The 72,089-nt window shown below is 41.6% G+C and overlaps 1 protein-coding gene across 1 annotated transcript; it reads right to left on the bottom strand.

Moving 5' to 3' along the window:
- Positions 1–42,848: 42,848 nt before the first annotated feature.
- Positions 42,849–44,550, bottom strand: LOC108038765 (T-complex protein 1 subunit delta-like). The gene is given in 2 exon segments (XM_017115593.1): positions 42,849–43,481; positions 43,483–44,550. Coding segments are annotated over 2 exon segments (1,560 nt in total). The 5' UTR covers positions 44,541–44,550; the 3' UTR covers positions 42,849–42,979.
- Between the last annotated feature and the right edge of the window lie 27,539 nt (positions 44,551–72,089).

The raw sequence follows: 72,089 nt of genomic DNA, 5'->3' as shown, positions 1-72,089 counted from the left end.
AACTGCGAAGCATGAATATTCCGAAATGGTTTTCTTGGGGTCTTTTGATGAAATAATGACGAATTTAGGGTTTTCTTTTGTTGTTTCCGGAAGTTCTGGGAACTCTTTTTGAAGTTTTGTAAAGGGTCTTTTCTTTTTTTTTTTTGGGCTTCCGCTGAGCTATGCAAAGCGATTGTCCCCTAATCTGGGTGGACCCATGGTTACAAGAGCTTGGACCTTTGATTAATAATCAGCGGAACTTGCACGTGAAAAAAATAACTGTTTATAAGCGAAGAATGGGTGTGTGTCAACGTCATTGTCGATGATAGCCTTGAACATGGATTGAAAGTCGGCAAATTTTCTAGCGGAGCTTATGTATTACCGCTTGCGCTTATGTACATAGAATTGGAGGTTATGAATATGCGCGATCAATCAAACGAACAAAATTTAATTATTTGTTTGGTTGCACTTCAGTTTTTATTGTTTATAGATCACGTCGTTGTCACCAAAATGTTGGGTCAGTGAGCTTTTTCACTAACGCTAATCTTTGGTGGTGCCCAAATAAAATAAAACCGCACAAGATTTCAATTAAATATGCACTGGACAAAGGGCCAGGCAGCGATCGGCGAAGGAATTCAAAAGGAGTAGCAATTAAAGCAAATGAAAGAGTTGCCACGCAGGGCAAATATCCAGGCATCAATTCCATGACCCTGGCTATTGGGCATTTAAGAGGAGGCAAGTTCTCGTTTTGAACCAGGAAGACATCGTTGACTAGTAGCGCAGGTTTGGGGTTGCGCCACTTTGACCGCTGCTGCTACAGGGTCAGATTCTCTTCACGCCACCGTGACCAGAAGATTTGTTGAAAATAAGCAATTCTCTGCCAGCGGTCCAAACGGTTGAAGTTCAGCTTTGTGAGATCAGGCTCAGAGTACAACACCAGCGGAACTGTGCCAATAAAGTGTGCAGGAGTTAGCACTCAAGGGCTGCCGGATTCTCTGAAGGAGGTGGTAAAGGTCGTGAGTTGATAATTGCCGCAATGTGGAAAACAAGTGTACTCAATTCATCGAATGATAATAAAGATGAGCCAACCGAACGATAGAAATGAAATTTGGACGTTTTTACTGCAGCCTCCCAAAGGCCTCCAAAGTGAGGCGAACGAGGGGAATAAAACGCCACTCAATTTAATCTTCTAAGCAGCATTCCTCTACAGCTCGAATGTGGGGCCAGACAGGAATAAATTCTTCAGCTCAGCCAGCTCGTTTTTAGTTCCAAAGAAGTTCGTAGCATTATCTGACCATATCCGCCAGGTTTGTGTTGAAAGATCCTGAACAAGCTCTAGGTGGATTGCTTTCGTCGCGAAACAGATGAAAACGCAGACTTACGTTTTCACAGGCACTTTGCTTTGAACTCCGGATTTCTAGCAAAATGGCCCGCAGAAATCCAGGCCAGTAACCATGAACGTTAATGTTGCTTTTACATGATCCTTAGGTAGGTCAGCCATTAAGTGTTGAGATAATTGTGGTTTAGCTCGGAAGCATATGACTCACTTGGACGTTGCAGCTGATACTGTTTTTCGGCCACCTATCGGCCAAAATTGAAGACGCATGTTAGTGAGCAGCGCTCGCGGACCAGAATGCAAGTTATTTCGAGTCCAGTATGATAGCACGTGTAACTGGATGCTGGCGTCGTACTATGACAGAATGCTTCGCATTGTAATCCAAAGGCGAATTTTGTAGTCTGCCACCAACTCGCATCAGCCCAAAGCTATCGATGAATGGAGAAAGTGAGGCCAACGAGCTGGATGATGTAATTTGCCGCTTAGAATGCAGCCTCCAGTAGTCATTAGCCAGGTTGCTCATTTGGATACATCTGAGTGCCCATTTTGACATCTTCGACGTCGAGACCAGGACGTCATATGCGGTGAACAAATTTGTATACGTATCCAAAAGTGTGGGTGATCTTTTGCCAAGAATTCACAAATTTGCATTTTGAAGATAGGTCCACTTCGTTAGCGACGCCGACCAAAATACGCTTTCTAAGGTCGGGAAGAGTCTTCACAGGAATACAAGTTTCAGACCAACCGTGCTGATCCTTGCGAAGAAATTCTGGGCCTCTGAACCAAAGGGCAGATTCCAGAAGCTCGCTCGGGGAAGCACCTCTTGACAAGATGTCGGCTGAATTGCAGTCGGTCGTTACATAGCTCTTGAATTAAAGATATTCGATTAGCAATAAAAACTTGAAAACGTTAAGGTTCATCACTTATTTTTTTTTTTTTTTCGGACGTTGATGCATTATGATCAGCGCAAACAAGTGGCCCTTACGACACCAAACAGTGCTTGTTACGCGCGGAGACTAATAGGCGTAAAAACGAGATCGCGAGAAGTTAAAAGCACAATGTAGAAGCGGACAGACTAAGATTACAAATACTTACGAGACTAATACTAAAACTAATTTTGTGCTAAGTAAGATAAAATTAATGATTTTAGGCTTGGCAAAGAGTCGGTAGTAGAAATAATGTGGTATAGTCTATTATAGTCGTTACACAGTACTCTAAACGGTTCATGCATATTAAAGTTAGATCTACAAATATTTAATGTAAGAGGAACATAGTTCCTGGTAATTCTATTAGGCACGGAGAAGCTTATGCGACCCAGTAACTCGGGACTCTCCACATCCCCGTGAATAAGTGTATAGATAAAAGTTGTGCCAAGCATCGTTCTACGGTTTACTAAGGATGGTAGATTAATTAGGAGAAGTCTACTAGAGTAGGATGGTAAAATAAGGCTTGCATTCCAGTTAAGGCCCCGTAGAGCAAATAATAAAAAGTTCTTTTGCACAGACTCTATCCGGTCTATATGTACACCATACTGAGGACTCCAAACTGCAGAACAGTACTCCAGGATTGGACGGACTAGTGAAATGAACAGAGTCTTTATCAATGATAAAGCTACAGCAGAATCTGACCAGCAATAAAACGGGCAATCGAAGAGATTCATGTTGCGTACGTCCCGCATCAGTTGAGCCAGTAATAAAGCAGTGCACAATTCTAGAACATCCTCCATATGCGTCGATGCTAGCGTCACAGAATCTGTGGATCTCAATAGCACCATTTGGATGAGGCGCACGTCAAGGAAACTTCATTTGCTGAGTACGACCCATGTCAGATGACAGCTTCAGCCATGATGTGTTGAGCGCCTCAGGAAAGCTCTCATCCCAATCCAACGTCTCTCTCCAGACTTGTTGCAGGAAGATCTTGGCCTTGGCAACCACAGGACCAATGAGACCAAGCGGATCATACACCCGAGAAATTGTGGAAGGCACCAGCCGTTGACATGGCTTTGGTAAGACCTATATGGGCGAAAAAGAAAAACGTAAGACATCCACTGCTGGGTCCCAAGCAAGACCCAGTGTCTTGGTAAAGTCGCTGCCATCGTCAAACTTCAGGAATGTTTCTTTTTCCGAATCAGGAACTTTATCAAGGACATCGCGCTCGTTGGAACATCATTTCCTGAGCTTAAAGCCACCTCGTGCAAGCAAGTTTGTTGTTTGAGACATGATTTCGAGGACTTCCTGTGTTGATTGGCCTCCTGTGATCATATCATCAACGTAAAAGTCCAGCAAAATGATTTAAGAACAGATTTGAAATGTGCTCTTCTCATCATTCGCCAATTGATGCATCGCTCGAACGGATAAAAAGGCTGCAGGCTTAGTTCCATAAGTCACGGTATTAAGATTGAATACCTGCACCTCCTGGTCCGGTAAGTCACGCCAAAGAATACATTGAAGATAGCTATCGGGTTCAGCCACGCGAACACACCGATACATCTTGCAGATGTCACCAGACAACAGTCACAGTGAAAGTCCGAAACTGTAACAGCTTGTTGAACATGGCCCTGCCATGAGAACCTCGTTCAGCGAATGTCAACTTGAAGTTTTGGCAGACCCATCAAAAACGACTCGCAATTTAGTCGTGGTGCTGTCTTCATTGAAAACGCAGTGGTGGGGCTCTAGCTTGTTCTCCAAATTGAGAAATCGACGATAAGCTTGATTGTACGATTCACCCAGTAATTCGATACATAGTGTTTTTTGCAGGTAATCGTACGGAATATCCACCAGAGTCTAAACGACGAAAGTTGGTCTTGAAATGAGCCTCGCACTCCAGTTCTTCTTTGGTGGCTGTGACCACGCCTTCACCACAGCTCTCAGCTTCCCAAAAGCGACGGACTAATTTATCCATATGAACTTCAGCAGCAACCAACTCACGCTGCACAGCTTGGCCGTGTCTGCCCAGCAGACAACTTAATCTGCCCTACAGATAGTAGCTCAAAAAACATGCTTGCGCCAATAAGGAGATCTATTCGCCGAGATCTATAGAAATCAGGATCGGCCAACTGAATATTCGAGGGAATTTTCTAACTACCGGGTTTAACGGTCAAACAGCTTATAATAAATGCAAAGATACCTATATTTGGTCGACATGCATCACCTATATTTAGAGTTGTTCCAATACCTGTTAGAATTGAAGAACGAATGATAATGGTACACGTCGATGTTCAGTATTTAGTTTATAACTTCGAGATGTGCATCTATCACCTTATGAAAGAAGTGCCACAGGTGAATCTAATAAAAGAGTTTGTGAAGGAAGTTGGCCTTGGAGTAGTGCTAGCAATGGCAGTTGTGAATTAAAGCCTCTTAAACCAAATAGAGCATCAAATTGCATATAAAAATCAAGCCGTATTGGATAAAGTTAGAAAGAAAAAGGAGTTGGCTCTTTAAGGTTGAGGATAATACAAAGGCTAGAATACAATGCGGCACCACAAGCTTAGAAATAGTACATTTGCCGGAACGAGGGATTTTAACAATAAGCTCGGATTGCACTGCTCGAGTAATAATAAGATCTTAATTGCTCACCACAGTATAGAAACAGATAATCAGGGAACGTTGTCTTTGCCATTTATAGGAGACATTAGCGAAATACCCAAGATTGTTTGGAACCAATAAGACCCACCAATTATTAATCATACTGAAGAAATAAATCGCTTAAAAAATGAACAAAATTATTATAAAGCTCACAAGCTTGAATTAAAAAAACTACACTCTCACCAGCTGTCCAAACACACATCTTTAATTTTATTAATAATAATGGTTGCTACCCTATTTGTATATTTTATAAGAAAAATAAATGTAAAACCGCAATGGCAAGGCATTGCCATACCAGAAAGCATGGATAGTTAAGAAAAAACGAACAATAAAATTATGTCTTAAAGTAATACATCTGTGTACGTATGTTTGAATTATAAATTAAGAAAACTAAAAATTGTAAGGTATAGCGTAACCTTTCCTGGCCTTTTGCAGAATGTTCAGACACTCTGAACACGAATTCACGTAAATAACATGTTCAAGAAAAACACAAATTTTCATGTTCGTCGCTGGGTGGGTAAGTCATTGCGACGAAGGCGTGATTGGTTGATCAACCTTGTAAGACCTCTCGCCAGGTGGTTAGGGTGTAACGGTAGCTTGGTAAAGTACTTTTCCTTCTGTTCTGCAATCACTTTTTTGACTGGTAGAATGTTTAAATCGCGATGTATGTTTTCGTTGCGAACGTACCACGGTGCCCCGGTGATTGTTCTCAAGATCTTCGACTGAGCTCGCTGGACTATGTCCATATTGCTATTGCTTGCATTCCCCCATAGCTGAGAGCCGTACATCCATATAGGTTTTAGTACCGAGTTATACAGCAGAACTTTATATTCAAGGCTAAGGGGAGACCGAGCGTTGATAAACCAATGAAGGCTACTGGCTTTTAGCTTTAGGTGTGTTCTTTTGGCTTCAATGTGCCGGCGCCATTTGAGTCTTCTGTCGAGGTGTACTCCTAGATATGGCACTTCGTTTGCTTGCGGGAGTAGAGTATGGTTTAACATGAGCGGCGGGCAGTTTTGCCTGTTCAGGGTGAACGTGCTTGCATTTTTGTTCGTTTACTTTAATTCGCTAAACTGATAGCCACTTTTCAACATCGACCAGATGAAGAGCTAGTTGCGCAGTTGCTTGCATCGGGCATTTTGAGCGGCTGAGAATGGCTGTATCATCAGCAAACGTAGATGTTGTGTGTGCTTGTTGGGATGTCTGCGGTATAGAGGACATATAATGTTGGCCCAAGCACGCTTCCTTGAGGAACTCCAGATCCAATAGTGAAATCGTCAGTTATAGCAGTGTTGCATCGAACAGCAAATTTTCTGTCGTAGAGGTAAGACTCTAAAAGCTTATGGGTGTTGTAGGGTAGCATTATCTTGATCTTGTACATTAGACCTTCTAGCCAAACTCTATCAAATGCTTGAGAGACGTCTAAAAATATGGCAGTACAGTACTCTCGTTTTTCGAACGCGTTCCGAATTTCTGATGTTATCCGGTTGACCTGCTCAATTGTTCCGTGCTTTTCACGAAACCCAAATTGATGTGACGGAATTCCTTCCTGGATTCTTAGGTATGTGTTTATCCGAATCAATACGCACTTTTCAAAGAGTTTAGATAAGCATGAGAGTAGGCTTATAGGTCTATACGACGTGGGAATTGTGTGGTCTTTTCCTGGCTTTGCTATCATTATTATAATCGACTTTTTCCATCTCACTGGAAAGTGGCCAAGTTTTGCGATGGCATTAAAAAGCTGGGTGATAGTGCAAACGGCGCAATATGGGAGCTCAATGATCATTTTGGGAGTTATGAGGTCGCAGGCTGGGGATTTTTTCGGATTCAGCTGATTTTTGATGATGTTAACGATTTCGTTTGGGCGAAACTCATGTGGGCTCATGTGGTAAAGTCGGCAAGGTGAACGCACTAGTGGCAGGATTTGGTTGGAAGACATTTTTAAGGTGGTTGGCAAACGTGCTGGATGTGTCTGCATCGCTGCGCGCCCAGCCGCCTGTGGGGTTTCTAATAGGCATCACGGTTATTTTCGGTGAGCTTAGAGTAGGGTGAGCTCTCCATAGTCAGTGTTTTGTGCTAGATGTTGACAATTGCTCTATGTAGCGTCGGTGGACATGTGCTTCTTCTTGCTGTAAAGCTTTTGTGAGTTGACGTAAGGCATATTTGAAGCTTTGCCTAGCAGATGGTGATCTGTGGAGTTGCCACTCTCGACGTAAGCGTCGCTTTTCGAGGACGAGCTGTTCTATTTGTAGATTTGTCTTCTTTTGGTTGCTTTGTGTACTTGTAGTTTGGGGTGTTGAAACTCGAGCTGCAGAGACGAGTACAGACTCCAGTGTATTAACAAATCTGTCTACGTTGGCTTCATCGTTGAGATGAGGACTTAGCTCAATGTGTGAGCTAATGTATTTCTTGTACTTAACCCAATTGGTTTTCTGAGATGTCAATTTAAACGATTGCTCCAATGCGCCTGGATGTCAGAGAAGAATAAACAGGACGAGGCGAGTGATCCGATGAAAGATCCGAGAGGCATTCGGCGCTTATCAGATTTTTAGAAATGTTTTTGGTAATTGCAAAGTCAATTAAATCGGGTAGTTTCCTTGGGTCTGCCGGCCAGTATGTTGGTCTGCCAGGTGAAACATAGTCCAGCTTGTTCTTGGCTTTTATAACTGCATTATAGAGCTGTTTTCCTTTTGGAGTCACGAGACGTGATCCCCAGTGTATGTGCTTGGCGTTGTAGTCCCCTGCTGCTATGAAGTGGTCTCCTAGTGAGTTGAAAAACTGCATAAACTCATCTTCAGCTATGAAGGGCGAGGGGGGCAGTATACGGCGGCTAGTGTAAGTTGGTTGCCAGTATTTGTTTGTATATTTATAGATGTGGCCTGTAGATAATTTTTAGCAAATTTGTTATGATAGTGGTGCTTAATACGGCTTCTGATTAGAATTCCAGTCCCACCATGTGCTTTACCATCTGGATGATTTTTTCCGTAAAATGAATAACCTCGTAGTTGAAAATTGTATTTGTTTGTAAGGTGTGTTTCTGAAAGCAGCATTACGTCGATATGGTTGTCGAGTAGGAATTGAGCTAACTTAAGTTTATGCTGTGAGACGCCGTTAGCGTTCCACGTAGATATCCTTAGGTAAGTCATTATTTGGATTGTTGTAAAACCAGCATTTGAATCAATAGATTTTGGTTTCGCATTAAATCTTGCATAGTTGTGCGCATAAACGACATAAACTCCGTAAGGCTTTGTTGCAGGCTGTATATCATATCTTCAAAGTTGCTTTTTGACTGCACCGGGAATTGTTGCTGCTGAGCCGTGTTCGGTTCTTGGTATGCTGATTGCAGAAATAAACTTTTTGGGACAGGGTTAGCCAGTCCTGATTTTAAAGCGCTTGCGTAAGTCACATTTTTATCAGAGTTTAAGGGTCCTAGTGAGGATCTGGCTGCAGTCGAGAAAAAAACTTCAGGGTTTGATCTGGAAGCTGTCATCTGTTTGTTTTGGGTGCGGGCGGCAGTTCCTCTCTGGTGGATGCGACTTTTCAGCTCCTTATAAACAGGGCAGCCTCTGTAGTTAGCAGTGTGATTGCCACCGCAGTTGCCGCACTTTTTCGAGTTGCAGTCATCTTTGCTCTCAGGGCAGTGTGCGGAGTCATGAAGATCTCCGCAAACTACACACACCGGACGCAGTTTACAGTATGACCTTGTATGGCCATATTCTTGGCAGTTCGCACATTGTACCGGGCCATTGCGTTTGTGCGGTTCCTCAACTGTAATTCTGCGGTGCAGCAGGAACTGAAGATTGTAAATGGGGTGCACTTCGTATTTCTTTAGGGGCTTATTTTCTGGTTCGAGCTCAACCTTAAAGAGTGGCTGCGGCTTCCTATCCCTGTTAAGGATGTTGAAGATTGTCTTAGCGTTAAATCCCTTCTCTTGAAGCGCCTTTGTTATCTCTGCAGGTGTTACGTCGGACTCTATGCCCTTAAGTACGACTTGCAGGCCCTTGCTACTTTTTAGCTGATACGTGTAAAAGTTATTTTTATTCTCGGAAAGATATTTCGATAATACTCTGTAATTATCTTCATTTGAATCTTTGTTTCTTGGATGTTGTCCTTTACTAGAGGTATTATGTGGAAGTTATCCTTTCCAATTAGCTCGATAATTTTGTTGACAAGAACATTGGAACTTTTTTCTCGAATATAAATAGGCGGAGGTTTTGGCTTCCTTTTCTCGACTTCAGTGGATTCGGCCGACCAATCAATATGAACATTCGCGATTTATCGCAGAAAGCGTATTTTCGAGTTATAGTAGATTTATTAACACGGTCATTGCACTTTTGTGATTTTATTGAATACTTTTTCCCGAATTTTCATAAATTTAATATTTTCCGAGCTCTGTTCATGTCAATATGTAAATCAATCAGAGCTGTAAATAACGATCGGTAACTTAAAACCTACAGAGGTGCAGTGCCGAACAATTGTAATCTTACATCTTGTGTACAGGCCACTTGAGCCTGGCAATAAATATAGTTCTCAGATCGCACAAAGGTTCGCTTTGCGGGAGACCGTCGATAAGGCTCACGCTCAGGCAAACAGATGTGGTCTCTGCGTAGACCATAGATTATAAGAACCTAATGTTATTTACGTAAACATAGACTTAGTAAAATAAAATAAGAGAGAACGCTATAGTCGAGTACCTCGACTATTAAATACCCGTTACTCAGCTAAACAACTTTAGATTTTGCATTAACATAATGTGAATTAGAGTGACCACAGGAAAAAAGGACAAAAAGTTCAAATTATCAATTTGAATTCGGCGATCTCTTAGAGCTGGCAGCTTTACAGCACGAGCATACACACATACGCCATTGTTTGACTCAGACCTCCAATTTGGCTAACTTGATTAGATTTGCATAGTTCTTGGGATATAGTTCGGTATTGACAAATGAAAACCATCGCAATTTCCTTTAATAGAAATCCTTATCGCGAATTAACGTTGACTCTGTTGAGCACCTTGGCCAGCTGTTCCAAAGTCATCCGTTAGATGGCGCCATGAAAGGCGGAAGTGTAGGCGCTAGCCAGGCTTAAGCGTTTAATGGGTTTTTGGGCGTTAGAGTGGGCGTGGCAAACTTTTATTAGGCCAATCGATAGGTATTGAGGAAACAAATACATATCAATTAAAATTTTCATAATATCATCAAAACTGTGGCCACAGCTTGTGGTTTGTGGGCGTCAGAGGGGTGTGGCACCATTTTCAAACAAACTTGCGCTGCGTAGGAACTCCTAAAATCTACATGCAAAATGCCAATCTTCTAGCTTTTATAGTTTCCGAGATCTCAGCGTTCATACGGACAGACAGACAGACGGACATGGCTAGATCGACTCGGCTAGTGATCCTGAACAAGAATATATATACTTTATGGGGTCGGAAACGCTTCCTTCTACCTGTTACATACTTTTGCACGAATACAATATACCCTTTTACTCTACGAGTAACGGGTATAATCAGTTTCAATCCAGATCTTAACAAATGTGGATGTCTTTTCATCTTCTTTTGGTCAACGCATTTACAGGCTGTCTATTGTGGATGATAGACGCATTACTAGTGCTATGTTAATACATTTGGTAATGAGCAAGGTCGATGCAAAAACTAAAAGAAAATGGGAAGAAGAGTTAGATTATACTTCGCTTCCTCTTTGGAGCGAATGTGAGGCGACATTGAAGAGGTTTCCAAGCCCAAAACAGCAGGTCCAATCTAATCCTAAGAAGAATGGAAATTGGAGTTTTTCGTTTGTCGCTGCCAGGAACGACTCTGTAAAATGCGTGTATTGCAACTCAGCTGAACATCAAGTTGGAAACTGCGCTTCCTTCGCAGCTCTATCAGTTCAGCAAGGATTCGATTTCCCTAAAAGAGCACCCTTGTGCATTAACTGCCTTCGAAAGGGACACACTGTCCAAAAATGCAAATCACTCACACCATACGTTGGTGCATATATATTCACCAAACATAAATCTCTCTCAGCCCACGCTCATGCAGGAGACTCCATCCACTTCGTATGTTCGCGACTGCATCGGATACAGTCATTCTTGCAACTGATGTTGTAAGCGTTCAAACAAAAAGTGGCAAGTTTGTATTGGCTCGAGCGTTGCTCAACTGACGATTAAAAATAAACTTTGTGACCGATGAGCTAGCTCATAGACATAGAAAATTTCAAGAGAGGGTGAGATGCTTGAGCTTACGAGGCATTGGTGGGACTAATGCCCAAGCTAAAAAAAATACACAAGGTTGTAAAGTCGCGAGTAGGAAATAGCCAGTTGTCCCCCGATTCTTGGATCCTGAAAAATATTTCTGGCTACTATCCGGATCAAGCGTTGAACACCAGCAGTTGGCAGACTCATTCTTCTTCAAGCCGCAAAAAATATATATGAAAATCGGTGCAGATACTTCCTTTGAACTTTTATCTGTTCGCCAGATAAAGCAGGGGCTTGAGCTTCCCATCTTACAAAAAAACTTCTCGGCTGGATAGTGTCTGGGAGAAAATAAAATAAAGGCTAACAAAATGATTCTTCTCAGCTTCCAGACGAAAGCTTTGGAGTCAATTAATACAACCCTGCAGTAATTTTGTCCATACTTTTGAGCAGCAACTTTTTGAACAACACTTTGAGAAAAATACTCAAAGATTGTCGTCCTGAAGATTTTCGGTTCGTTTACCGTTCAAATCTGACCCAAATTCTCTTGGCTCATCATACGAAGTTTCGAAACCTTGATTTTTGTCGTTAGAAAGGAAATTGTCAAAAGACCCTTCGTCGGCGAAGATGTATCTTAAATTCAGGGGAGAATATGTTTCTATAGGCCACATGGGTTCCACCAATGACAAAATTGCAAATAATCCGTACTATTTCATTCCGCACCAGTGCGTTCTACGGCCACAAAGTACTTCAACTAAGTTGAGAGTAGTCTTCGGTGCATCGTGCCGTACATCGACGCAGGTATCGTTGAATGACATCTTAATAGTCGGCCCAACCATTCAAGAGGAGCTGTACTCGACACTGCTTCGGTTTAGATTGAATGAGTTTGCCCTTGCGGCAGAATTAAACAAAATGTAATGGACGAATCTGACCGAAACTTTTAGCTCATAGTATGGAGACGAGATCCTTCTGAGTCTCTGAAAATCTTTAAGTTAAATACCGTAACATATGGAACTTTGCCAACACCATTTTTGCCGATCAGGTGTTTAATGCGGCTAGGAGAGATGGCGCAAGCAGTTTATCCAAAAAGCAACAAAGATTATTCAGAAATATTTTTATGTTGATGATTTGTTTACTGGCCTCGGATGCGATGAGCATCTGCAAGGCCTTTAAGACGAAGTTTTTCAGACTTAAACTGGCAAAGTGGTTTTCAACTTACACAGAATTATCCACATCTGATAGCTCTGTAATAGCTCAAGGCTCAGGCGTAACTCAGACCCTTGGCGTAGTTTGGTTGCCGGCTAAAAATTACTTCCAATCTACGTTCGTACTCAAACTGCTGAAGGTGGTTTTTATTGAGCGCCAAATCGAAAGTTACTCCCATCAAGACGAAAACTTTGCCTCGCCTTGAGCTGTGCGCAGCTCACCTTTTAGCAGATCTGTATAATCGTGTCAGGCCATTGCTAAATTGTGTAATTGAAAAGGTTTTCTTATGGACAGACTCCGAGATCACTTTACACTAGATCTAATCCCATCTGCGTCGTTGGAGACACGTTCCACCGAAAGTTAACCAAGCAGACATAATGCCCCGCGGATGTGACGTTAAGGAGCTTACAACGTCAATTTGCTTCGGTTCTTGCTCGACTCAGAAATTAATTGGCCTGTAAGTCAACATATCGAACTGCCGGTCGAAGGAATTACGCAAATCGGCAATAGCTCTCGTAGACAGCCCAGAGCCAAATAATTCGCTTCAGGAAATAGAAAACTTTTCGTCGTACTTGAAGCTTCTGAGAGTTTTCCCCTTTATTCAAAGGTGCAAAAAAGTGTCGAAGACCTTTGAAAAAAGTATTTTGCCAAGAGAACTGAATTTCGCTTTTGAAACAATTTTTGAAGTTATCCAATTTCACGAATTCAGTGACTATTTCAGAAAAAATCGGAAAAATAAACCGGTAGCAATGAATATTCAAAAGCTAAATCCCTTTATTCAGGAGATATAATTAAATTGGCGTTCCTCGACATTGCTTCGAGTTGGGGGTTGGTTATTAAATGCTCCTATCCCGTACGAAGCCAAATTCCCGTTGTTCCTGTCTAAAAGCCCACAGTTCGTCAGATCCTCTGTGTCATACCTGCACGTTACGAATTGTCGGCCCCCTGTGGGCCCCGCCGTCGGAAGCACTCCCGGGCAAAGCCAACCTGTCCTGCTTGCGTCTATGGCAAGGGGTCTTGTCTCGGGATTATATCTCCAGCCTGCAGCAGGGGACCAAGTAGCATCAGAAGGAGCCAAAAATAGGCGTGGGAACACGCCGAGGACAATCTTCTACCCCAGCAGTGGTAGATCGGGCGAGTGGTAGTGGTCCATGCCGGCGCCGGTTAAAAAGTTCGGGTGGCGGACGTGGGGACGCAGGAAGGACAGCGAGCTGTCCATCGGCTGGCCCCTTTACCTGTGTTGGCCTGGAGGACATCCCTTCAGAAGGGGCGGTGTTTAGGAACTTGGTGCTATGATTTAAAAATATCTAGTTTGTAAGGATGTTTTCCCAGCCAGGATATGCTCAGGGGTTGGCTAGGGCCTCCACAAAATATTTATAAATTTACAGTGGACGATGTGGGTTAATCGAGTGAGTTTTTAGGCGTGGTCCTTATAATTAGGAGAAGAAACCGCGACAAAAGGTACGTGGCTGTACCTAAGACTGGCTACTGAGCCCGGGCAGACCCTGGACTTAGTAAACAGTTATCGTAGGAACCTATGTCAGTGATAGGCTTTATCGGTGGCTACCATAAATTTGGTCGAGGCAGGGTTTGGTTACAGTAAAACTTGGGTAGCCCCCTTGGATTTTTAATAATTTATACGATGTAATTCGGGCAGACTCAGGTTTTTAATAAGTACTACGATAAAACTCGGGCGGACCCAGGGCTTTAATAATAACTACGGTAAAACTCGGGCGGACCCAGAGCTTTAATAACAACTACGGTAAAACTCGGGCGGACCCAGGGCTTTAGTAATAACTACAGTAAAACTCGGGCGGACCCAGGGCTTTAATAATAACTACGGTAAAACTCGGGCAGACCCAGAGCTTTAATAATAACTACGGTAAAACTCGGGCGGACCCAGGGCTTTAATAATAACTACGGTAAAACTCGGGCGGACCCAGGGTTTTATTACTAATTACGGTAAAACTCGGGCGGACCCAGGGCTTTAATAATAACTACGATAAAACTCGGGCGGGCCCAGGGTTTTATTACTAATTACGGTAAAACTCGGGCGGACCCAGGGCTTTAATAATAACTACGATACTACCCTATTAACTGCCGATATGTTAGTTAATTACGCGTCGGGGTTACGGTTCCGTTACGTTTGATCGATTCTCAGGTTCGGGTTATTATCACTTGTTATAATTAAATTATTTATTCAACGGGCTTAATTGAAGCGGGTCGAAGGTCAGGAAAAAAAGAATATATACACACGTTGTCGAAATTATAATTTATTAATTTAGTCATTATTCACTGTTGGCTTCTTTCGCCTATTCGTCTTGTTCACATGAGTTCACCAATCTTCGTTCTACAATTTTACGATCTAATCGCGTTTCTCGCTGCACCAGTAAAATTCTGCACGACTGTACCGTTTTGCTTACCGACTAAAAACCACGTGGTCTGCCTAATTGCGACTTATCTCGTTTTCCCCAAGTACGACTATCCGGCTTCGATGTTCGCGTGTCAGTCCCTTGCGTTCTTTTTCATTTTGTTCTCGTGCCCTTGCCCTCTCCGATCTCACCATCTTCTTAAGTTTGATCTCGCGACTCCCTTTCTCCTTTTGGCAACAGCAACTATTCTGCTCTGCCCGGCTCGCTTTTCGATATTCCCTCTCGCTCTCCGTTGTCGTCGACCGCGCAGTCGCTGAGGTGGGCTTTGCACTCCGTTCAAGTCGTTTAGTTTACTCCTCTCTCATGCTCTTTTTGGGGTGAATTCCTTAGGCAACTGCGTAGGAGTTGTTCCCGGTTTCGCCTCTCTTCCCCGCTCTCCTCTCTTCCCCGCTCTCCCCTCTCTTTTCCACTTATTAAATAATGTACTTATGTTTGTTTTTGCCTAGGCTTATTATGCTAATTATTAATTCATTGTTTTCTCTTAAAGCTAAAAAATCAAAGGAATAACAATAATATTAATAACAAAAATACGCATATTTCCTCCTCCCCTCCGTGGGGATCGGGAATAATTGTGGCGGCATCGGAATCGCCGTCACACCCCCCCCTTACTTGGGAGGACGAAGGACTACGGTCAGAGCCGTTTTCCCTTCAGCATCGACATTCCGTGTCACTCGATACACGCCTCCGTCGATTTCTCGGGTGAAGCGATCCCTCTTTGGTCCTTGTGGCACGAATCTGGTCAATTCGTTCACTAGCTCCTCCGGGAGCATACGGCGGGCGTGTAGACCCTCCAGGTCTCTGGTGCTTCCAACAGCGTCTGTCGAGAGGTCTCGGTTGCGGCTCGCTCTAGCGCCTCGATGTCCTGCAGCAACTCCTCTACCCCATAACCCTCTTCGTCGCCTTCTAGTCCCAGGCCGAAATCGATCACGTCTAGGTCCTCTACTCCGGCCCCTGTTCCGGGTTCTGCCTCCGGTATAGCTTGGGGTTCTTCGGGCTCAATCGTCGTGGCCCTAGAGTTGCGTCGCCGGAGACTCAGAGTCGGGAAGCTGGTATCTTGGGAAACTTCCCACTCGTCCCCGGACGACTCAGTGTATCTACGCCGTAGGAGTGGTTGATCATCCTCTTGTTCTTCCTCGGACGGGATGGAGTCCCAGGTGCAGTATTTCCGCGGGCGTATCCGGCGGCGTCGTGCGGTTCCAGTTCCCTCAGCGACATCTTGCTTCGCCTGTCTTCGCAACTCTGCCTGGTATCGTCGTCTACCTCCTGGGGTGGGGGCGTGGGCTCCTGGGCCACCTGGGTGTTCTCATTGCGGCATCCTTTGCTCCATGCCGCTCGTGCGGCCAGTGGGGGTGCACGAGTTCTGCCGCAGTTTGCTTCAAACCGGAATGCGGGGCCTTGTCCTAGAGGTGGAATTATGTCCATCGTCACCTGCCGGACTTGGGTGACCCGATATCCCCCAGGGATTGTCGCCCAGTGGTAATCCTCCCGTTCCCTAATGAAACTGGTAGTCCACTCGCTGTCTTCATCCTCCTCCTCTTCAGACTCTTGAACTTCGCTATATCGGTCCACAGTTGCCTCGGTTGTCCGCTGCCCTCGTCTTGGGTCACGTGAGTGACCTCGGGTAGACGAATAGTGGTCGTGTCGGGGCTTATACGTCGAGGGAGGTGGTTCTTCCGTTGCCCAGTGTGGGTTATATTCGTACCAGGGCACGTAGTGGGGTGACGCATGCTGGGAAGACGCGTAGCGTGGGGACGCATACCGGGGAGATGCGTACCGTGGAGACGCGTACCCGGGAGACACGTGCCGTGGAGACGCGTACCGTGGGGACGTGCCCCGGGGGGATGTACTACCAATGGAGGTGCCCCGGGTTGACTCGTCTGGTAGCTCGCTCGAGTACGATAGGTTGTCCCTTTCTGCTCCCGTCACCGCCTCCTCGTCGCTATCTTCCGTGTCCGCCAGGGTGAGGTCGACAGGAACTTCTTCAGGTTCGAAACCACCGTCGTCCATCTCGCCATCTTCGCCGGTCCACTCTTGAGTGGAGTCTGACTCTCCTTCTTCCATAGTATCTGTAGTGGGTAGATAACTTACTTTATATAACTGACCCTAAGATTTCCCTGCCTACTGGTGCAGCTTACAATAAACGCCTTATATCTAATTACAATCTTAAGATACTTGATGTTAGTTAATGATACCTTACGTTACTTCTTCGCCCTCCCCTGTCTCATCGTCCCGGAATTCTCTCAGCTCTGCAATGTTGGCCACTTTCCTTTTACGTTCCCCGGGCCTCTGGATCCGTACGATGTTCGGCGATATAAACTTAAGTACCCGGAATGGGCCGTCATATTTCGGCGCCAATTTCGCCGCGAAGCCGTCGACTCCTCTGGACAGTTGGTGCTGTTTTACTAACACGAGCGAGCCCAAGTCGGGGCGCCATTCACGTCTTCTCAGGTTATAGTGGCGCATCTGGTCGGCACTCGTCCGCTCCGCATTAATTTTTACAACCTCGAATATTTCCTTCATCTTGGCCGCTTTGATCGTGAAATCTTCTGGGGTGTTCCCGTTCCCTCGTGTCTTCTCCTCGTATAGCGCCTTGGGCATCCTTGGTTCTCGACCTTGCATCAGAAAAATGGGGCTGAAGTTTGTAGTATCGGAGATACTAGAGTTGACTGCCAGTGTCATCTCCGGCAGAAGGTTGTCCCAGCTTGATTGTTCACCTTCGATGAATTGCGCGATCATGGTTTTGACAGTGCGGTTTGCACGCTCCGTAGGATTCTCGTGTGGCGAGTAGGGCGCCGTATATTGTAACTCACATCCTAGTTCCCGCATATATTCTTTGAAGGCGCGGCTTGTAAACTGCGTGCCGTTGTCACACACGAACGTGCGTGGGACCCCGAAGTGTCCAAGAATACGTTCGCGGAATGCTTTGATTAGGGTCGCGGTGGTGGCCCTCTTGAGTGGGATGAGCTCAACCCATTTGGCAAACGCATCGACAAAAAACCAACAACATTGTGTTTCCTGACTTCGATTTCGGCAAAGGTCCCACAAAGTCGGCACACCATGTCGAACAGGGTTCCTCTATTCTACGAGACAGCATCCGTCCCGCCGGCTTCTGTTGGTCAGACTTGAACCTTTGACAGGTTTGACAGTTTTGCACATACCTTTTCACATCTCGATACATCCCTGGCCAGTAGTACTTCGAAGCGATTCGTAGGATCGTCTTCCGTATGCCAAGGTGTCTTGCCGTTGGTGCATCGTGACACTCTGCCAGTACTCGTCTCCGGTGGTGTTGCGGTACGCACAGCTTCCATGACACGAAATCGGCGTCGTCTGGTCGGGTCCCTAGACGACGATATAGTTCTCCGTTCTCATAGGTAAAGTCAGGGAAATTCTCCAGGCTTCCCAAGATCTGCTCCCTTTTCCGTGTCCACCATTCACATTCTTCCTTGTCTGTTTCTGTACACTGTAATACCGCTAGGGGTTGGCGGGACAGGGCGTCTGCCACGACGTTTTGACAGCCCCTCCGGTACTTGACCGAGTATCGAAACTGTTGTAACTCCAGGGCCCATCGAGCTACCCGTCCGGATGGACTTTCAATTGAATTCAGCCATTTTAATGCTAGATGATCCGTGATAATGGTGAACTCGTATCCTTCGAGATAGCAGCGCCACTTCCGGATGGCCCATACGATCGCCAAACACTCCTTTTCGGTCGTGGTATAATTTTCCTCAGCCTTCTCTAGCCGACGGCTTATGTAGGCGATTACCCTTTCCGTTCCATCCATCTCCTGAGTCAATATTGCTCCCAATCCGACGTCACTCGCATCTGTCTGGACCGTGAATCGTTGGTCAAAGTTTGGGCAGGCCAGGGTGGGGGCACTCGTGAGACGTCCTTTAAGTGTGTCGAAGGCAGCCTGTTCTTCAGTATCCCAGCGCCACTTAACGCTCTTCCTTAGGAGCTTGGTCATCGGCTGAACGATCGTCGCAAAGTTCGGTACGAATCTACGGTACCACGATGCCATGCCTAGGCATCTTCTCAGTTCCTTCAGAGAGGTAGGTGGTCGTAACTCCCTGACTGCTGCTACTTTATCGGGGTCCGTATGAATACCATCTTCGCTTACCATGTGGCCCAGGTACTTGAGCTTTCTTTTAAAAAATGAGCATTTCTCCCTGTTAATGCGTAGATTAGCAGCCCTGAGTCTCCGAAATACCTCTCGTAGGTTTCGTGTATGTTCTGCTAAGTCTCTCCCAATTACAACGATGTCATCCAAATACGCAAACGCGAACGGATCTAGTTCGGGCCCGATGACACTATCTAGGGCGCGTTGGAAAGTGGCAGCTGCGGAGTGTAACCCGAACGGCATGACACGCCACTGGAAGAGACCCCGACCCGGGACTGTGAATGCAGTGTACTGTTTACTGTCTGATGCCATAGGTATTTGCCAGTAACCGCTTTTCAGATCTAATGTCGACAAGACTCGGGCCTGGCTTAGTCTCTCTAGGATATAGTTAATACGAGGTGTCGGATACGCGTCTGGTATTGACCTCGCGTTTAATTGTCGAAAGTCGACACACATCCGCCACTCGTCGTTCTTTTTACGCACTAAGACGATGGGTGCACTATATGGGCTTTTGGACGGTTCTATCTGTCCTGCGGTTAACAATTCGTTCACCTGATCGTCGATAATTCGCTGCATCGCAGGATTCTTGGGGTAGTATCGTTGTTTCACCGGTCGATCGTCTCGCATTGTGATCGTATGTTGTGCGATGTGTGATACCCCCGACATCCCTTCGAATTCTCTCAGCTCTCGTTGGAGGAATCGATCTATATGTTCTTGGTCCTCTACTGACCATTCCCCTTCTCGCCGAGGGGGCGTGACTTCTTCTTCCGGGTTTTCCTGTGTTTTCTGGTTTTCCTGTGTTCCCTGGTTTTCCTGTACTCCTTGGTTCTCCTGCGTCCCCTGGTTCTCCTGTATTTTCTCTCCTTTCTCCAGTTCATTTCCAGTGGGTTTCTTGGTCCTCTTTCCGATTTCCGTTATCTCCCAGTTCGCCTTGCGCACGTCTTCCATGTCGACGGTAGATCCCTCTCGGGTCACTTCTGTCCCGAGTCCCTGCAAATTAGCCATGACCGGCCGGTTCCCTGCGTGGTGGTCCTCGTTGGTGCAGGTGGTTCTCTGTCCCGCCTCACGAAGATGTAGTCGAGCCCGTCCACATCGTATTGTAGTGCCGATTGCGCAGAGAAAGTCAAGTCCTAATATTACTTTATCTAGCATAGAGTCCATTACCAGTAGCGCTAATTCTACTACTTGTCCTCCGAGGACGATGTTGGTGACTACCATTCCTGTGATACTGACGCTGGTCCCGTCTGCCAAGCGTATGCCTTCAGCTGTCTGAGGAGTGTTTCGTTGATGAAACTCCTCGTGGCCCCGCTATCGACAGTGGCTAACACAGAGATGTCAGCGACTAATACTTACGCTACGATCTTTCCGTCTTCTACGCGCAGGGGTGCGCCTATTCCCGGTTCTCTGGTACTCTCGTCCCCAACTGCTCCCGGGTTGGTCGAGGACGCTGGTCGTTTCCCGACTCGGGACGCCTACAACAATCAATAGTCCTGATCCCTTCCCTTCTACAATCCCAACACACTAACCGTCGGGGGTTCCGGCACTCCCTCGCAAAGTGACCCTCTGTCCCACAGTTGAAACAACCCCGACTTTCGGGAGGTGTTCGTAGCGACTCCTGGTTCATCATCCTATTCGAGATTTCTTCCCGTGGCATGGGATTGGGACCAAGTTGTAAGGGGGTTTGCGGGTTTCCTCGGAAAGGGTTGCGAACCTGGATGGGGTTCGCCGGCACCTGTGACTTCGGAGACCCTCGGGCGTTCCCGTGAGTTTGGCCGAGACTCCTGTACGAGCGATCTTGGGACTGTAATCGCATACGGTCGCGATGTTGTATACTCTCGAACTCGACTGCGAACTGTAAAAGCTGGCCTAAGGTCTCAAAGTCGCCACGTTTTACGTACATCTGGTATGTGGGGAGGCAGTTCTCGTAAATCCTGTCTAACTCCTTCGTCTGATCGTACCCTGCGTGTCGCATCAGCGTTCGGATCTCGATTACATAATCCTTGAAGCCCTCTCCCTCACGTTGGTAACGAGCTCTGATGTCGTCTTCTAATCGTCGAAAATAATGTGGTGGTAAGAAAAAGTCCAAGAACTCCCGCCGGAATACCGGCCAAGTGGCTCCCTGCAGTTGGCTGGTCCTAAACCACCGAGAGGCTCTGTCTGTAAGAGTTTCTGTCATAACTCTTGGCAATTGGGCTAAGGGAAGGGCGTACGATGTAGCCCTCTCCTCCAGCTCCTCTAGGAACCCCAACGGATCGGTATGGCCATTGAATTTGAGTCCCCATTTTCGGACTTGCTCTGCTATGACACCGTGTGCTGTGGCCCGGCCAAAATTTCCACCCCAAGCCATCTCGTTCTCCCGTGTAACATTACATTTGGTATTATTACGGCCGGTGGTTCCCTCCGTAGAAATTGCTCGTTCGTGGTCGACCGGGCTCCCACCTCTAGGGGTGAAAAATCCTGGCACCTGTAATTGGATTGACCTGGGGTCTAGGTCGACTTCCTCTACCCTTTTCACGTCGTCGTTCACTCCCCCATTCGCGAATCCGGCTTCTAATCGGACCAATCGGGCCCTTTGGGATGGAGAGAGCTCACCTGCTTTGACGATTTCTGCGAAACGCCTTCTCATCTCGTCCACCTTGCCTGTGTCGTCGAATCCGAATTCCTGTGCGAAGCTGAGTAATTCGTCCTTTCTTAGCGTATAGATCCAACGAGTCCCTATACGACTGCCTGGCGAACCCATATTAGTTTTCTTTCCTTGTTCGTTTTCTGCCATTGTATTATATCTGGTGTGCTCCCTTTGCGCTTCCTGTCAGCAATCCGATCCTGATCGACGTTCTTACTCCTTAACTATTTTAGCCAGCCTCACACTGTACGGGTCTTTAATCCGCTTGGTGTTTTTGTTGCTGATCGATCGTGATCAGCCCCACATTCGTCCCTGCTCGGGCGCCATTTGTAAGGATGTTTTCCCAGCCAGGATATGCTCAGGGGTTGGCTAGGGCCTCCACAAAATATTTATAAATTTACAGTGGACGATGTGGGTTAATCGAGTGAGTTTTTAGGCGTGGTCCTTATAATTAGGAGAAGAAACCGCGACAAAAGGTACATGGCTGTACCTAAGACTGGCTACTGAGCCCGGGCAGACCCTGGACTTAGTAAACAGTTATCGTAGGAACCTATGTCAGTGATAGGCTTTATCGGTGGCTACCATAAATTTGGTCGAGGCAGGGTTTGGTTACAGTAAAACTTGGGTAGCCCCCTTGGATTTTTAATAATTTCTACGATGTAATTCGGGCAGACTCAGGTAATTAATAAGTACTACGATAAAACTCGGGCGGACCCAGGGCTTTAATAATAACTACGCTAAAACTCGGGCGGACCCAGGGCTTTAATAACAACTACGGTAAAACTCGGGCGGACCCAGGGCTTTAGTAATAACTACAGTAAAACTCGGGCGGACCTGGGCTTTAATAATAACTACGGTAAAACTCGGGCAGACCCAGGGCTTTAATAATAACTACGGTAAAACTCGGGCGGACCCAGGGCTTTAATAATAACTACGGTAAAACTCGGGCGGACCCAGGGCTTTAATAACAACTACGGTAAAACTCGGGCGGACCCAGGGCTTTAGTAATAACTACAGTAAAACTCGGGCGGACCCAAGGCTTTAATAATAACTACGGTAAAACTCGGGCAGACCCAGGGCTTTAATAATAACTACGGTAAAACTCGGGCGGACCCAGGGCTTTAATAATAACTACGATAAAACTCGGGCGGGCCCAGGGTTTTATTACTAATTACGGTAAAACTCGGGCGGACCCAGGGCTTTAATAATAACTACGATAAAACTCGGGCGGGCCCAGGGTTTTATTACTAATTACGGTAAAACTCGGGCGGACCCAGGGCTTTAATAATAACTACGATACTACCCTATTAACTGCCGATATGTTAGTTAATTACGCGTCGGGGTTACGGTTCCGTTACGTTTGATCGATTCTCAGGTTCGGGTTATTATCACTTGTTATAATTAAATTATTTATTCAACGGGCTTAATTGAAGCGGGTCGAAGGTCAGGAAAAAAAAGAATATATACACACGTTGTCGAAATTATAATTTATTAATTTAGTCTTTATTCACTGTTGGCTTCTTTCGCCTATTCGTCTTGTTCACATGAGTTCACCAATCTTCGTTCTACAATTTTACGATCTAATCGCGTTTCTCGCTGCACCAGTAAAATTCTGCACGACTGTACCGTTTTGCTTACCGACTAAAAACCACGTGGTCTGCCTAATTGCGACTTATCTCGTTTTCCCCAAGTACGACTATCCGGCTTCGATGTTCGCGTGTCAGTCCCTTGCGTTCTTTTTCATTTTGTTCTCGTGCCCTTGGCCTCTCCGATCTCACCATCTTCTTAAGTTTGATCTCGCGACTCCCTTTCTCCTTTTGGCAACAGCAACTATTCTGCTCTGCCCGGCTCGCTTTTCGATATTCCCTCTCGCTCTCCGTTGTCGTCGACCGCGCAGTCGCTGAGGTGGGCTTTGCACTCCGTTCAAGTCGTTCAGTTTACTCCTCTCTCATGCTCTTTTTGGGGTGAATTCCTTAGGCAACTGCGTAGGAGTTGTTCCCGGTTTCGCCTCTCTTCCCCGCTCTCCTCTCTTCCCCGCTCTCCCCTCTCTTTTCCACTTATTAAATAATGTACTTATGTTTGTTTTTGCCTAGGCTTATTATGCTAATTATTAATTCATTGTTTTCTCTTAAAGCTAAAAAATCAAAGGAATAACAATAATATTAATAACAAAAATACGCATATTTCCTCCTCCCCTCCGTGGGGATCGGGAATAATTGTGGCGGCATCGGAATCGCCGTCACAAGTTGTAAGGCGAGAGCGGGAGCCATTAATGGTTTCATTCGCTCTTGCGAATTCGCCCCGTCTCTCGCCCATAGGCCGAAAGTCAGTGTTAAATCGAACACACTCCTTTTCGTCGTAGCTCAACTTCCAATTTTAGCCCCGAAATAAATATGTAGCTAGTGAAACCCAAGTTCACGTTTACAAAGCAGTATTCAATTTTCCCATCCACGGACAAACAAACGAAGCGTTGAAAGCCAAAGAGTTGTGTAAAACGCACCCTTGAAAACCGAAAATCATGGTAAGACCTTTGGGCATCACTAGTAAGAAGCTTGGTCAGTTAATTATGTATTGGAAGAATTTATTTTTAGCTATGACCAGTTGGAAATTTTGATTTGGCCCAATAATTACCTGAACTAGAAATTCGAATGGCATCTAGGGTTCGAAAATATCGAAAAAACCGAGCCAGGATTGAATTCAGCTTAAGCCATGTAGAAATTACGGCTTTATTTACTATATTAAAAGTATAAGCCTTGGAAGTTTCGTGGAACAGATATAAACTATGTACACTGTGACATAATTACTTAAAAAAATTGATTATGCAAGATAAATTTTTCAAGAATGAAATAAATAAAATAAAATAAAATAAAAGTAAGAATAACACATACGAGTGTATACAAATTAGAAACAGAAATTGATTATCTAGGATAATTTTTTTAAGATTTAAATAAATAAAATAATACAAATGAAAATGAACACATACGAGTTTAAAAGAATTACGTTAGATAAGAAACCAGTTTTGTAGAATAGGGTATTTTCGATAATCCAAAACATAGCAGAGCCTCCTTAAATTTCCGATTTTAAATATGGATGAGTAAAACCAATTTTTTTCCACTTATTTATTGCAACAGCACTCAAAAGGCAATAATATTGTTTACTGTAAGAAATTGCAAAGTCTCGGAAATAAACATAGACCCAATAAATAAAACATAACAATAAATACTTAGTATAGAATGTGAGCAACTAACTCTCCATATCAGCGACAAAAAAGAAACTTTCGATAAGTCTTACAAATGTTTAAGCCAGAATACAATAATACAGAAAGACACAATTAATAAACATGCAAAGATTTTGGTCGATTCTTTCAATGAGGTAAGAATATTAGTGCATGAAAATAGGGAAATAATAAATAAAACAAACTGGTCAAAAATATCAAAATAATTGATTAAGTTACGTTTGCATTCAATAACTATCAAAGATATATCGATACCAACAATCTAAAATACTCCTTTGACAATATATACTAGTGAGGAGTGAAAATCAACAGAACAGGTAGAAATAGATTTAACGGAAGATGAAGATTCCGAATCGAGCAAAAGAATAGTACCACACTTAATGCAGTTATATACAAATTTCATTCTACTATAGTTGGTAAAACATCCGACGTAGTAAAGGCAAAAATTGGCAAAAGCACACAAAATGGAAAAAAAAAGTTGACAATTTACGTAGGCTCTTGTTAGCTTCGTACATTGACGAAGGTCTTCCGGCCGAACATGCTGATGCGCTGACCGAAGCTTGGGCTTCTGCTACCGTCGTTGTGCAATATCCGCAGGTGTCGCTGGCTTTGCATTATTCTCATGCCGGCTACGCGTGATCAGTTTGGCAACTTCTCTATTGCCGGGTGACCGTGTTAACTCCTCCCCCGCTTAGATGAAGGTCGTCCTCGGACTTCTTGAAACCGTCAATAATAACTTGAAGGTCATGCTGGCGACGAACTCGCTGGCGTCTTTGGTAGAGCTTGAAAATGATAAAGCAGATGGCGAAGAAAGCGATCGCGGCCACTCCAGATATTATAGGCCGGTTTTCCAGTCTCTTTTCCATTTCGCCAATGTATGGTAGGTTTTCTATGTTTAATTTCTCCTCGTCGAATGTGACGAGGAACGTTCCAGTTACCAGTTGTCCATTGACCGTAGCTGTTCCGTCATTGAGAATAATAACGCCGTCATCGATGATTGTTAGTGGCTCGAGGTGGCTGGTGCGAGTCGAACAGTGTGCGTTGCCTCCTGAGTGGAGTTGTTGTGCGCATGTTGCATAGGGCAGTTCTCTGCAGAATGTTTTTATTTGTCTACTTTCTGATTCTATGAGTTCTTTCTGCCTAAATTTAATGTTCTCAAAGTCATAAAAAACTGGAGTACCGGCTACGATTTTTAATGCGGTGCCTAATAAATTTATGCTTCTAGCGTGTCTATGATGAACATTTACGGTATCTATGAGAGTCTTAATGTGTCGTAAATCTGAGTCTAATATTTGCCTCATATGTGACTGGGGGAAATGGTTTCTCATTTCTTCTGTTTCTTTAACTATTTCCGAGTACATGGTTAAGTTGGTTGAGTGTTTGAGGTATTGGAAGTCTCGCCAAATAGTCACATGCCCGTCTATGATTGGTATGTAATTTGAGGTCGTGTAGTCGGTCATTTTAGCTGCTATTGGTACGGCGAGGAGTAGAATCATCCAAATCCTAGTGTGTCGAAGATAAAAATAAAAAGAAAAATAAGATTTATTGTAATTACCTCAAATTGTCCTTATGGACCACCCTCCCTTTTATTAAGACTGTGGTCCCTAAGTCTGCTTCGACGGTTTCCTCGGGGTACAAATCTGAAAGTTTGTTTCCCAACCTCTTATTTGATTTCACAAGAACCTTGTCTCCTACCTGAAAATTTCTGTCTTGTCTTGTATTGTTCAATCTTTGTAGTTGAATGTTCTGGGCATTTAAGACTTTATCCCTAATTTCTGTGTTGAGCTCAATGGTCGATGAGTGTATTATGTCAATGGGTCTTTTATTTGTTACTGAGTGAATAGTTCTATTGTATTCTATAGCCGCGAGAAGTATTAGTTCAACAGTGTCTTCAATACTTCTTTCAATTTTTAAGCACAGTGCAATTTCTGTCAGTGTACTGTGGAATCTTTCCACTTGTCCGTTCGATGTACTATGAAGAGGCGGTGCAGTAACGATTTGTACGTTAAGCCGGTTACTTAAAAGGGACTTAATTGTTTCGGATTTTATAGAAGGCTCATTATCGCAATAAATTGTTTTTGGTCGTCGATAGAAATTTATAAGTTGTAAGATCGCGGTTTGTACGCCTGCAATGGTTCTGGAAGCAATTGGTTGGACAATTGAAAATTTTGAAAATTTATCTACACAAGTAAGAAAGTATTTTTTGTCGGTCGAAAATATGTCAATATGTAATATTTCGCCCGTATATGAGGGAATAGGTGTTTCCCCGAGAATCTGTTTCTGAGGGTGTCGATCATATTTTGCCTTCTGGCAAATTTTACAATTTGCGACGACCTTATTTGCCATATGAGTCATTTTGGGAAAAAAATAGTCCTGCATGATCTGCTTCACGTTTTCCTGTCCAGCTCTATGAGCCCTGTTACGTTCTGACACAGTAATTTCTTTTTGTTCGTTTTTGTCTAAGATGTCGGTCACCATGCGGTTTGTGTAACGAAAAGTGGTTGTCGGAAATGTTTCTATTAATTTATGTTGGATAAATGCCAGTACTGGTAGTTCGCAAAAAATTGCATTGACTACGTCCTTCTTGACCACATCACATATTTTCTGCATAAGTGTTTCTCTATCCGAGAAATGTAAGAGATGTCGAGTCTTTTCGACAAACATAATGACCGTTCTAACTGAAGCAATTCCGCTTTCTTCTATTATTATTTGGTTCCGAAAGCAGTTGACCGGCTTTTCCGTTTTTTCGATGGTGTAGGTTAGTGATAATTCGCTATGTATTGTGGCAATATCTGACTGCGCATCTTCTTCTAGCGAGTGAATGTGCTGTCGGGACATCGCGTCAGCAACGTAGTTCTCTTTTCCTGGCTTGTAAAAAATTTGTGCATTGTGCTCGTCAATGAAAGCTTTCCAGCGCTTAATTTTTGCGTATGGATTGCGATCTGAGACGGCGAAAGTTAGTGGTTGGTGGTCAGTAAAAATGTTTAAATTTTTTACGCCGTATAGGTAATTTCTGAGGCTCTTTAAGGCCCACACAATTGCCAACAACTCTCTTTCGTTTGTTGCAAAATTTAGTTCCCTGTCTTTTAAAGTTCGTGATATCATGGTTATGGGTTTTCCGTCCTGTGATAAGACTGCTCCCAAACCGAAAGACGAAGCGTCCGTCGTTAAGTCAAAGGTTTTTTTATAATTTGGATATAATAACATTACGTTTTCTGACGCGAGAACACTCTTAAGCTTCTCAAATGCCTGGCGCTGATGTTCATCAAAGTTAACGGGTTTTTTTTAGATTGACCTGCGCTTACTTTGCCATTCTCGCCTTTTAGGATGTCACTTATAGGTTTTGCAATAGATGCAAAGTCCTTAATAAAACACCTATAGTAACTTGCTAATCCAAGGAATGATCTGACATTAAATAGTGTGGTTGGTTGCTCGTAGTTACGAATTGCATCTACTTTGCTAGGGCATGTTCTTATGCCTCCTCGTGAAACTACGAAACCTAAATACTCTACGCTTTCTTTAAAGAAATTAGATTTTTCACGCGAAACCCTCATGTTGGCCTCATATAATTTTTCCAAGACCCATGCTATGTGTTTCACATGATCGTGCATATTTTCTGAAAAAATAATTACGTCATCGACATAGACATAGCATGATTTCCCTATTTGTTCTCTGAGCACATCATCGATGGCTCTCTGAAAAATGCTGGGCGCATTCTTCAATCCAAAGGGCAGTCTGCAAAATTCATATTTCCCATTTCCTACTGAGAAGGCTGTTTTCTCTCTGTCGTTTTCGGCGAGAAGTATCTGGTGGAAACCAGACTTCAAATCCAATGTGGTAAAGTGTTTCGCCCTCCCTAAATTTGCCAGGATAAAAACAACATTCGGGATAGGGTATTTGTCGTCTATTGTCTTTAAGTTAAGTTTTCGGAAGTCTATTACTAGGCGTTTTTTGCGTTTTCCTGCTCATCGGTCCCTTTTTTATCTACAAGCCTAACAGGGTTGTTATACGGAGACCGAGATGGTAGGATTATGCCGTCTCGTAACATGGCTTTTGTTTCTTTATTTACAAAGTCGGACACACCCATCGGGTATGGGTACAATTTTGAATATATTGGGTCTTCGTTCTCTGTCCGGATAGTACCAATGATATTAGTATTGTAAGGCAGCGCCTCGTTCGGCTCTGCGAATACGCCTGTGCGATTTCCCATCATGTCCTGGAATTTTTCTGAAATTTCCTGGGGTACCTCAATATCCTCAACCTTTGTAAAATTAACATTTGCACATTTTAAAAATTTAATTTCTTCTGCACTGCTATTAGTTATTAATTTCTTGTCTTTAAGGTCGAGTACGACATCAGTTTTTTTAGTAAGTCTAGTCCGATTATTCCGTCAAAGTTCGTTAAGTTCGGTAGTAAGAAAAATGTTGTAGTTGTGTTAAAAAGGTGCATCATACATTTTTTATTTATGGTGTTGTGACCATGGATTGATTTTACAGAAAAAGGTTTATTTACGTAAATAATGTTTTTTAATTCTTTCATAGGCTTGATATAATTTTTGGAGGCCCCTGTGTCTATCAAAAGTTTGATTTTCCTCCCTGCGATATACCTTTCTATGAATGGGAGCAGGGAGTTATGCCTAAAAAATTTATTTCGTCATATTCTACAAGGTCATCGTCTACATCTTCTACTTCTTCCTCTGCTACTGTAGGGTATTCGTCATTGTTTTCGTTCGATAAATCGTTGTCTAACGCTAAATGGTTTATTCTTTGATGTTTCGGTCCTGTGTACCTAGCGCTACTATTATTAGGTCTTTTACTTGCCAGTCCCTGGTTATTGTAAGCGTTCGCTTGGAAATTTTGTGGACTTGTCTGCCATTGACTGTTTTGGGGCTGTCTTTGAAACGGACCACTTTGTTGATTTTGAGTTGGCTGTCTAAAGCGAGATGAGCTATCGACGTCCATTGGCTGTACCGGATCTTGTCTAAGTGGCTGTCTTGGCCTTTTATTAAAATGGGGGTTTTTACCCTCCGGGTGGAATCTAGATTCTGTTACCGGATTTCTTTCTCTGTCCAGTTGTCTCTGTTCGGACCTTTGGAGTTTTTCCTCCGTGCTACGGGCAAAATTACTTGCGAACATACGAGTATATCGCTCATGGTTAGCCTCTACTTCCTGTGCTAGCGATAGAGCGGAAGGAAGATCAGATGGTCTTGCTGAAAAAAGAACATCGCTTAGCGATTTTCTTGTTCCAGAAATAAAAACGCGTGGTGCATCCGCTCTGTATTTTTCGTTCAGTGGAGCAGCTACGGTGTTGTCGTAGGTCATAATTGTCTTATTTATAAGCAGAGTCAGTTTTTTCTCTACTTCGTCATAGTACTGTAAGAGTGTCATGTTTCCTTGGCGGAGCGTTGACATCTCCTGTTCTATTAAATATACCGGCCGCTTGTCCGCGTATGTGAAGTCTAGTCGGTTTATTATGGCCCTAAAGTTCAGAGGTGTGTCGAACGACGAAAGAACCATATCGGCTGAATTTTTTATTTTATTTCTTGGTATCCCTAAAGCTTGGTAATGTTTGGAACTACCATCGTATTTTTCGTACACTTTATATGCGGTGTGCGCCGCTTTTCTCCATGAGACGTACGTCTCATTTTTACCCTCGAAGTCCGGCAGGGACTTCATAATATCTAAGGTCTCATTACATGTAATACCTATTCTGATATCTGCATCTCTGTATGTTTCAACTTCTGGTGTACCGATATTAACACCACCTAGGCGCTTCTGAACGTCCTGTAATTTTTGTTCGAAATTTTTTTCCTGTGCGGCGAGTGCGCTCGCAACCGCGCCCTCTATAATGGCCTTTAATTGGTCGTTGGTCATTGCCATATTTAAGTTGTTTTGGTCTACTTGAAAATTATCCGCGCTTTTTAGCTTTCGGAATTCTTTTAACAATTCTTCTATCTCACTATCACTCATATGTTTTAACACAAAGAAGCTTGTGCCTTTTTTATTTTTTAGACTCTTGAAATATTTTTATTTATTTTGTTATTTTATAATTGTCAAAATTACTTTTTGAAAAATATTCTGATTTAAAAAAAATTCGGGGAAAAATATCAATGAACACTCCACTTACATGGTTTTTATTTAATTGTAGAAAAATTAAATTGCTGCTGATGCTCGTGTTATCTTCCTTCTTTTAATTGCTGCTGCCGGCTCGACGGAGTTGGCGAATTGGTTTTTAAAATGTCTTTTTTTTTAACTGTTCGAGGGTCTTACGAACGTGTTTTTTATTTTTTATTTTAACGGATCGAGGGTCTTACGAACGCGTTTTTTATTTTATTTTTTATTTTAACGGATCGAGGGTCTTACGAACGCGTTGGGTGCAAATTAATTATTTCCTTATTCAGGTTTTTACTTAAGACGCGCGGTACTGCGCGAATGAGAAGACTTAGGTTTCGGGAGGTGATGACCGTCACGATTTATTTCCAAAATTCAACTAAATACTAAGTACATAAATTCTTATAATGAAAGCTAGCCCTATGCCCTGAAAGTGCTGACCCGGCGCCCCGTGTGTGGTGTTGGGTAGCCGTCGGTTGCGTCGCAGTGCATTGCCCGCTGATAGCGCTGACCGAAGCTTGTCGCTGTGTCGCTGGCTTTGCATTATTCTCATGCCGGCTACGCGTGATCAGTTTGGCAACTTCTCTGTTGCCGGGTGACCGTGTTAACTTATACAGCACCAATGAACCCATTAGCACAATGCTCGAAAAATGTTGAGCATGGAAAACTAAAAACCATTCTTGAGGCATGAAACTTTACATCAATGAACGAAGCAACAATGTTAGGGTAGCCCAAAACGCTTCGGGAAACTCCCAACAACCTTTAGGTACACAGCAGTAGGAATAATAATATTCACACCATCAATCTCAGCCAAAACACATTCGTCACTTTTATAAATGTAGCAACGGGAAAGGAATTAGTCTTTTTAAACAACTCAAAGAGGGGTTCAATTCCGTCTGTGCCCAGTTTAATAATAAAAAATTATTAACCGATTCGCCTAAATGCAAAAAGACAGTTTAACCGGTTTTAATATGATTTTGGGATCCACCCCAAATCCGAACTTGGTATCAGCAGTTTCTGTCGACACAGGGGTAAATGAACCAACAGTGCCTATGGATACAGCTAGTTCGGGTGGAGTCCCTGTTTCCAGAATACAATATACAGTACTGGCTAAGTCAAAGAATTCGTTGCCGACCGTACCTATAGGTACAAAAGGCACCGTTCCTGGTTCTCAGCCCAGTGAGTTCAGACTGCTGCTGGGGGGCGTAAGAAACTTTCAGTTGTTCCACATAGGAATCAATTTATTGGTTCTAGATTCACCCCGTTTACCACATTTGAGGATGTTTTGGAATTTATACGTGAAAAATTCCCATCCGAGGATATTGCAGTTGAAAAATTCCGATTTTCATACGCTCATAGGATATCGTCTTATAAAATATTTGCTCCGCCTGATGTGTTTAATGTGTTACTTTCTGAAAGATTTTGGCTTAATGATGAAGAGAACAAATAACAGGGGTTCCACTGTGCCAAAAAACTATAAACGAACCAGTTATTCGATTTGCAGATTAGTTTTGTATTGGTTGCTACGCACGATTGTCTCTTCTGGTGTTGAGATTTTGGCTGCTGCCACGAGTACTGACTCCAGGGCATCAGCACAGAAGTCGATGTCGTTCTCTATGTTTAACTGTGGTGTTAGTTCAATGTGGGAACTTACGTACTTTTTGTACTTTAGCCAGTTAGTTCTAGTCGAGGTCAGCCTGAAGGGGTGCTCGATTACTTTCGGGCTTTGAAGGAGAGTTATTAAAACAGGCGAGTGGTCCGATGATAAGTCCGATAGCGATTTGGCGCTTACTAAATTTCTTGGGATGTTCTTGGTCACAGCGAAGTCCGGGAGTTTTCTGGGGTCAGCTGGCCAATATGTGGGGCAATATATGGGGAGACATAGTCGAGTTTGTTGCTCAAATTTATGATTGCTTTATACAGTAGTCTTCCTTTGGGCAGTTGTAGTCTCCTCCTGCTATAAAGCGATCTCCGAGTGAATTGTAGAAGTCCAAGAATTGCTCTTCAGTTATTGTAAAACGCGGTGGGCAATAGACAGCGGCTATAGTGATACTGCCGTTGCCTGCTTGTAGTTTTATAGATGTAGCCTGCAAATAATTTGTTGCAAACCTCTGGTGAAAGTGGTGCTTAATACGTTCCCTGATTAGGATTCCAGTTCCTCCGTGAGCCTTACCGTCCGGGTGATCTGTGCAGTATGAAGTATAACCTCTTATTTGGAAGTTGTATTTACTTGTGAGATGCGTTTCTGCCAGCAGCATTACATCTATTTGGTTTTCATTGAGGAATTGAGTTATTTCAAGTTTGTTCCGTGAAACGCCATTGGCATTCCACATGGATATTCGAAGACAAGACATCGATTATTAAGATTGTTGGGATGTGAGCAAATTTATTAAAATGTTTTGATTTTGCATAAGGTTTGTCATTGTTGTTTTCATGAAGGACATAAATTCCATCATACCCTGTTGTAAAGGCAGCATCATGGTTTGCATGCTGTTTGGAGCATTGAGCTTGTGGGAACCCGTCTGATTGGCAAGTCCTGATTTTGGGGAACTGGCGTATGAAACTCCCCCATTTGTGTTGAGGGGCCCAAATGAAGATCTGGCTGCTTTCGCAAACAAAACATTAGGTGTGGTTTGGGATTGCACGTACGCATTTCGTGCATTCTGGGAGAGTCCTTGTTTTGCTTGTTGAAACTGACTCTTCAGCTCTTTATAGACCGGGCAGCCTTTGTAGTTTGCGGTATGGTTATCTCTACAGTTAGCGCATTTCTTTGTCTTTGGGTCTTCTTTGCTTGCAGGGCAAGGTTCGGATTTGTGGAAGCCACCGCAAGCTACGCAGACTGAACGAAGAACGCAGTTGTTTCTGGTGTGTCCATACTCTTGGCAGTTTGTGCATTGCAGCGGGCCATTCCGCTTATGCGGTTCTTCAACAGTAATCCTTCTATGCAACAGGAATTGCAGTTTGTAGATCGGGTGCACTTCATTTTTTTTCAAGGCTCTGCTTTCTGGCTCCAGTTCGACCTTAAAGAGTGGTTGCTTTTTATTTCTGTTGATAATATTAATAATATTTTTTTATTTTTGTTGATAATATTAATAATGTTTTCTTTTGAACAGCCTGTCCAGATTCGGATTGATTATTATCAATTTCCGACAATAGGGCGAATCTGTTGTTACTAGATGCCCCTGGTTGTTCGCTGCCTTTATTAGGGCAATTTTGTTTTCGTTTATTTCCAACCATTTTATTTTGCGGACTTAGCTTCCGTTTGATTTGGATGTAACGGTCCATGCCAGTCTGTATAGCCGGAACCACTTGTTGTTGTTTGATATTGCCGATATGGGCACTCGTACTTACAATTGGCTTTGTAGTTTTATTTGGCGCTGCAGATGTTGCAAACGCATTCGAAATCGCGTTGTTGTTAACGGCGACCGTTGATGTTGTTGTTGCAGTGGCTGCGGTTGCAGAAATTAACGAGGTTGCAGTACTCGTGGCTGGTGAGTCGAAGCTGGGGGTGGGGTTCTACACTGCAAGCTCCATGAAGTGGTAGTTGGTGTGAGTAGGGCGGGAGAACAAGACCGTGCTCTCGCACTGTCAATGGTCAGTAGGGCTGAGTTGCTCTTTGAAGAAGTTCTTTCTACTTCTGTATCACGGGTTGAGAAATAAGAGATATAACTGTTTCTCTGGTCTACGGAGCTTCTACGCTCATTTTTTGAATCGCCGCTCATTGAGCTATCACTCGTGGCACTTCTTAGTTTTTATAATAACTTTGCACTAGTTTTATACATAGCACTAATTATTATTTACTGTTTTTAGCAATAAGATTGCCTTTATTACACCACTCCAGTATTTTTAGTTATTGTTTTTCACTTTTGAGCGGTTTTTTTCCGGAGCTCGCGCAAAACACGTCTGCACTCTCCGGCTGTTGTTAATATTCAATATTCTGTCAAAAACCTTTAATACTTATAGGACCGATCGCCCCTCACTTAGGGGGGCGGTGTGCTGATTGTCGTTACCTCTAGCCTAACATCTGAAAGAATTCTCACTCATATCCCACACGAAATTGAATTTTTAAGTGTGAAAGTTTCCTTGCAATCTTTATCTATTTTTGTTATATGTTCTTATATTCCACCAGGCTCTGATCTAGTAATTTATGAGCACCATCTGTCCGCAATAAAATCCGTACTATCCCTTCTTTCTAACAGAGACCTTTTGATTGTTTTGGGTGACTTTAATCTACCTGATATTTCTTGGTCTCCTCCCACTGATTAACTTGTCGCTATACCTTCATCCGCCCATGATTTTGTAGATGGCCTTTTAGAATTATCGTTACAGCGAGTAAGCTTTATACGAAATTCTTTAAATAGACAATTAGATCTTGTGTTTGTTTCAGACCCGTCTGAGGTCACGGTATGTAGAATTGACGCTCTTGTTGTACCTGAAGACCGATATCATCCAACAATGGAATTGATAATTTGCGTCCCCTGCTCTGATACCCTCTCTCCTTTAGTGCTCCCAACTAAAATGAGATGCTTTCGTAATAGTGACTATAATAAACATAACGATATGATTTCTCATTATAACTGGACAGACTTGTACAATTGTACAGACATTGAAAGTGCCACTGAACTATTCTATACAGCGTTAAATACTTTTTTTAATGAATGCGTTCCTGATAGGTTTCCTTCAAACCTAAGCAGTCCTCCTTGGTTTACCAATGCGCTTCAAAGACATCAAAAACCTTAAATCAAATACTTATAAAAAGTATAAAAAATCGGGTAAGCCATCAGATTTTTTGAAATATGTAGTGGCTTGATCGGATTTTAATGTTCTCAACAGTCATTGTTATTGTATGTATCTAAATCGATGTAAATTTGAATTTTCAAATGATCCGAAACAGTTTTTCAACTTTGTTAATGCCAAGCGTAAGTCATCGGCATTGCCTTCATCGGTACGTCTAAACTCAACGGAGGCATCGACGGATTCTGACATTGCTGATTTATTTGCTGAGTTTTTCCAAACCACTTATAGTTCGACAGCTTACACAAATTCTAACTACCCTAATCCCTTAAATAGGGCAAATTGTATTTTTACCCCTTTAATTTCTGAAAACGCTCTCTTAATAGATTTAGAAACAACAACGCCGACTTGTTCTCCCGGTCCAGATGGACTTCCTGGATGTGTGCTCAAGTTTTGTGCGTCAACCATTTGTAAACCGATTCTTAAACTTTTTAATTTGTCTATTTCATCATCAGTTTTTCCTAATATCTGGAAGGACTCTTTTATCATTCCATTTCATAAAAAGGGTGCGAAGGCTGATGCCAAAAATTATAGAGGTATTTCTAAATTGTCGGCAATTCCTAAAGCATTTCAATGTATTCACTTCTCATTTGCAACATTTATGTTCCTCGCTTATATCACCGTGTCAGCATGGTTTTGTTAAGCGGAGATCGACCACTACCAATCTTCTTGAATTGTCATCTATTGTAAAAATGGATTTCAGAAAAAAATGCAGACTGACGTTATATATACAGATTTTAGTAAGGCCTTTGACTCTCTCTTCTTTTATTCACATTAGATCTGCTTGGGCTTCCTGGTATTCTATTAACTTGGATTTCAAGTTACTTGAATGCTAGGACTCAGAATGCAGTTTCAAAATTGTTCTACGTTACATCTGGAGTGCCTCAGGTAAGTCATCTGGGCCCTTTGCTGTTTACTTTGTTTATCAACGATCTTCCCTCTATCATAACACATTCTCGTGTACTAATGTATGCTGATGATGTTAAGCTTTGTTTATAATATAATGATATAGCGTCGGGATTTAACTAACAGTCAAATATTGATAGTTTTCATGGATGGTGTGAGTACAACCTTTTAAAGTTGAACTACCTTAAATGCAACGTTATGACTTTTTATAGGGGTACTCCTACGTTTATCAGTTACTTTCTTGAAAATACGCCAGTCGACCGTAAATATTCAGTTAACGATTTAGGTGTTCTTCTGGACCCCTAACTTGACTGCCACATAATGTCCACTGTTAACAAAGCCATGAGTGTTCTTGGGTTTATAAAGCGTTGGTCAAAAGAATTTGATGACCCTTATACGACCAAATTATTATTTACCTCCCTTGTCCGTCCTATTTTGGAATATTGTTCGTCGGTTTGGAGTCCACAATATCAATTGTACGTTGACCGTATTGAGTCGGTACAAAAAAAATTTCTTCTATTTTCCCTTCGTAGTTTAAACTGGGATCAAAACGTAAGGCTACCTTCCTACCAGAGTAGATTACTGTTTCTTAATTTACCTACACTTGTAAATCGTAGAGCAATGCTTGGTACAATTTTTATGCAAAATCTTATAAGAGGTGATATTGATTCTGCAGAACTTGTAAACCGCCTAACTTTCAATGTTCCTGTTAAACTAACATGAAATTATATTCCTCTAAACTTGCCACGATGTACATCAAATTTGTGTCTGCACGAGCCCTTTCGCGTTCTATGTAATAATTATAACAACTTTTATCATTTAATTTGCATTTCAACTTCTATTTCGTTATTAAAAACTAATATTATATTTTAACTCATTTGCTTTACTCTTAATTGTGCCTTTTATTTTCATTTGTGTCTTCTTCTACAAGCTTCTAAATATATAATCCCACGCGATTTTTATATTGTAAATCTACAATTCGCTATTTCTTGTGTTGGAATACTAGGAATCGATTTCATAAAAAACAAGAGAGAACGCTATAGTCGAGTGCCTCGACTATTAGATACCCGTTACTCAGCTAAACAAATTAATATAAATATGCCCTCTTGTGTTTTTTTTTTTTTTTTTTAACATAATGTGAATTATAGTGACCACAGGAAAAAAGGACAAAAAGTTCAAATTATCAATTTGAATTCGGCACTCTCTTAGTGCTGGCAGCTTTACAGCACGAGCATCAGCACCAGCGCTGCTTTAGCGCAGGCAGCTTTTGTCCTGCACCAGCAGCTGTGTTTATGTATGCTTACATGCATACACACATACGCCATTGTTTGACTCAGACCTCCAATTTGGCTAACTAGATTTGATTTGCATAGTTTTTGGGATATAGTTCGGTATTGACAAATGAAAACCATCGCAATTTCCTTTAATAGAAATCCTTATCGCGAATTAACGTTGACTCTGTTGAGCACCTTGGCCAGCTGTTCCAAAGTCATCCGTTAGATGGCGCCATGAAAGGCGGAAATGTAGGCGCTAGCCAGGCTTAAGCGTTTAATGGGTTTTTGGGCGTTAGAGTGGGCGTGGCAAACTTTTATTAGGCCAATCGATATTTATTGACGAAACAAATACATATCAATTAAAATTTTCATAATATCATCAAAACTGTGGCCACAGCTTGTGGCTTGTGGGCGTCAGAGGGGGCGTGGCCCCATTTTGAAACAAACTTGCGCTGCGTAGGAACTCCTAAAGTCTACATGCAAAATGCCAATCTTCTAGCTTTTATAGTTTCCGAGATCTCAGCGTTCATACGGACAGACAGACGGATAGACAGACGGTCAGACAGACGGACAGACAGACGGACAGACAGACGGACAGACAGACGGACAGACAGACGGACAGACAGACGGACAGGGCTAGATCGACTCGGCTAGTGATCCTGAACAAGAATATATATACTTTATAGGGTCGGAAACGCTTCCTTCTACCTGTTACATACTTTTGCACGAATACAATATACCCTTTTACTCTACGAGTAACGGGTATAAATACAACTGTCAATTAGATTTTAAGCCATTATACGACTGGCTTATAATTAGACCAAATAAATTAAAATACCCGATTTTTGTTCCAATAACATACGGTTTTGGCAACAACTCCATAATTCTGCCAGCAAGATCCCAAGTTCTCCGAAAAATTTAAATAAACTCAGCAGAAGACAGTGTATTGAATACGAAACAGGAAATTCAGCATTCAGTCAAAAATTCATTCATAATAGTCAAAGGGACGAAATTCAAGAACAAGGCCAAAAGCTCATTAATGACGAAATAGTAGAACCCTCTGTTTCGACTTATAATATCCCACTTTTATTAGTACCAAAAAAGTCACTTCAGGTTTTTATCAAATTGAACTCGAAAAAAGTTCACGAGATTAACGTCCTTTTCGATAAGCAATGGTTCATATCGCTTCACGCGATTACCTTTCGGCTTAAAAATAGCGCCAAATTCCTTTCAGAGAATGATGACTATAGCTTTCTCTCGATTAGAAGCATTTCTTTATTTGGATGAGTTAATACTCATTGGTTGTTCCGAAAAACATATGCTCAAAAACTTAACTGTTGTTTTTGGGAAATATAGGCAACATAAATTAAACATTTAAAATCACCATTAATAACCCCAACAACTTTCCATAATTACGGATGCTAGTAAGCAAGCATGAGGAGCAGAAAAAAAAACAACTCGTATGTACTCATTTATACACCTTTGACATTTTAAACTTCTTATCTGCAAAAGAATCAATAATTTACCGTTAATTGTCATCTTATTGCTTTTGCTTTGTTTCTTAGACGTATTATAATGTGCTTTGTTATGAAAAGTGTCTACGCGGTTACATTGGAAGTTAAGAGCGATTTTTATTAATATTTAAAAATTATGCGTAAATTGGGTCAGGACGAGAGACCAGTAAACCGAACGTCTAAAACGGAACGCAAAGCCCACCTCAGCGGCTGCGCTGTAGCCGACAACGGAGAGCGAGAGTTAATACCGAAAAGCGAACGTGTCAAAGCGGAGGAGTTGCTGTTGCCAAACGGAGAAAAGAGAGCCCCGAACGCGCCGAGAAGTTCACCTCTGCGACTGCTTGGCGAGAAAGATGGTGAGATTGGAAGGGATAAGGGAACGAGACAAAAGATGAGAAGGAATTCGGGGAATTGAAGCACGAGCATCGGAGCCGTATAGACGTACGTGGGAAGACGGGACAAGTTGTAATTAAGCGAGACCACGCGGTTTTTTGTCGGTAAGCGAAAAGATACAGTCGGTCAGAATTTTTACTGGTGCAGCGAGAAACGCAAATAGATCTAAAAAATTTAGAACGAAGAATTGTGAAGTTATGTGAACGGGACGAGAAGGCGAAAGAAGCCAACTGTGAATAAAAACGAAATAATGAATCATAATTTTGACAACGAGTGCGTATTCTTTTTCCCTGACCCTCGAACCGTCACTATCAAGCCCACCGAATAAATTTATAACTACAACAGACGATAATAATCCTAACCCGAAAAGTGATCAAACGTAACGAAATCAGAACCCCGCCACGCAATTAACTAATATACCGGTCTTTAATCGAGCTTATCGTAGATAATAACCAGAGTCTGTCCGCGTTTTTACCGTAGCTTGCAATAAAACCCAATGTTCTCCCGAGTTTTATCGTAATTAGTAGTGAAACCCAGGGTCCGCCCGAATTTTAGTGTCATTATTAATATCCACAGAGCCCGCCCGAGGGTTTCGTATTTAGTAGTAAAACCCACGGGCTCGCCCGAGTTTAGTCGTAGTCAAACCCTGCCTCGACCAAATTTTATTGTAGTTACCATAATAAACCCTGTGACTGACGTAGAGTCTTACCATAGCTGTTTACCAAGTCCAGGGTTCGCCCGAGCGTGGTAACTGATTCTGGGTCTAGTCACCTACCTTTTGGTTCGATTTCCTCTCCTAATTATAAAGACAATGCCTCAAAACTCACTCAATTTACGCACATCGTCCACTGTAAATTTAAAATATTTAAATTTAAAAATATTTTGTGGAGGCCCTAGCCAACCCCTGAGCATATCCTGGCTGGGAAAACATGGTAGAGGTAATATAATGGTTTAGAGCTGTTTCATCTGGTGGAACATTGGACCAATGCACAAAATAGAAGGAATTATGAAAAAAAACAATATCTAAATATATTGAAAACCCATATTCACGAGTTAATTGATCGCTGTGCTTACAACGAAGCTGAAATCGTGTTTCAGCAGGATTGAGACCCGAAGCACACTGCAAAAGTCGTCCAGAAATGGCTAGTGGACCAAATTTTTAAATTTTTCGGCTCAAAGCCTTGACTTTAACCTAATAGAAAATTTTTGGTCAAAAGTCAAAAGACGATCAGCTCCATCAAGCTTCGTGAATTTATGGGAAAGGGTGCTTGCGGAGTGGCGCCGTATACCCAAAGAAATCTTGAAAAACCTTGTGGAATGTATGCCAAACTGTATGGAAAGCGTCATTAAAAATAAGGGCTTATGGACCAAATATTAAATTTATACTATAAATCAATTTAACATTCTTGTTTGCAGATAAGAAGTTTAAAATGTCAAAGGTGCATAAATGAGTACATACGAGTTGTTTTTGTTTTCAAGTTTTCTGATCTTCTTTGTGCACCCTTTCGTTGATATTTTTTTGTTAATGTATAGTAAATTATATATTGAATAAAGAGAACAAACATTTTTTCTTTTCTTCATCATTCGCTCCAAAATGTGATATATGCAAACATGTACTCACTTTTGCTCCCCACTGTACATACATATTTTCAATGGCTAACCACAGTTCAAAATTAACTTTCATTAGACTTGAATTAGAGAAATATAATTTTACCAAGTACCTAAAGGGAAAAGATAATTATGTGGCTGATGCGCTATCAAGAATTACTGCTCACGTTTTATGTTTAAGCTTAAGTTAGTTACATGTATGCATCGAAATAAAGCTGACTCGCACTCGAATTGACATTTTACCACGACCCCACCTATCCTTTTGCCGTTCCACCAGCAGTCCCAGTGATTTTCCGCTAAAGATAAGTATGAGCCTCTTCCATCTCCCTCTCGCTGCCGGTCTTCAGCAGCGGTCTGAACATTAAATTTCGTTCACACTGCTGCAAGATTAATTTTTTTCGTGTCAACTCCACGTCCTCGTTTTCCCGACACAACGGCTGTTAAGAAATGTATATTCCTCTTCAATTCTATCGTTAAATTTTCCATCCGTCTCAGCTTTTTGTGCGTCGCAATATTCCTTGTCGTTTTTTTCGTTTCCCCGTTGTCATCAACTTGCCAACGGTCAAGGCATATGTGCATCCATACATACACATTCAACTTTCTGCCTCCGCGAAAAAAAATTGTGTGGTGAAAAATAAAAAGGCATTATTAATATGAGCCAATCGGTGTGCACTAGTTTCGGGAGTTTCCCTGTTCGCCGAACAGTCCGCAGTCGCGATATTTTTTGTCTTGTGTGTACCATTTTTTTTTTTCTCTCTACATAAATGTTTCTGTTCCGTCAATTCAAAAACTTTCAATGACTCATGAATGGTGAGTCTGCCAGTTGTAATCAGTAGTTGAATTAAAGGTTTGTTTGTTTCCTCGATAATATTCTCGAAACTGCTTTCTGCTGAGTGAATGGTATTTTGTTCTGAATTTGCTGATCCTGAACTGTCTAAACTTGGATTTTCATCTGAGAGGTGGCTAAATTGGATCCTTGACAATGCATCAGCGACTACTTTACTAATTCCTGGTTTGTAAACAATTTTACGGCAGTAACTTTCAATAAATGAGTACCACCGCTTCATTTCAATGATAGGGTTTTTGTCTGAGACTGTAAAGGATAAAGGCTGGTGGTCCGTTTGGATTTCTATTCCAACTACCCCGTAGAGATAATTTCGAAGATTTTTTAATGCCCAGACTATGGCTAATAATTCCTTCTTGTTTGTTGCGTAAATTTGCTCTGTTTTCAATAATGTTTTTGCAATAAAAGTTATTGGTTTGCCTTCCTGTGAAAGGACTGGGCCAATAGCAAAATCTGAGACGTCTGTGATCAATGTGAATTTCTTTTTTTTTTTTTTAATTTGAGCAACATTCGCGGAAGATTCCAAATAGCCCATCATTTGGACGGTTCTTGTCCAGTTTTAAGAATGTATCGTTTTTATCTTTCACTTTTTTAGTGTTTTTTTTTTCTTCATAACTCAAAAAACGTTTTTATTTGGGTTGTGTTTGCGAAGTATTTAATCTTTTAGTTTTCGTTTTTTAAATACATATTAAGCTGGTAAGGCGTATTGTATATGTGAATTTTATTCAAATTTAATGCGAAATCGCATAATGGGTAATAGATGTGAGGGATTAGATGAAAATGCTTTAATATTGATCTTGATCGGAGACAGACAACCAAAGGAGGTGGGTCACAATGCTTAACTGAAGGTATTGACACTATCATCAATCTTCAAGATCGAGCGAATCGTCTCCGTGGCCAGGGTGATTGATGAAATACTGACCAGCAGCGGTTGCACTACATTCTCATGTATACCAGCTGTTTTCTCGCCCTGAGCGTGGCGGTTGCGCAATTCCGTGACCGTGGCAATGGGGTTCAAGCCGGCGTTCTCAGCCAGAGTCGAAGGAATAACCTCCAGGGCATCGGCAAATGCCCGGAAGCAGTATGCATCCACACCCTCAACCGTTTGAGCCAAGGCTGCCAACTGCAGCGCCATCTCGATCTCCGGAGCACCACCGCCCACAATCTGGGCGCGCAACTTCACCAGGCAACGCACCACACAGAGGGCGTCGTGCAGGGAGCGAGCAGCTTCCTCAAGCACCAGCTTGTTGGATCCACGGCAGATGATCGAGACTGTACGTCCCATGTTCTGGATGCCGGTGATCTTCACAAACTTGTTGGTGCTACTGGCCACCTCCTCGAGCGCTGGAAAGGTTCTCGGCTGTGAAGTGATCCAGCGAGGCGATTGGACGGCAGTGCAAAGTCTTGCACACGAACTCAATGTCCTCGCGCTCCACATCCTTGACCACCAGGCACTTGATCTTGTCCAAAAAGTGCTGAGCGAGGTCAGAAACAGCATCGCGCAGGATCGATTTCTGAACCAGCAGGACATTGCATCCGGACTTCTTGATCTGCTTGACAATGTTGAGGATGTACGAACGCTCCTCCTTCAGCACACGATCCATGGCAGCGTAGTCCGACACAATCACATTGTGGTCCATATCGGTCTTGGGTGCCGAGATGCAGAACTGGATAAGACCGATCTTAGCCTTCTCGATGCGCTTGGGAGCATTGGACCCGGCCGAGCGGCAGGTAAAGACCAATCCATCGACCAGCTCGGTGTCCTCAACGGTACCGCCCAGGCTGGAGATGACCTTAATGTTCTTGAGATCCACGGAGCCCTCCTTGCTGGGGTCCGTGACCTTCAGCACGGCATCCACGGCAATGGGGGCCAGCAGGCTGCTCTGCTGGGATACCACCTTGGAGTTCAGCGAGGTGGAGGCACTCTTAATCAGAGTCTCGCGGTCGTTCAGCTCGATAGGGGTGGACATCCGTTTGAGGATCTCCACTGCCTTGTTGGAGCAGCGCTGGAACGAGTCCGAGATGGCCGTGGGATGCAGGCCCTTCTGCAGCAGCTTCTCGCAGGCTTCCAGCAGAGCGCCGGCAATAACGACAACAGAGGTAGTGCCATCGCCAGCGGCCACGTCCTGGGCACGGGACAGCTCCACCAGCATCTTGGCGGCCGGGTGCAGCACGTTCATCTGCTTCAGGATGGTGGCTTCATCGTTAGTGATGGACACTTCGCCATTGCCCGCCTGGATCATCTTGTCCATGCCGCGGGGGCCCAAACTGGTACGAATAGCATCGGAAACAGCTTTGGCCGCCTGGATATTTGACAAGCGCACATCAGTGGGCTTCGACTTGTCTTTAAAGGCCTTGGCCGTGGGCTTGATGCCAACCGATTTTGCCTTGGGCGCCATTGGAACGTTGAGAATTTTTTTTAGCAAAACACAATTATTTCAGACTAAATTCACAGCGATTAACACAGATTGAAAATGGTTAGTTTTTAGTTTCTAAGATCATCGTTTGCTTGGATTGTTTGTTTGTCAGTTACGTATCTATCTACCTAATCGTCCCGTCGTCTACGGTTCTTCTCATATACGATAACGATTGACTGTCACAGCATGAGAGACATCATATCAAAGATCGATTCACATTTAAGGGGAGGGATGTGTGTTTCAGATTTTTCGGTGGCGTATACTTGATATACACTTATGCTGCATTAAGTGTAACAGTGATGCCGCTGCAAGTTGCGCAGCTCGTGATATCCGTGGGCAAACTGACACTTCTCACCGTACTTGCACTCTCCGGTTTCCTGGAACGGACGGCACAGCTCCGTCTTGTTCCTGGAGGTATTCCTGGGAGGAGGTTCATGTTGCCTAGGCTTTCGATGATGGTCACCAGAGTGCCCACCGGTCGCTGCTGTTGTTGCTGCTGCTGTTGTTGCTGCTGGATAAGCTGATGGCGCTGCTGGGCCGGCTGTGAAATGGTGCGTGTGAGGGCGCCATGGAGGCGATGTGGCTGCTGGTGCTGCGGTTGTCCAGGACGAGCTCCACTTGCTGCTGCTGTTGCTGCTGGAAATGATCGCGATCGCGGTCGCTGGCCACCGCTTGAAATATGTCACCGCACTCGAAATAGTGCGAATTAGCCACCGTCGTTGATTTCTGCACTATAGTAGAAGACATTTTGTTGTTCTTGCTTAACAGATTTTGAACTTGATTTTTGTCGTTGTTGCTGTTGTTGTTTTTAATCCACTGGACAAGACAGAAAATATTCTTTATCTTGCGATTTTTTTTGTTTTGTTTTTCTATTTTTTTTCTTTTTGATATTGGTTTGGTTTTTATTTGCTTTGCACTTGAATGTTTAGTTATGTGACGTTGTTGTTATTGGTTCCGCGAATATTGAATTGCAACAACAAAAATATCAGCACTACCCCTGTTTACTGTTTTTTGTTATTAAATAAAATAACTAATCGCGATTTAGATTGCAAAATAAAACAATCCACTTAGTCGCACAAACACCAATCATCACATGTAAAACACCTTCTGGTTATAATCTTGTTGAGTTAGTTCTATTTGAGCTACTAGATTTTGTTTAAACTCGTTTAAAGCTTTTACAGCAGGTTCATCCAGCTGTATGGAAATTTTTTTAGACATTGTTTTGGATATTTTACCAATGTCCCCCCTAAATGTTTGTTAAGATGTTTCGAATTAGTGCGTAGTTCTTTATAAACTTTCTATAATAACCTGTTAATCCGTGGAAGCTTCTGAGCTCCTTAATATTTTTAGGTTGCTGATTTTTAAGTATTGTTGAAATTTTTCGGGGTCTATTTTAATAATATTGTATGATACTATGTACCCTAAGAAGAATTTTGATTTTTCTAGAGAAACTTTCATGATTGCTTTGAATAAAATGTTTATTATTTTTGCCCGGCGGTGCCGCTCTTGGTCAGGCCGATGGTGATGTGGTACCGGTAAGGTGCTCGATTATGTAATCTTGAGTTGCCCGGTGGCGGTGCCGCTCCTGGTCGGGTCAGGTAGAGTTGAGGTTGCCCGGTGGCGGTGCCGCTCCTGGTCAGGCTGATGGTGATGTAGCTCCGGTAAGGTGCTCGCTGGTGTCTTGAAGTTTATGGTAAGAGGGTGACTGCCCCCTATGCCCCTGGCCTTAGGCTCAGTGGGCGAATATAATAATATAACGGCGGGGGCCGGAGTAAGGGTTATGAGCCAAGTGCTCTTTATTCAAGAATAAGTAAAACAGAACTGCGGGTCTTAACTGTACGAAAAACGTCAGTGGAAAATGCTGACGATTGCAAAATGACCATAACTCACCATACCGGGAACCAATGGGACCCAGGCACGGCCCCCAAAGACGGGTATGCTGAGTTTGCATCTAGAAACAGAAGGGCGATCCAAGAATCATCCAAGAGTTCTACCGACTGTTTATTACTCTTCATTAATGTTAACTATTCTCCCCTTAGAACTAAGACCGTCCTCGGTCGCCTTGAATGTCTCGGCAACCTGACGCATTTCCCGTGCATCTCGTCTACTCTTCCACACGAGATGGAGCAGGATGAGACTGCTGATTAGAAAGCTTACTCCCACGCCGGCAGCGATCCAGGTGTCCGTTGATCCAGCCGACTTAATTCATTCTTGAGGGTTTGGATATTTGACTTTGCAAGTGTGACTGTGAGCATCAGATTCTGTATCTCTTTAATAAGAACAAAATATTTCTAATATATTAATATATATCTAATATATTTCTGATCAGTATCAAAGTCTAACAATTTTCGCATGTGTGATTGTGGAAATAACTCGAACAATTTAGTTGTTTCGTCTATCATAATTGAGAACTCTGTTAAATTGCTCGAATGTCTAAAGTAATTCCTATGTTCCCACACCAATGCAACTCCGTCGGTTATGGGGATGTACCGGGCGTGAGTGTAGTCTGTCTTTCTGGCGTTAACTACTGTTAATATTGTTAATATGATTCCCGTGATCCTGTAAGAAAATGACAGGTTAAGTCTACTAGCTTAGAAAACTAAGTGTGTGTTTGTGTTGGGTGTGTTAAGTGCGCGTATATTAGAGAAAAAAGTTATTTAAGGTTGTCCTTGTGGACCACCCTCCCTCCGATGAGGACAGCTGTCCCCATGTCCGCTTCTATGCGTTTTTCCATGTATAACGGAGTTAGCTTATTGCCTAGTCTTCTATTGTTCTTTAAGTAGTCCTTTTCTCCTACCTCAAATACTCTATTTTGTCTTGATGGGTTACATCTGTCAAGATTATTCTTTTGTGCCTTTGCAATATTCATTTTTATTGCTTGCTTAACTTTGTCGGAAGCAGAGTGAATCACATCAATGGGTAATCAAAAACCCAATGACCGAATGTAATGTTTTATTTATATTCAAAGGTCGCCCGCATAACTAACTTAACTATCACCATAGAATCTCCAAATTTGGAGAACTTGTCGATGCAAGTTAAAAATAGTTTCTTATCGGTGGAAAAAATGTCAATATGCTGCATTTCGCCGACATATGACGGAATTGGAGTTACCCCAAGTTCTTGTTTCTTGGGTGTCTGTCATACTTTGCTGTAGTGCATATTTTGCAGTTTGTCACTACCTCTGTCGCTAACTTGGAAAAATAATAATGGGAAAATAATAGTCGCGAAGGACTTGTTTGATATTTTCCTCTGTGTGCCCGATTGTGCTCTGCGGTAATTATTTCGATCTGTTCGTGTTTATCGGAAATGTCTGATACAAAGTTCTTGCAATGCCAAAATTCCATCGCTGGAAAATTTGACACTAATGCATGTTGAATGCTGGCCAATGTTGGCAAATCACAATGAATAGCGTTGACAACTTTTGGGTTGATGATTGGTTTTAATGTTTCTAAAAGGGTGGGTTTTTCCGTGAAGTGTATAATATGCCGGGACTCATTTCCGAAGAATATAAAGTATCGCTTCGAGGACTATCTGATTTCTGAAACAATTTAAATGTTTTTCCGTTGTTTCTATCGTATAAGTGCTAGATTCTGCACTGTGAATTGTTGCACAATCAGATTCGGGTTCGGTTTGGAGGGCATTGATGTTTTGTCGTGGAAGGGCGTCTTTTGCGCCGTAGTCATCTATAAATTCTTTCCAACGCTTTATTTTGTCATTTGGGTTCTTGTCCGAGACAGCGAACGTTAGCGGCTTATGGTCTGTGTAGATTCTTATGTCACGAGTACCATACAAATATTGCCTTAATTTTCCTAGAGAACAGACTATAGCGAGCAACTCTCTTCCATTAGTTGCGTAACGAGTCTCGCAGTCTTTAAGGGTTTTTTGTCTTGCGACAGTACAGCCCCGATGCCGTAAGCATCGGTTGTCAGATAGAACGGTTGTTTAAAGTCTGGGTAGTTGAGAGTAACATCCTCAGATGCCAAAATGTTTCGAAGTTTATTGAATGCGTCTCTTTGGTGATCGTTAAAAGCTATTGGTATTTTCCTAGACATGTGTTTACTTACGGAACCATTTTCTCCCTTAAGGAGGTTGGTAAGTGGCCTGGCTATTGTAGCGAAATCCTTTATGAAAAACCTACAATAGCTGGCGAGTCCTAAGAATGATCTTAATGAACCTTTTCGGTTCTGCGTATTCCTTAATGGCTGCTACCTTATCAGGGTCAGTTGTAGCCCCGTTTCGGGTTACTACGAAGCCGAGGTATTAGACACATTCTTTAAAGAAATGAGTTTTCTCTTGTGAGCTGGTTTAATTTTTTCAGGACCCAGTCAATGTGACTGACATGCTCTTTTTCGTTTTCCAAAAAGGTAATCACATCGTCCACATAGACATAACATGATTTTCCTATCTCCCCTCTCAAGGCATCATCGATTGCCCTTTGAAAACGCTACCAGCATTTTTTAATCCAAAAGGCAGACGGCAGAATTCATACTTTCCTCCGTTGACTGAAAATGAGGTTTTTTCGCGATCTTGTTCCGCGAGGAAAATTTGGTGATAGCCGGATTTTAAATCCAGGGACTTTAAATCAGGAATGGTTATTTCGTTCAGTTTCCTGAAACGCATTTTCCTAATACCTGTCTCATCTAATTCTTTTTTATCGAACACCCAAGTGGGATTGTTGTACGGTGATCTCGGCGGGGTAATAATATTAGACTTTAGGTAGGTCTTTTATTTCTTTATTAACGAACTCTGCAACACCGATTGGGTGTGGGTACGTTTTAGAGTACACTGGGTTGTTATCCTCAGTGCGAATAGTTGCCACAACATTTGTGTTGTACGGCAAGGTTTGAGTTGCGTCAGAGAAGACTTTAGATCTTTTTTTCATCATTTCGATGAACTCCCTTTTTACTGACTCTGGAACAACTATGTCCTTTATATTGGTAATGTTCACATTGTCGCAGTCAAGAAACTGCAGGTCCTCAGATACGGAACCATACAAAATTGTTTTAGTTTGCATATTAAGGGTGGCTCCCACCTGAGTTAGCAAGTCGAAGCCTATAATCCCGTCAAACGTTGTTAGGGAATCTAATATAAAAAATAGGGAAGTTGTCCCCAAGACGCTTATTAGGCACTTTTTATTTATGCCATTGGACCCGTGAATTGAATTCACGCGAATCGGTGAGGCTACTGGCGTTATATTTTTTAACTCCTTTACGGGCTGTTAAGCTAAAAAGCCTTTTTGTCAGCTATTTTAAAACAAATCACAAGGCGAGATAAATTTAATACTTCAGTTTATTAACGTTTATATGTATGCAAGGGCTACGGGCTTTGCGAACACCGCAGTTGCAATCAACAAGCGACGGACCGTAGGTGTTGAGAGGCGGGCTTAGACTGAGTTGTCCAATTATTAGAGAGATAAGAGGAGCCGCTTAGAAATGAGTGATTCTGATTCTCTCTTTAGTTGGAGTGGTTTGCCGCTGCGCTCAACATACTCCCCCCGTTGGAAGCCGGTCTTTCAACTTCATCATTGATGGGCAGCAGGCACAACTTATTGACAGCTCTCCTGATGTCACCGGTGGACGTTTTCAGATCAGCAACTCGGCAAACACCATCTCGTCCAGGAATAAGTGCGCTCACCCTAGCTAAGGGCCACCGCATGGGAGGTAGATTTTCATCCTTTATCAGAACTACGTCGTTGACCTTCAGCATTCTATCAGGAGACCGCCATTTGGTGCGTTGTTGCAGAAGAGTAAGGTACTCCTTCTGCCATCGGGACCAGAATAGTTGCTGCAGGTATGTTACACCCTGCCAGCCATCCAAGCGGTTGTAGTTGAGCTTGGTTAGATCGGGCTCAATGATAGTAGAAGAAGGGCCACCAAAAAGTAGGTGGGCAGGAGTCAAAACATTAAGATCATCTGGATTCTATGAAATGGATAGCAAGGGGCGAGAATTAATGATTGAAGCAATCTGACAACCCAAAGTGCGGAGCTCATCAAAACTAAGCGTTTGGCGGCCAACAGAGCGGTAGAAATGGTGTTTGGCCGTCTTGACTGCTGTCTCCCACAATCCGCCAAAGTGTGGTGAGCGAGGCGGAATAAATTGCCAGTCGATTCCCTCCGCCAAGCAAGCTTGATGAACAGACTGCATTTGAGAATCGCTAAGCAGCAGCCGCTTCAAATCCGCCAATTAATTTTTTGCTCCTACAAAGTTGGTAGCATTGTCCGACCAAATTTGATGGGAGACGTGGTGCGAACTTCTGATTTGTAAAAGAAAGGTCCACAATAGTCGACGCCAGAAACAGCAAAGGCCCGTATGCACTCCAAACGTTCCTTCGATAGATTAGCCATGATAGGTTCCAGAAATTTGGGCCTGGCCCGGAAGCACTCCACACAGCCTTTCACTACATTTGAGACCGTTTGCAGTCCTCCAATAGGCCCGTATTGTAGTCGGATGCTTGCCAACAGAGCGCGCGGTCCTGCATGCAGATTCATCTTATGGAAGTGCATGATTGCACGGTGGCGGTGCCGCTCCTGGTCGGGTCAGGTAGAGTTGAGGTTGCCCGGTAGCGGTGCCGCTCCTGGTTTGGCTGATGGTGATGTGGCACCGGTAAGGTGCTCGCTGGTGTCTGTGAAGTTTATTCTTTTTTGACTTTCAAAGTGAACGTTCGTGTTTTTTTTCTGCGCATCAAATTTTGTATTTTTATTTTGTTTATTCCCATCGGTGGGTTTTATCAAAACAATTTTCATTTTCTTCCGGTTATTCAAACATACATTTTAAACTCCGTTCGCTTCGCGAGAGCACTTGTAATTCTGATGGACGTTGATGCACTACGAGCAGTACAAACAAGTGGCCCAACGACTCCAAGCACGTGCTTGTTACCAATTTGGTCAAAAAATGCGAGGAAAATACATAAATTAAATAGAGACAAGACACAAGTGAAAATAAAAGGCACAATTAAGAGAAAAGCAAATGAGTTAATGTATTAGTTTTTAATAACGGGATAGAAGGTGAAATGCAAATTAGATGATAAAGGTGCAGACAAAAATTTGATAAACATCGTAGCAAATTTAGAGGGATATAATTTCGTGTTAGTTTAACAGGAACATTGAAAGTTAGGCGGTTTACAAGTTCTGCAGACTCAATATCACCTCTTATAAGATTTTGCATAAAAATAGTACCAAGCATTGTTCTACGACTTACAAGTGTAGGTAAATTAAGCAACAGTAATCTACTCTGGTAGGAAGGTAGCCTTAAGTTTTGATCCCAGTTCAAACTAAGAAGGGCAAATAGAAGACTTTTTTTTGTACCGACTCAATACGGTCAATGTACACTTGATATTGTGGACTCCAAACCGACGAACAATATTCCAAAATAGGACGGACAAGGGAGGTAAATAATAATTTGGTTGTATAAGGGTCATCAAAGTCTTTTGACCAACGCTTTATAAAGCCAAGAACACTCATGGCTTCGTTAACAGTGGACATTATGTGGCAGTCAAATTTAAGTTTAGGGTCCAGAAGAACACCTAAATCGTTAACTGAATATATACGGTCGAGTGGCGTATTTTCAAGAAAGTAACTAATAAACGTAGGAGTACCCCTATAAATCATAACGTTGCATTTAACGTTGTTCAACTTTAAAAGGTTGTACTCACACCATTCATGAAAACAATCAATATCTGACTGTAAGTTAAGTCCCGACGCTATATCATTAAATGATAAACAAAGCTTAAAATCATCAGCATATATTAGTACACGAGAATGTGTTATGATAGAGGGAAGATCGTTGATAAACAAAGAAAACAGCAAAGGGCCTAGATGACTTCCCTGAGGGACTCCAGATGTCACGTAGATCAATTTTGAAACAGCATTCTTGAATATAAACCTCTGAGTCCTAGCATTCAAGTAACTTGAAATCCAAGTTAATAGATTACCAGGAAACCCAAGCTGATCTAATTTGAATAAAAGAAGAGAGTGGTTAACGGAGTCAAAGGCCTTACTAAAATCTGTGTATATAACGTCAGTCTGCATTTTTTTATGAAATCCATTTATTACAATAGATGACAATTCAAGAAGGTTGGTGGTGGTCGATCTTCGCTTAACAAAACCATGCTGACACGGTGATATAAGCGAGGAACATAAATGTTGCAAATGAGAAGTGATAATACGTTCAAATGCTTTAGGAATTGCCGACAATTTGGAAATACCTCTATAATTCTTGGCATCAGCCTTCGCACCCTTTTTATGAAGTGGAATAATAAAAGAGTCCTTCCAGATAGTAGGAAAAACTGATGATGAAATAGACAAATTAAAAAGTTTAAGAATCGGTTTACAAATGGTTGACGCACAAAACTTGAGCACACATCCAGGAAGTCCATCTGGACCGGGAGAATAAGTCGGCGTTGTTGTTTCTAAATCTATTAAGAGAGAGTTTTCAGTAATTAAAGGGGTAAAAATACAATTTGCCCTATTTAAGGGATTAGGGTAGTTAGAATTTGACCAAGCTGTCGAACTATAAGTGGTTTGGAAAAACTCAGCAAATAAATCAGCAATGTCAGAATCCGTCGATGCCTCCGTTGAGTTTAGACGTACCGATGAAGGCAATGCCGATGACTTACGCTTGGCATTAACAAAGTTGAAAAACTGTTTCGGATCATTTGAAAATTCAAATTTACATCGATTTAGATACATAGAATAGCAATGACTGTTGAGAACATTAAAATCCGATCGAGCCACTACATATTTCGAAAAATCTGATGGCTTACCCGATTTTTTATACTTTTTATAAGTATTTGATTTAAGGTTTTTAAGTCTTTGAAGCGCATTGGTAAACCAAGGAGGCCTGTTTAGGTTTAAAGGAAACCTATCAGGAACGCATTCATTAAAAAAAGTATTTAACGCTATATAGAATAGTTCAGTGGCACTTTCAATGTCTGTACAATTGTACAAGTCCGTCCAGTTATAATGAGAAATCATATCGTTAAGTTTATTATAGTCACATTTACGAAAGCATCTCATTTTAGTTGGGAGCACTAAAGGAGACAGGGTATCAGAGCAGGGGACGCAAATTGTCAATTCCATTGTTAGATGATATCGGTCTTCAGGTACAACAAGGGCGTCAATTCTACATACCGTGACCTCAGACGGGTCTGAAACAAACACAAGATCTAATTGTCTATTTAAAGAATTTCGTATAAAACTTACTTGCTGTAACGATAATTCTAAAAAGCCATCTACAAAATCATGGGCGGATAAAGGTATAGCGACAAGTGAGTCAGTGGGAGGAGTCCAAGAAATATCAGGTATATTAAAGTCACCCAAAACAATCAAAAGGTCTCTGTTAGAAAGAAGGGATAGTCCGGATTTTATTGCGGACAGATGGTGTTCATAAATTACTAGATCAGAGCCAGGTGGAATATAAGAACATGTAACAAAAATGGATAAAGATTGCAAGGAAACTTTCACACTTACAAATTCAATTATGTTTGGGATATGAGAGAGAATTCTTTCAGTTGTTAGGCTAGAGGTAATGGCAATCAGTACACCGCCCCCCTACGTGAGGAGCGATCGGTCCTATAAGTATTAAAGTAATTTGAAAGAACTTCAGAGTCAGATATCTCCAGTTTTAGCCAAGTTTCCGTAAAAGCCAAAATTTCTTCGGTGAATGCAGAGGAGTCAGCATAAAGCTTGTGTAGCTTCATATTTAGTCCCCTAACATTTTGATACGCTAAGAATAAACTTTTTAGTTTTTTGGCGCAGTGTTATTTGTTCTCGGTTTATTTGGAACAAATTCTTTAATTACTAAGTCATCATTAAGCCAAAATCTTTCAGAGAGTAACACATTAAACACATCAGGCGGTGCAAATATTTTAAAAGACGATATCCTACGAGCGTATGAAAATCGAAATTGTTCAACTGCAATATCCTCGGATGGGAATTTTTCACGTATAAATTCCAAAACATCCTCAGATGTGGTATCTGGGGTGAATCTAGAAACAAATAATTGCTTCCTTTGTGGAACAACTGAAAGTTTCTTACGCCCCCAATCAGCAGTCTGAACCTCACTGGGCTGAGAACCAGGAACAGGGACTCCACCCGAACTAGCTGTATCCATAGGCACAGTTGCTTCATTTACCCCTGTGTCAACAGAAACTGCTACTACCAAGTTCGGATTTGGGGTGGATTCCACAATCATATTAACGGCGGTTAAACTGGCTTTTTTACGTTTAGGCGACTCGGTTAATAATTTTTTATTATTAAACTGGGCACAGACAGAATTGAACCCCTCATTGAGTTGTTTAAAAGCTCCTGAGATATAAAATCAAAAGCCGCTCATCTCAATACCATTTCTGCAGGACCCAATACCAAGAGACCAGAAAAAACAATAAAATCTTACTCCCAGAAGTCGCAGTTAACGCACATCGAATCGCAGAGCCAGCGAAAAATAAAAGGGTCTTTAGTTGAAGACGCAAGAGTACAATTTTTCTTAGAACAGACAAGAGCCATTGTAAGTTTAAAGCAAATAAAAAAATAAGAATATGAAAAATACCTCAAAGTAAATTTGGCACTGGGATCAAATCCAAAAAACCACAAGGGGACAAAACAAGAAAAAAGTAAGAGCGCGAGATCACGAATTAAGTCGAATAAAGAGAGCACGAGAGAATAAATCTTATATCGACTGAGCGTGGCTTGTGTAAGACAACAACTTTAATCATAAACAAAAGCAATGAAAAGCATGCAAGAGAGAAAGAGAGAGTTAGAGAAATAAACGAAAAAGTCTAGCAGAAGCTAAATTACAGTAAATTGAGAGGGAGTAAAAGAGTTCTAGCAAGTATAGAGAGCGTAAATTACGGTAACAAAGCTACGCTTTATAAAGCCAAGAACACTCATGGCTTAAAGTACATTATGTGGCAGTCAAATTTAAGTTTAGGGTCCAGAAAACACCTAAACGTCGTTAACTGGGAATATATACGGTCAGTGGCGTAAATTTTCTAAGAAAGTAACTAATAAACGTTAGAGTACCCCTATAAATAAATCATAACGTTGCATTTAAAGATTGTCAACTTTAAAAGGTCGTACTGAAAACATTCATGAAAACAATCAATAGCTGACTTAATGTTAAGTCACGACGCTATATCATTAAACAAAGCTCTAACATCATCAGCATACATTAGTACACGAGCAATGTGTTATGATAGAGGGATTCTAGATCGATGTGATAAACAAAGTAAACAGCAAAGGGCCCTAGATGACTATATGCCTAAGGGACTCCAGATGTCTAGTAGAATTAATTTTGAAACAAGGAATTCTTGAATATATAGCCTCTGAGTCCTAGCTATTAAAAGAACTTGAAATGTAAGTTAATAGATTACCAGGAAACCCAAGCAGATCTAATGTGACATAAGAGAAGAGAGTGGTTGACGAAGGTCAAAGACCTGGAGCTAAAATCGTTATATAAGACGTGCAGTCTGTGGGCATTTTTTCTTCAAGGATCCATTTATTAGCATAGAACATCGACAAGTCAAGAAGGTTGGTGGTAGTCGATCTTCGCTATTTCAAAACCTTTTGACACAGGTGGTATAAGCGAGGAACATAAATGTTGCAAATGAGAAGTGATAATACGTTCAAATGCTTTGGGAATTGCCGACAATTTGGAAATACCTCTATAATTCTTGGCATCAGCCTTCGCACCTTTTTTATGAAGTGGAATAATAAAAGAGTCCTTCCAGATAGTAGGAAAAACTGATGATGAAATAGACAAATTAAAAAGTTTAAGAATCGGTTTGACGCACAAAACTTGAGCATACATCCAGGAAGTCCATCTGGACCGGGAGAATATGTCGGCGTTGTTGTTTCTAAATCTATTAATAGAGAGTTTTCAGTAATTAAAGGGGTAAAAATACAATTTGCCCTATTTAAGGGATTAGGGTAGTTAGAATTTGTGTAAGCTGTCGAATTATAAGTTTGGAAAAACTTAGCAAATAAATCAGCAATGTCAGAATCCGTCGATGCCTCCGTTGAGTTTAGACGTACCGATGAAGGCAATGCCGATGACTTACGCTTGGCATTAACAAAGTTGAAAAACTGCTTCGGATCATTTGAAAATTCAAATTTACATCGATTTAGATTCATAGAATAGCAATGACTGTTGAGAACATTAAAATCCGATCGAGCCACTACATATTTCGAAAAATCTGATGGCTTACCCGATTTTTTATACTTTTTATAAGTATTTGATTAAAGGTTTTAAAGTCTTTGAGGCGCATTGGTAAACCAAGGAGGCCTGTTTATGTTTAAAGGAAACCTATCAGGAACGCATTCATTAAAAAAAGTATTTAACGCTATATAGAATAGTTCAGTGGCACTTTCAATGTCTGTACAACTGTACAAGTCTGTCCAGTTATAATGAGAAATCATATCGTTAAGTTTATTATAGTCACATTTACGAAAGCATATCATTTTAGTTGGGAGCACTAAAGGAGAGAGGGTATCAGAGCAGGGGACGTAAATTGTCAATTCCATTGTTAGATGATATCGGTCTTCAGGTACAACAAGAGCGTCAATTCTACATACCGTGACCTCAGACGGGTCTGAAACAAACACAAGATCTAATTGTCTATTTAAAGAATTTCGTATAAAGCTTACTCGCTGTAATGATAATTCTAAAAGGCCATCTACAAAATCATGGGCGGATAAAGGTATAGCGACAAGTGAATCAGTGGGAGGAGACCAAGAAATATCAGGTAGATTAAAGTCACCCAAAACAATCAAAAGGTCTCTGTTAAAAAGAAGGGATAGTACGGATTTTATTGCGGACAGATGGTGCTCATAAATTACTAGATCAGAGCCTGGTGGAATATAAGAACATATAACAAAAATAGATAAAGATTGCAAGGAAACTTTCATACTTACAAATTCAATTTCGTTTGGGATATGAGTGAGAATTATTTCAGATGTTAGGCTAGAGGTAACGGCAATCAGTACACCGCCCCCCCTACGTGAGGGGCGATCGGTCCTATAAGTATTAAAGTTATTTGACAGAACTTCAGAGTCAGATATCTCTGGTTTTAGCCAAGTTTCCGTAAAAGCCAAAATATCTTCGGTGAATGCAGAGGAGTCAGCATAAAGCTTGAGTAGCTTCATATTTAGTCCCCTAACATTTTGATATGCCAAGAATAAACTTTTTAGTTTTTTGCCACAGTGGAAGGCTTGTTATTTGTTCTCGGTTTATTTGGAACAAATTCTTTAAGTACTAAATCATCATTAAGCCAAAAACTTTCAGAAAGTAACACATTAAACACATCAGGCGGAGCAAATATTTTAAAAGACGATATCCTACGAGCGTATGAAAATCGAAATTGTTCAACTGCAATATCCTCGGATGGGAATTTTTCACGTATAAATTCCAAAACATCCTCAGATGTGGTATCTGGGGTGAATCTAGAAACAAATAATTGCTTCCTTTGTGGAACAACTGAAAGTTTCTTACGCCCCCAGCAGCAGTCTAAGCCTCACTGGGCTGAGAACTAGGAACGGTGCCTACTGTACCTATAGGTAAGGTCGACAACGAATTCTTTGACTTTCTAGCATTTTATTCTGGAAACAGGGACTCCACCCGAACTAGCTGTATCCATAGGCACAGTTGGTTCATTTACCCCTGTGTCAACAGAAACTGCTGCTACCAAGTTCGGATTTGGGGTGGATTCCACAATCATATTAACGGCGGTTAAACTGGCTTTTTTACGTTTAGGCGACTCGGTTAAAAATTTTTTTTTATTAAACTGGGCACAGACGGAATTGAACCCCTTATTGAGTTGTTTAAAAGCTCCTGAGATATTAAAAGACTCGAGTCTGCTTCAAAAGCCGCTCATCCAATACCATTTCCTGCAGGACCCACAGACCACATGAGACCAGAATAAAGATCAAAAAATCTTGACTCTCCAGTAAGTCCGCACGTAACGCATCATCGAATCGCAGAGCCAGCAAAAAATAAAAGGGTCTTTAGTTGAAGACGCAAGAGTACAATTTTTCTTAGAACAGACAAGAGCCATTGTAAGTTTAAAGCAAATAAAAAAATAAGAATATGAAAAATACCTCAAAGTAAATTTGGCACTGGGATCAAATCCAAAAAACCACAAGGGGACAAAACAAGAAAAAAGTAAGAGCGCGAGATCACGAATTAAATCGAATAAAGAGAGCACGAGAGAATAAATCTTATATCGACTGAGCGTTTCTTGTGTAACACAACAACTTTAATCATAAACAAATGCAATGTAAAGCATGCAAGAGAGAAAGAGAGAGTTAGAGAAATTTACAGTTATAAAATAGAGCGGGAGAGATTGAGAGGGAGTAAAAGAGTTCTAGCAAGTATAGAGAGCGTAAATTACAGTAACAAAGCTCCGAGATTAAATTAATAGAAATGTTTAAATAATTATAAACACATACCCGTTTACTGGGAGATCTATTTAAATTTTATGACGAAGATATTAGGTTAAGCTTTGTAAATAAATGAACACAAAACACTCGCACAAAATCACTGAAAAAATACAAAAACTCAGAGCACAAAGGCTAACACAACTGTTCACAAGCGACGCAAAATCGTTATTGATACTAATAATACTAATAAATTGTTTTAGTTTTCGTAATTCTTATCTGTATTTTCTTTTCTTATATCCCCGCCGTTTCTCTTTTGTGCATGCACTTTAACTAATTTACGCTCCCGCTCTGAAAGTTCTAAGCGTGCAGTTTCTGCGCTCTTGCGGTACTTATAACTGCTCGCATATAAATTTCAATTCGTTTTCTTGGTACAGTGGTTTCAATAGATAAAATGAAATAAAAATTCGTCTTTGACTTTCAAAGTGAACGGTCGTGTTTTTTTTCTGCGCATCGAATTTTGCATTTTGTTTTCGTTTTATTCCCATCGGTGGGTTTTATCAAAACAATTTTAATTCTCTTCGGGTTTATTAAAACATAAATTTAAACTCCGTTCGCTTCGCGAGTGCACTTTGTATTTAATACTAATAAATTGTTTTAGTTTTTCGTAATTCTTATCCGTGTTTTCTTTTCTTATATCCCCTCCGTTTCTCTTTTGTGCATGCACTTTAACTTATTTACGCTGCCGCTCTCTTGCTCTCTTTGCTTTGAAAGTTCTAAGCGTGCAGTTTCTGCGCTCTTGCGGTACTTATAACTGCTCGCTTATAAATTTCAGTTTCGCTTTCTTGGTACAGTGGTAAATAAATAAAATGAATAATAAAAAATTAGTCTGCTTCTGCAAAAAATGCAGCCACGTAATCAGGGCTGACCAGTCTAATATGACTTGCTGGCTGTGTGAAAATATGGTGCACACCAAGTGCGCCGGTTTTACTGGCCGGACAAGTGATGACCTTTCAAAGGGGCCCAATTTGCAGTTTTGTTGTGACGCTTGTGTCGAGGTTGCGAACGAGATGAAATCGTTCATGCGCCAAACTAAAGGCGGCCTGATGGGGCTGATTAGCTGTTTCGGAGTGGCTAGAGATAGTTTTCGGCGAGCTGATGATCTCCTCTCTGCGCTGGACTCGCAGTTTAATAGTCGTTAGCTATTAGAAGAGTCCCCTAAGCGCAAAAAGGCCGCTGGTGGCAAGGAGCAAAAGGGGAACACCCCGCAACCGAAATCAAAAGATCAACAGAGCATTCCGGCGGATCAGCAGTTGATTTCAGCAAACCCTCAAATGTTGCTAAGATCGGCAGCTAAAAAAGATTCGATATCCGAACAATCCGTTACAGAATGCATGCAACCAGGGACTTCTAAGAATTCCGATTTGTCCGTAGTGGTTTCACAATTAGTGGATCCACCTATCTCTCAGAATGTAGCATCTCCACCACTAGGGACTACTGAGTCCGGACAACCGGCTCAAGTTGGTTTTGCAGAAACAATGTCTGCTCCACCAAAATCCCTTTTAGTGGTTCCACTAAAGAAACAAATTTTCGTTTCTCGGCTTTCCCCTGATCAAACATCTTCTGATGTATTGTCTTATATACAAGACAAAACTAAAGCCGATTGTAATAGTGTAAAGGTGGAAAAGTTTAAGTTTTCTTATGCTAGAGACATTTCATCTTTCAAGATAACTGTCCCTAACGAGCTTTTTGAAGCCATATACTCGGGCGACTTTTGGCCGGATAATATGTTTGTAAAAGAGTACGCGGCTAAGATAAAGAAGAAGGGGCCCATGGGAGTAAAACTTCCTAGTCGAGGCCAAACCAGTGTACCAATTTCAAAAAACTAACTTCTAACCTCCTTCTTTCTTATCAGAATGCAAGAGGTTTGCGTAGCAAACTCACTAAATTGTATTCTGATAGCCTTTCCTTTGCATCTCATATTATTGTGTTCACAGAAACCTGGTTAAAGCCAGAGATCTTTAGCTCCGAAGTTTTTCCAGGTAAGTACACAATATATAGGTATGACCGTCCCTCTAGACGGGGAGGTGGAGTCTTAATTGGAGTTGATTCAAACTTCCCGTCTGAGGAGTTATTTTTTGATGAATTCAATACCATTGAATTTATTTGTGTAAAGTTATCGCTTCCTGGTAACTTTATATACATAACTTGCTCATATATTCCGCCGTTGTCTGAACTTCCTGATTATTTAAATCACCTATCCGTTATTAAGTCCGTTGCAAATAAGCTTTCCGATAGGGATCAGATGATAGTTCTAGGTGATTTTAATATACCTGGAGTTACTTGGTCCACTGAGGACGGATCTAATGTCTTACTACCTATAGCACAGCATGATTTTATTGATGGCCTGCTTGACATATCTCTATCTCAAGTAAACCATGTTCGAAATTCATTAGGTCGTCTACTTGATTTGTGTTTTGTATCAAATCCTGAAGGTGTGTTTCTGTCCAGAGTAGCACCACTCACGCAACCTGAAGATCCATATCACCCAACAATCGAACTTTCATTTGATACGGGTAGAGTTATAGAAGAAAAATCAGAAAAATCCAAACGAATACATTGTTTTCGCAAGGCAGACTTTCTGAGGCTAAATAATTTTATTTATGGCTTTAATTGGTCTGATCTTTACTTATGCAATAATATGTCCGATGCAGTTAATGTTTTTTACACTGCAATAAATTCATTTTTTAATTCCTGTGTTCCGTGGTACTATCCGTCAACTTCCAATAAATCACCTTGGTTTAGCAAAGAGTTGACACAGTTAAGAAATTTAAAGTCCAGACTTTTTAGGAAATATAAAAATACCGGTTCTCAATCTGTTTTTACTAGATATTTAAGTGCTCGGTCAAGATTTACCGTGCTTAATGCTCAGTGTTATAATAGTTACTTAAGCCGTTGTAAGGTCCAGTTCTCTCAGGACCCGAAACAGTTTTATAATTTTGTTAACACCAAGCGTAAATCTAATTCTTTTCCTTCCTCGCTGTCGTTCGAAAACATGACGGGAACCACAGATCAGGCAATAGCCGATATATTTGCCCAATTTTTTCAAACGACTTACTCTACTTTAGATTATTCATCACAGCCTTATTCTTACACCATGTCCAAGTCAAACCTCATATTCTGTCCCACTTTAACAGAAAGCTCTCTTCTTTTGGATCTTCTTCGTATTAAGCCTGTTTATTCGCCAGGGCCCGATGGTATTCCTGGGTGCGTGCTTAGGTATTGCGCTAAGGCCCTGTGCAAACCTCTTCACAAGTTGTTTACCTTATCTCTAGAAACCTCCCAATTCCCTAATATTTGGAAGGAATCATTTGTTATTCCTCTTCTCAAAAAAGGTAACAAGTTAGAAGCCAGCAACTACAGAGGTATTTCTAAGTTGTCAGCTATTCCTAAGCTTTTTGAAAAAATTATTACTCCTCATTTGCAGCACCTTTGTAGATCAATCATTTCTCCGTGTCAACACGGATTTATAAAACGTAGATCCACAATCACAAACCTTCTAGAGCTCACTTCATTTGTGATAAAAGGCTTCAATAGTAGTTTTCAAACAGACGTCATTTACACTGACTTTAGTAAAGCATTTGACTCTGTAAATCACTTACTTCTCATTCAAAAACTTGACCTTTTAGGTTTTCCAGTTGATCTGCTTAAATGGATTTCAAGTTATCTAAATGGCAGGTCACAAAGGGTCCTTTTTAAAAATTCAATTTCTGAAATTCTCCGTGTTACCTCCGGTGTCCCACAAGGGAGCCATCTGGGCCCGTTACTTTTTACATTATTTATTAACGATCTTCCCTCAATTATAAGTCATTCTCGCGTACTTATGTACGCAGATGATGTTAAGTTGTGCCTGCAGTATAAGGACATTTAAACTTGCAATCCGATCTAGATAATTTTCAACACTGGTGCCGAGATAATTTACTAAATTTAAACGGTTCCAAGTGCAAGCTGATGACTTTTTATCGGGCCAATCCGATATACGCGACTTACACGTTAAGTGGCAGCTCTTTGGATAGAATAACTCTTGTAAACGATCTTGGCGTTCTCTTGGACCCTAAACTAAAATTTTCTAATCACATTTCGTCCATGGTTAATAAAGCCAGAAAGGTGCTTGGATTTATTAAAAGGTGGTCAAAAGAATTCGATGATCCTTATTTGACTAAAACTTTATTTATTTCGCTAGTCCGTCCGATTCTGGAGTATGGGTCTCCCGTCTGGAGTCCATAATACGGAATACATACTGGTCGTATTGAATCTGTACAAAAAAACTTCCTTCTTTTTGCTTTACGGCGCCTAAACTGGGATGCAAATCTTATCTTACCTTCTTATTCTAGTAGACTTCTTTTGATTAATTTACCATCCCTAGCCAACCGTAGAACGATGCTTGGTACTATCTTTATTTATAACCTTATACATGGTGATATTGACTGCCCCGACTTGTTAAGTCGGCTAAACTTTTCTGTGCCAAGTAGATTAACTAGAAATTATTTTCCCTAATTTTAAATCATTGTAGATCTAACTATGCCTTGCATGAGCCTTTCAGAGTATTATGTTCTGACTATAATAGACTTTTTCCTGTAATATCTAATCTTGACTCTCTGCCGCTCCTAAAACGATTGATACTTGCTTCATTGGCACAAGATTGATCTAACTATTACTTTTTTCCCCGGACCTTTACCTTTATTTTCCTATCTCGCGTCTATCTTATCGCGAATCGTGCCGTACGATACACGGCTGCGCCCCTCGGTCGGTTGGGCGGGTATGTAAGCCGTAGGACTCCGCGCAAAAAAAAAAAAAAAAAAAAAAAAATAAACATGAATAATAAAAATTTAGTCTGCTTCTGCAAAAAATGCAGCCTCGTAATCAGGGCTGACCAGTCTAATATGACTTGCTAGCTGTGTGAAAATATGGTGCACACCAAGTGCGCCGGTTTTACTGGCCGGACAAGTGATGACCTTTCAAAGGGGCACAATTTGCAGTTTTGTTGTGACGCTTGTGTCGAGGTTGCGAACGAGATGAAATCGTTCATGCGCCAAACTAAAGGCGGCCTGATGGGGCTGATTAGGTGTTTCGGAGTTCCTAGAGATAGTTTTCGCCGAGCTGATCTCCTCTCTGAGAGTCCCCTAAGAACAAAAAGGCCGCTGGTGGTAAGGAGCAAAAGAGGAACACTCCGCAACCGAAATCAAAAGAACAACAGAGCATTCCGGTGGGTCAGCAGCTGATTTGCATGCAACCAGGGACTTCTAAGAATTCCGATTTGTCCGTAGTGGTTTCACAATTAGTGGATCCACCTATCTCTCAGAATGTAGCATCACCACCACAAGGGACTACTGAGTCTTGACAACCGGCTCAAGTTGGTTTTGCAGAAACAATGTCTGCTCCACCAAAATCCCTTTCAGTGATTCCACTAAAGAAACAAATTTTCGTTTCTCGGCTTTCCCCTGATCAAACATCTTCTGATGTATTGTCTTATATACAAGACAAAACTAAAGCCGATTGTAATAGTGTAAAGGTGGAAAAGTTTAAGTTTTTTTATGCTAGAGACATTTCATCTTTCAAGATAACTGTCCCTAACGAGCTTTTTGAAGCCATATGCTCGGGCGACTTTTGGCCGGATAATATGGTTGTAAAAGAGTTCGAGGCAAGCTCACTAAATTGTATTCCGATAGCCTTTCCTTTGCATTTCATATTATTGTGTTTACAGAAACCTGGTTAAAGCCGGAGATCTTTAGCTCCGAAGTACACAATATATAGGTATGACCGTCCCTCTAGACGGGGAGGTCTTAATTTGGAGTTGATTCAAACCTCCCGTCTGAGGAGTTATTTTTTGATGAATTCAATACCATTGAATTTATTTGTGTAAAGTTATCGCTTCCTGATAACTTTACATACATAACTTGCTCATATATTCCGCAGTTGTCTGAACTTTTTTATTTTTGGCTTTAATTGGTCTGATCTTTACTTATGCAATAATATGTCCGATGCAGTTAATGTTTTTTACACTGCAATAAACTCATTTTTTAATTCCTGTGTTCAATGGTACTATCCGTCAACTTCCAATAAATCACCTTGGTTTAGCAAAGAGTTGACACAGTTAAGAAATTTAAAGTCCAGACTTTTTAGGAAATATAAAAATACCGGTTCTCAATCTGTTTTAACTAGATATTTAAGTGCTCGGTCAAGATTTACCGTGCTTAATGCTAAGTGTTATAATAGTTACCGTTGTAAGGTCCAGTTCTCTCAGGACCCGAAACAGTTTTATAATTTCGTTAACACCAAGCGTAAATCTAATTCTTTTCCTTCCTCGCTGTCGTTCGAAAACATGACGGCAACCACAGATCAGGCAATAGTCGATTTATTTGCCCAATTTTTTCGAACGACCTACTCTACTTTAGATTATTCATCACAGCCTTATTCTTACACCATGTCCAAGTCAAACCTCATATTCTGTCCCACATTAACAGAAAGCTCTCTTCTTTTGGATCTTCTTCGTATTAAGCCTGTTTATTCGCCAGGGCCCGATGGTATTCCTGGGTGCGTGCTTAGGTATTGCGCTAAGGCCCTGTGCAAACCTCTTCACAAGTTGTTTACCTTATCTCTAGAAACTTCCCAATTCCCAAATATTTGAAAGGCATCTTTTGTTATTCCTCTTCTCAAAAAAGGTAACAAGTTAGAAGCTAGTAACTACAGATGTATTTCTAAGTTGTCAGCTATTCATAAGTGTTCGCGCAAATTTGAATTTTTAATGAAATTGTTAAAAAACTTGAAGTTTAGTGTAAGTTAGTTTAGGGCGAAGGCGGGAGCACAATAAAGTTTTCTCTCGCTCTCGGCGAAGTCGCCCCGTCTTCGCCAACCTTCGTTAAGCTAGGCTCTAAGTACTTTGTCGAAAAATATAGAAGTATTCGTTGAAATTGATTTGAGCCGTCGACACCTTTTCTTTCGTTTTCGTTTCTCGCAAATAATAATTTTAGCCACCGCCAAGTTTTTTCGGAAATGAATAATTAGAAAACTCTCTCTCAGCTCCTGCTTAAAATATCGTGCCGGTCGCGAAATACTCTGTTCGCCAAAAAGAACTGCTGCCAGAGGGATGCCCTGCGACTGCTCAATGTGCAAAAGGAAAGTGGCAGCTGGATTGAAAGACCCTAACGCAGAACCTGAGGTATTTGTGCAAAAAATTGAAAGCTTGAGTTTATAAGAAAAACAATTTAATTGTTTATTGTCTTGTGCTGAAAAATTGCACCTCGCTTTCAATTCTTGGCACAGACGTATCGATATAGTAGAGCTAGTTGTGCATGCATTTATTTATAATAAATAAAAATAAAAAATTATATTAAAATTTATTATATACACATACATATACACATACATACACATACACATTATAACCTATTTGAACCTCCGTTGGACGCAACATTTACATAATTGTGTTATATTATTGCAATCACTGTCGCCCCCAATTTATTTATTGAAACTCGAAAATTAATAGTTGGTAAAATTATCCCAGCCGCTATATATAACCAATACATAAGTCCTCATATACAAGCAGCTGCAGCGGTTAACTTTTTCGTTTTCCTTTTTCGCTTCGCTTGTCTGCCGTTAGCATCGTTGTAATTGTTGTTGGACTTTTGGTTTGGCGCGCTAAAGATCAAAGTGACGCGCTACCCTGCATTCGGACGGGTATACTGATTTTTGCCGTCATTGCAACCACTGTTAATTTTGATACCTCGTGGCTCGATATTCAATTTAATATTTTTTTCGTCGTTTTCGTTGTGGATAATTATTAAAATAATTTTTTCGAACAAATTTAATAATTAAATTAAATTGTTATTACTCTTAGTATTTTGTTTCGAAAATTTATTTAACATTTTGTCGTCATTCTAATTGAACAATTATCCTCTTTTAAAACTTATTTATTTTATTAATTATTATTCTTGGATAAATAATTTATTTATATATATATTTATTTATTTCGTGGTTTATATATAAAAAATAAAAAATAAATTAAAATGAGTCCAGATAAGCCAAAATCTCTTGAACTTCTTGCGGATCTTAAAAATAAGCTCAAAAAACCAGTGATGAGCATCCGCCGATTAAATGATCGAATAGAAGCCGGCCAGATTCCGATCCAAGAAGTAGAACTAACTTGTCGGCTAGAGATTTTAAATGCTTCTATTTTTAAGGCAACTCAAATACAAGAACAGATCGAAGATTTAGATGATGGCGATGAGTTCGGAGAAGAGTTGGAAGAGCTTTCAATAATTACCAAGGCAAAAATAATGTCGCTTATCTCAGCCATGAAGACGGCAATCGAAACCAAAATAATTGGATCAGCTTCTGCAGCCCCAACTCGAGCTCGACTTCCGAATTTGGCATTGCCGAAATTCAGCGGCAAATATTCGGAGTTTAAGAATTTCATTAGCCTTTTCGAAACTCTTGTTCATCAAGACGACAGCATTCCCGTCATAGAAAAATTCAATCACTTAATTTCTTGTCTTTCTGGTGAAGCTTTGGGAACTATTAAGGCCTACCAAGTCACCGAGAGCAATTATGAAAAGGCTATGATCAGCCTGAAAAAAGTGTATGATAACGAATGTTTAATTTTTATGAATAATATTTCAACATTGTTTAGTCTTCCGAAAATAACGCAACAGTCAGCTTCGTCTTTAAGAAATATTATCGACACCGTATCATCTATATACGGTTCTTTGTTATCGATAGGAGACGACACCAAGATTTCAAATGCAATGTTGATCTATCTTGTTTTGAACAGAGTAGACCCAGTGACCAAACAAAAATGGGAAGAACAATTAGATTATGAAAGGTTACCGCTTTGGTCCGATTTTGAAAAAATGTTAAACCGCCGATACCAGCATTTATCCGCTGAAGAATCGACGAAACCAAAGCAAGATAAAGTTATGACGAGCAAGCCACATAATCGCAGCTCATTTTCTTGTTCTTCGTCCAACAGTAAATCCCAGCAAAGTTGTAGCTATTGCAATGCAGGAGACCATATCCTAGCGAACTGTGGTCCGTTTGGTCGCCTTTCGGTAATGCAAAGGTTTGACTTTGTAAAATCTGCTTCCTTATGCATCAATTGTATGCGAAAGGGTCACACTGTTTCAAAATGCAAATTTAATAAATGTCGAGTTTGTGGCCGCTCGCATCACGTTTTACTGCATAGATATACAGTGTCCGAAAATAGTTTAGCGTTGCTACCACCCCAAGAGATTCTTTCTCCCTCTTTATATCAAGATCAGCCTTCCACGTCACATGTTATGCATGCGACATCATTGGACAGAGTGATTTTAGCCACGTCGATCGTAAGTGTAAGAACTAAAAACGGTGAATATATTTGGGCCCGAGCACTTCTTGACTCTGGGTCCCAAACGAATTTTATAACAGAGGACCTTGCTCACCGCTTACAGATCCGTAAAGAGGAGCCGTGTATAAACTTACTTGGTATTGGCGAGTCCAATTCTCAAGTTAAGAAAAAGGTACACACAATGGTGAAGTCGCGTATAAATGGTAGTGAGTTCTCCTTCGATTTTTGGATTTTGAAATCAATATCAGGATATCATCCTGACCAGTCGGTCAATATCAATGACTGGAAAATTCCAAAGAACCTACCACTAGCAGACCCCTATTTCTACAAGCCACAAAGAATAGATATGTTAATAGGAGCAGAATCATTTTTCGAATTATTAGCTGTTGGACAAATTAGACAAGGTCCTGACTTTCCAACTCTGCAGAAAACCCTCTTCGGCTGGGTTGTATCGGGTAGATATAAGGCATCTTCCCCTACAGAAGTTGTGAAAAGTTTCAGTTGTAGTGAAGAGATTTTAGTGTCTATTGACAGCACTCTACAGAAGTTTTGGTCACTGGAAAAAATGCCATCTCTAAAGAAAATTCTGTCACCTGAGCAAAAGTTATGTGAAGAACACTACCGGAAGACTACTCAGGTTTTGCCATCAGGTCGGTTTGAAGTAAGACTGCCGTTTAAATCGGATCCAAATGAGTTAGGCAACTCTTTTGAAGTTGCAAAACGGCGGTTTTTGTCGCTTGAAAGAAGGCTGTCTCGAGACCCTGAGATGAAGGAAATGTACCTAGAATTTATGGAGGAGTACCTTTCCTTAGGTCATATGTCTCTTACAGATAAACTTCCTTCTGCTCCACATTATGTTATCCCACATCAATGTGTTCTGAGACCCCAAAGTACGTCAACCAAGTTACGTGTCGTTTTCGATGCGTCTTGTAAATCGTCAACTCAGAAGTCTCTAAATGACATTTTGATGGTTGGGCCGACAATCCAAGATGAGTTGTACTCAACGTTACTGCGCTTCCGGCTGCATAGGTTTGCCCTGACCGCCGATGTAAAGAAAATGTATCGCCAAGTGATGGTGAATGAAGCAGATAGGCAGTTTCAACTTATAGTGTGGAGAAGAGACCCCTCTGAGTCCTTGAGATTATACAAGCTCAACACCGTAACATATGGTACTGGACCAGCCCCGTTTTTGGCTATTCGGTGTTTAAAAAGGTTAAGTGAGTCTGCCAAAGTTTCTTTTCCTAGAGCTGCTAAGGTTATTGGATCCGACTTTTATGTCGATGATATGTTGACTGGTGCTGCATGCGTAGAGGAGTTAAAGACTATTAAGTCTGAAGTATCTCAGGTTCTTCAAACTGCAGGTTTTGAATTGGCAAAGTGGTTTTCAAACTCACCTGACGTTACCGCATCTGAGAGCACAGTTAAATCCATACCCATCTCGGACTCAGAGTCAACTAAGGCGTTAGGAATATCGTGGTTGCCTAACGAAGATGCCTTCAAATTTCAAATTGACACTGCTGTCATGGGTCTCCGAGCGACAAAACGGAACATACTATCGGTGACATCGAAGCTGTTTGACCCCCTCGGCTTATTAAGTCCTATTGTAATAAGAGGAAAGATCCTATTGCAGGAACTTTGGCTTAATAAGTTAGATTGGGATGAGTCGATTCCTATTCATTTGGAAACAGCTTGGAATATGATAAAAATTACATTGTCTAAATTAGAGGAAATATCTATTCCCCGGTTTGTGCATACCGATCCGATGTCACCGGTCCAATTACATGCCTTTGCTGACGCATCCTTAAGAGCTTATGGAGCTTGCGTCTACATTCGTAGCAAAACTGCAGAAGGTTATAAAATATCGCTGTTGACTTCAAAGTCTAAAGTAGCGCCGCTCAAGACTAAAACACTCCCAAGGCTTGAGTTATGTGCCGCTCACCTTCTCGCAGATCTCTGCCACAGAATCAAGCCCCTATTAAAGGTACCTATCGAACGGATTGTTTATTGGTCGGATTCTGAAGTTACGCTCCATTGGATCCGGTCTCATCCATCTTCATTATCCACATTCGTATCGAATAGAGTAGCGGAGATTCAAGAGTGGTCAGGTGAAGCTACGTGGCGGCATGTTCCAACGAAACAGAACCCAGCAGATATTGTATCAAGAGGTTGTAACGTCGACGAAATTATACAGTCAATATGGTTTACTGGACCTGCGTTTTTAAAAGAGGAAGATGCAAACTGGCCCCAGAATGCACACTTTGAACTAGATGAAGAAGTCCTACTACAAGAATCGAGGAAGACTGCGGTCGGACTGACCGCTGCTGTAAGAAATTTGGATTTGGTAGATGTCATCGAGGGATTTTCGTCACACCTTAAACTGCTTCGGGTATTCGTTTATATGTTCCGCTTCATAAGAAGATGCAAAGACAAAAGTATGGTATTTGAAAAAACTTTGTCGCCGACTGAATATAATGAAGCTTTTCTAAAAATTGTCGAGATATTACAGAAGCACGAGTATCATGAAGAAAGAGAAAAGTTCGTAAAGGATCCAGAGTTGGCCCAAGTCTTCAGCGATTGAATCCATTCATCCATGAAGACAAGGGGACTTGGTGTCACTTTTCTTTGTTGCGAGTTGGGGGGCGACTAGCTAATGCTCCTATATCATACGATGCCAAGTTTCCATTGTTGTTGACAAAACGCTCCCAATTTGTGCAGAGCTATGTTCGGCATCTTCACCATTCCAATTTTCATGTTGGTCCACGAGCCCTTGTGAGTCTCCTTCGACAGCGTATTTGGATCGTAAACGCTCAGGAGGTCTGCAGTCAGATAGTTCGATCATGCATACGCTGCTTTAAGTGTAAGCCTCGACTAATGACACAAATTATGGGAAATTTACCCGCAGATCGTCTCCGTGCTCTCCGCCCATTTGCTATATGTGGCGTCGATTTTTGTGGCCCTGTCTATACGACATTGAAAATTCGTGGTCGGCCTCCGTATAAGTCCTACATTGCGCTCTTCGTTTGTTTTGCGTCCAAAGCGGTTCATCTAGAAGTTGTTTCAGATTTAACCACAGATTCCTTTTTATTGGCTTTTCAAAGGTTCGTTGGGCGCCGAGGATGTCCCCAAGTCGTCCATTGCGACAACGGGACGAACTTCGTCGGAGCGAGTCGCCACTTCCGGGCCCTTCGGTTTAAATCACCTTTCCGTTATTAAGTCCGTTGCAAATAAGCTTCCCGATAGGGATCAGTTGGTAGTACTAGGTGATTTTAATATACCTGGAGTTACTTGGTCCACTGAGGATGGATCAATTGTCTTACTACCTATAGCACAGCATGATTTTATTGACGGCCTGCTTGACATATCTCAAGTAAACCAGGTTCGAAATTCATTAGGTCGTCTACTTGATTTGTGTTTTGTAGCAAATCCTGAAGGTGTGTTTCTGTCCAGAGTAGCACCACTCACGCAACCTGAAGATCCATATCACCCAACAATAAAACTTTCATTTGATACGGGTAATAATAAATAATTTTATTTCTGGCTTTAATTGGTCTGATCTTTACTTATGCAATAATATGTCCGATGCAGTTAATGTTTTTTACACTGCAATAAACTCATTTTTTAATTCCTGTGTTCCGTGGTACTATCCGTCAACTTCCAATAAATCACCTTGGTTTAGCAAAGAGTTGACACAGTTAAGAAATTTAAAGTCCAGACTTTTTAGGAAATATAAAAATACCGGTTCTCAATCTGTTTTAACTAGATATTTAAGTGCTCGGTCAA

Source organism: Drosophila rhopaloa, unplaced genomic scaffold (assembly GCF_018152115.1).
Source record: "Drosophila rhopaloa isolate 14029-0021.01 unplaced genomic scaffold, ASM1815211v1 contig_190, whole genome shotgun sequence".
Lineage (NCBI taxonomy): Eukaryota > Metazoa > Arthropoda > Insecta > Diptera > Drosophilidae > Drosophila > Drosophila rhopaloa.
The sequence above is the reverse complement of the archived record's forward strand: the minus strand, read 5'-3'. Positions and strand labels throughout refer to the sequence as shown.